Below are 71,907 nucleotides of genomic sequence, written 5' to 3'. Positions count from 1 at the left end.
GCACATGTTCAGAGGGAACAGAATCCTCGGTACGAATTCCTGTGCAGTACGCCACGTCGACAATGCTGACTGTAGGTGTAGCAGTGGGATGAAATGACGGTTGATTTCTGGCTCAATAAGGAAAAAAAAAACCCACACTTTTTGTTTGGTTATATCCTAACTCTAAGCTACATACTGTGGATTTTTCATTGAAACATTTTGGACTGTTTTACTTGCAAAAAAAAAAAAAAAATCTGTGCAGAAAATAATAATACGTATTAAAAGCAATACAATAATTAAAAGCAGAAGTTCAAATTCAATCACGCCAAAATTCTCCTGCTCAAAAGGAACTTTAGAGGCTATTTTCTCCTTACCTAATAGTAATGTTGGGTTACACATTATTATCCATATCCCCAATTTTTGCAGAGACCAATATAATATTCACGAGTACTTTTTCCTAAAAGTATTTCTCACTTGAAGGGAAGAGATCTTGAATGAACACAAGTCACACACTGAAATAAATGGAATTATACTAGCTGCCTATATTCAAGATCTGACCTGATATGTTAACACACATTTTTTGGTGACTCCTTCAATCTGTTAGTTATTTAAAAAATAACTGTAAGCTTATAAATATGCATTTCTTATTTGTAGTAAAAGGAAAAACTTGTACCCCTAAGGAGCTCTTGGTGGAGCCAGCTGGGCCCCATGGAGCTGGGGGTGTGCAGTGCTGGTCTGAAGCAACGCTGAGCATTTATTAAAAAAGCAGACTTTTGTCAAATGCTGTTTCTGAGTGATTTCTGACTATGATGCACCAGGAATATAATAACCCACGTGTAAGACTGGAGCTCTTGAAGTCCCAGAGGAGTTTGAATCTCTCAGGACAACGTGAAAGGTTTGCGCAGCTCTCGGGCTGAAACGGATGCCAGCTGAAAGATGGATGCTCTGGCTGTGAAGCAGCTGATTCTGGAGCACTCAGAATTTTCAGCAGGCTGGAGAAGAAATCAAAACAAAAATTGAGAAGCACTGCACTCATATGGAAATAAAATGGAAGAAATGTGTTTTTGCGTAGAGAATGAGCTGAGAACAAAGACATAGAAGTGTCTTTGTATACGCGCTGCATTAGGTCCAGTCAATGTTCTCATCAGTTCTGGGGTTGAGGCCCCCTGTAAAAGCTCAAACCTTGACTTCCTGATCAAAAATAGGTGTATTTAGGAAGGATTTTTTCTTATGCTAGGTATGTTGCTATTAGGCAGGTGAGATGAGCAGAGGTGTCCAGGACAGGCGCCCCAAGGCTGGTGGCACGGCGAGGCTCTCGCTTGTGCCGGGGTGGCTTGCTCCCGTCCACCCTCCACTGCAGCCTCAATTCGATGTTTTCTGAAAGAAAATCCTTACGATAAAATGTTCTCCTCTGTAGGAAACCAGTGCAGCTCGTACGCTGCACTGAAGCCCTACCCGACTTTGCAACGGGGCGTCAGGGAGGCGGGAGCGCCGTGCCTGTTCTACACCCAGCCGAGCATCGCTGCGTGCCTGAAAATTCCACGTATCGCCTTGCAGGGACCCACAGGTTTACCCATAGCTGTTAATATGAATATAATACAGTCTCTGAGTGAACATATCTTCCACCTTGTAAGCTAAGTAAACAATAGTAATAGCTGGATGTAAAATGACTGCACATAAAATACTTCGCAACTATCTTTAAAAATGCACTAAGCAATGAGGACTTTGTCATAACAGAAAAAATATGTTACTTCTGTTGTGGCAAGCTTAATAATTATGCTTAATCACCCATTGTTTAGTAATTCAAAACTGAGAAGACTGTTTTGATTTAAATTTTAGAGTGAGCTCACAGTTCACGTGGTTTAAAAAAGAATTATCAGAAAACAGTTACAGTACCCTACACACATCAAATCTAGCAAATCTTAAATGTAAAGTTCCGGAGCTGTTACATGCAGCCGCGCGCTATCCAGAACCGCTAGTGCTATTGCTGAGGTCAGGGACAATTTTAGCTTTCACTTCAACCATGCCCATATTTTTCCTTTGAGTTACTTTGAACTTCATCCCTTTCTCAATAGCCTGTGTTTCTGTGTATTTATACGTACTTCAAAATTTTATAATTAGTTGCTAAATCTGAATATTTGAATTATTTTAATTCTGACTATCTCCTTCATTGGTTCCTGTAATCACAAGATACATCATTCATTTTAGATTTAATTATGCCGCCTTCCCACACAAACCCAGCATTATTTCATTCTTTATTTCTTTATATTACAGTTAGCATATACAAAAATGAGTCTTACTACTTTTTTACATAAAGAAATTAGTTCCTTCTCTTTTTATGAATCCTGCCCTGCTGTTTTCTGCTGTCCTTCCCTTTCAGGCTTTCACAAAGATGGTGCTAGACTGTGTTGGTTGCAGGAAAAAATGCCAAGAGCTTTTCTTGTATTAGATAAAGGTTGATTCTCAGAATTACGAGTTAAAATAGCAAAAGAGACAAGTGTAATAAAAATAGAATTTTATTTCCCCAGCTATAAGATATCCTGGTGTTTCTAAACTGTAGAGTATCAAGAACCCATCACTCAGGTGTCAGGATCAGCTGAACTCCATCTGTAGTTCAAAAGAGGAAAATGCAAACGCTCCCCAATGCACTTTCAGGGGTGCAGGATACAGCCTGAGACTTGGGGGGTTATTATTGCAAGAAACTGCTTTACTCGCATCTTGCCTACATTGCTAGGATAGGAGCAAGTCTATTTATGAAGCTACCTAAAATGTAAAGGGAAATAATACTGGCAGGTCATTGCTATAGAACTTAATTTTGAAGCAGCCTTTTCTTTTCTCCCTTTCCCTTTAAGCTTGGCAGGGTAAGGCTCTAGATCTAACTTCTTTCTGCTGTATTTTTTAAAGTCTGGTCGTATCAGTTGTAGGGCTCAATTAAAATTGGCTTAAATTCAGTGAAACTCTACTAATCACTGAAATTATACAGATTCAGACCAGGCTGGAGTTGACCCTTCATAGTTTTATCGGTGATTTTCAAGGTATCTTCTACTAGGATTATTCGTTCTGCTAATACAAAATTATATATTGTTTACTCTTTAGTGCCCTACTGATGCTCTGCTTTGCTGGGTAATATCCATTCTTTAAAAGTCTGACCTCATTCTATTAGATGCTTCCTTTGCATTGCTTAGTGCTCTCATTTCTCACTGAAGCCAATACACAACATTACCAAAACCCCCTCCCACTAAAGCCAGTGGGAAGCTGCCGTTTGTATGGTTTGGACTGCGTTTTTTTTTTTTTTTTTTTTCTTCTGATCATTAGAAGTCTGTTAGCCTGTCATTTTTTACTGCTTTCATCTGTTCTGTCCTGGCTCCTGATCGATACCAGTGACAGCTTGTCATCATCAGAAGAAGCAGCTCTCTCAGTGTCACTGTCAACTTGTTGAAAAAATCTTTATAATCTCTTGTCCTCATAGATTTATGGCGAATGAGAAATTACAATGAATGAGGAACAGTCACAATAATGTCCTTTTGCAACTGAGCATTCAGTTGCCCTATGATTACTGTTCATTATTAAAGCAGCAGAAGAAACAAGATAATGAAATGAACTGTGAAGCATTCTATGACATTTCCCTGTATGGAAGATATTGTTTAAAAATAAATTACAATTGTAATTGCTGTTTCAGATTTGTCCTGGAAAAGCACAATGTAACTGGGACAAATAGTTTTGACTTTGGTGGTAGTGCTTTGTTATCAGAGAGCACTGACATGACCGAACTTGCAGAGCAGTGTGTTAAACTAAAAAGACAGAAGTAACGAGTTATGATTTATGAGTTAAGTTATGTAAGAGGACGAGTTATGAGTTATGATATTTAGACTTTCTATATTTAATACATGTGTGCAGTGCCATTTTAGAGCAACGTGAGTTTATAGGCACAATTCAAAGACTTGCATCTTTCATAGACTTTTAAAGTTATATGTGATTGTAGAGGTTTCTCAATCTGATCTCCAGTATACGATAGAGTTTCAAGCAAGTTCTATTCACTTACCTTTTCATCTGCATGTATTACTGTTATTTGTCTAATTGTTTCTATTCTTGTATGTTTGGTATGTAAAAATTCAATGAAGCTATTATTCAGGAAAAGAAAAGGAAAGTAGTTGAGATGATTATTCTGTTACCGGTCATGACTAAGATGAAGAGAGATATACTAGCAAGATATTGTTCCTAAAATAGATATCTTGCAAACAAGAAATGTCAGTCAAATGAGGTTTAAATTAAATTCCTGATAGCAATTGCTTAGAGAATGATCATGCTTCTGTTGAAATTATTATGAATATTGTCACCATTTTCAATGGAAAAAGAATTCGAGCTTCAGATACCGATTCTGGAAAGTATTTCAGAATGTCCTCAGCTTTTACCATATGCTTATATCCTGCTGAATCCAAAGTCATGCTTCTGCAAAATAGACCCTTGGCTGAATTGTAGCTTTAAGAAAGACTCTTTGCACAGGACAGTATGAAAATGAGTTAAACTGAGAAATCTGAACTTGAAGGAAGTATTGCATGGCCACAAACAAGTGACCTCATTGGGAGGAGAACTGATGAAGTGAAGAAATGTGATGTCTGTTCCAAATAAAGAACTGATGAGTCAAGTTGTGCCCCAATTGGAACAGAAGCAAAGTCAAGATGGCTTGAAAATAACCTTGACAATAGTGAAAACGAAATAGCAATCAATTCAAGTTATGTTGACCCTTAGAAACTGCAGGAAGAGTACTGGATGAGGAAAGTATGCTGATTTCTGTTTCTCTAGGAGTGCGGATTCTCTAAGATTAAGTATTATAGTAATTATCTCAGACCTAAACTGATATTACTCAAGTGGCATTCAGCGACCTACTCTGTATTCCCAGTAAGATTACTCATGCAGTCGAGTCCTTTTGTTCCATGGTAAGGACAAAACAATTTCTAAATATAATATTTTAAAGCAGTATCTTGTTACAGAAGGACACAATCAGCTATTGCTGACTTATTTCTGATAGATACTAACTCCCTATTAATCTTCCAGGCTGAGACATTTTTCTAAACATAGCTCAGTAATAAGTTAATTATCATCTTCTGAAATTGGAAGAATTTTTACCTGAGATGAGTAGGGTACTAGTTTGAGGCAAAAGCTAAAGTTAGGAAGCAACATTCCAAAAGAAACACCCTCTGCTGCCATAAAAACTTCCCTACTTCCCCGAAGATTGAGATCACGAGGATTTTAAATGTGGTATCAAATCCTTAAGCATTCATTGCTGTTGATATGTTTGCATGTTGGAATATCATGATGGTTTATTCTGTGCTCTGAGGCAAAATTCACTGTGAATGCAAGTTGATTTTTTCAGGCTCAGTTTCAGCTTCAAGCGTTAAAGAGGTCTGAAGAAAAATAATGAAGCAATTCTTGAAAAATAAGAAATTATGTGACATTCATTTAAAAAAGTTGTTTGTATAGATTTGCCATCTCTTAATATCTTCACACTGTGGTAGTAATTTATCTCAATAGTTAATTAATTTTTTGACCTGCATTTGGTGCAGCAAACCTTAGGTGCTTAAATGAGAAATATAGTCGTTTTAGTTTTCTTCTGTAGTCTTTGGAAAGAGAACCAAATTACCAAAGAAATTCTTGTTGACGTGTGCTCAAAATACGGTTTGACAAAGCTGGGCCTTCAGGTTTTTCATAGTAAATCATTAAGCTAGGCTTGAGCGCTCCTGTGGTTCTCTTTGTGCTTTACTAGACACAGATTCCCCACCTGTACACAGTGCATAAGTATCAGTCTCCACTACATTGCTCATGGAGCTGACACCAACTCCCTCCTTCCCAGATCCCGGCTTGCTCATTCAACCATCGTGGTAGGCCTCTAATTCACTTTGATTTGCTTGTCATTTCCCAAATGACTCTGATAGCTTATGACTGCTCTGTTCTCCTCGTCGCTTTCCTTTCTCTTTGTAATTTTTGCATGTTGCTGGTAGTTATTTTATATTTACTTACGCATCACTAGTGAAAATGTGTACAGAGAAACTGGAATTTCCCCCTCCTTCATTCATGAATGACTGAAAAGCCTAGGAATCTTCAGGCTGGAAAAAAGAGAAGGGAAAAGTAGAGCAGAGAGATGGGAACTATTCCATATATAAAATCACGAGCACATGGAGAGGGTGATTAATCACTCTCTCTTACAATATAAGGTTAGGGAACTTCAAATGAAACTAAGAAGCAGTAGGCTCAGAGTGAGATATTTTTACAGACGAGGCATAGCTGTAGAAATTGTTGAGAGATGTTGCAGTTGCTAAAAGTTCAGCGGTTCAGAGAGGCTTGGACAAATTCATGGAAAAAAATATCTATCAAGACAATTATGTATAGATACCATCCCTGACTCAGGGAACCTGAATTGCTGCAGGCTGAAAACAAATTCTGGAGACATGTTGTTAGGTACTGCTTACTCTGTTTTTATCTTCTGTTTGGCATCTGCTTTTCTCGCCAGCATTGGAGACAGGACACTGGATTTAATTTAAGGCTATAGAGCTTTTTTGTTTGACTGTATACAACTTCCGAGATTTATCGTTTGACTAGTGTGTAATATTCACTCAGTTTTGATTTAAAAAACCCTCTAAATTATACTGTAGGAAATTTGAATCACAGATGCATTTTGAAATGAAAAATAACTCCAAAGTCTTAAGTGAAAACTTTATTTAGGTAAGCACTAAAAAAATCTGGCAGGAGTTTCATTCACTTTCTGTCTATTTGCAGTTTTCACATCCTACTGTCCATACAATGTGATCAGCATAGAGAAATTCATTGTATTTTCCATATGTCTAAGAGTTCTCTTTAGCCCCTCTTGGATACACATGCCAAAATTTCCTGCTAAGTTTCTCCCATGTCCTAGCTGGCTACATTTATGTAAAAGCCTGAGGAAAGAGTGCTGCTTCAATGGTCAGAGTGAAATTGTGAGCGCTGATCATCTCTTAAAAATTGGCTTACTTTTTATCCTTCAACAAGATTTTTTAAAACTTACTACAAAAGTACAGAAGAGGTAGGTGGAGAAATATACTCATAAATCTTAAGCAGAGATTGTGTAAGGGCCTCTTCACTCTTGCTTCATATATCCAGCATAATGATAACTGAGAATAAAAATGATTCTTGCTGTCAGCTTGTGTAAATGATACCTCTTGCCTCTGTAGAAGGGGGCAAACTGCTTAACAAACAGTTTAACAAAATCAGAAGTGTTTGTTATATATTTTCTACCACGTTTCTGTAAATATAGACATACACACGCAAATGTGACTATATTTGCATTTTTGAAATATCGGTATAGACAGGATGGGATGTGGACTCTCATGTTTATTTCATATTCAGACTAATTTGTCAGTGACTAAAGATTTTGTCATTATACTTTTCAGTAGTAATCTGAAAATAAACAAATGTTTGATACTGTGAAGTTGCTTTTCAGAACAGTGAAAATCTTTCTATAGCACTTATGTTATTAGGACCAGATCCACTTATGCTAGGTGTAAAGGAGCTCCACAGCTTAGTAGCCACAACTGTAACACTTGATTGAAAATGAAAATATTGTACTGGTCTTACAGCAGTGTGGGAGCACAATCTCCATAGTACGTCACCCGCCGGGTAAATTAGATCCTACTCTGGAACAAATATGGAGTAGACACAAGCATACAACTATATATTTTCTATGCATCAGGACAGCTTATTTCCCCTCTTGTATGAGAATGAGCCACACTCACAGAAGAATGCTTTGTACCCACGTAAATTCATCCACACAATAGGAAAGAAAGAGTTGTACTGCTCTAACTCTGCAAGTGTTGTTCAGTTGCATTCTGCAAAATACCAAAGGTGAAATATAATTATGTTCTTAAGTAAACATGCTCTAACAAATTAACTGCATTCCCCACAAAACCACTATCACAACTGGTATCAGCTGATGCAGCGTTCACGTTCTGCTCTGAACAGAATCTGCACAAACTTAATTTGCATCTGTTCCTTTTCAGGGGTTTTACCACTGTAGTAAAAACAGAGTAAAAGCTTTAGTCCCAGCTTGGGTGTTTTCCTCAAGCTTTGGTTTTTATATAATTTCCTTCCTGAGATCTCTCTGAACTAGATACTATTCACATATTCCTATATTCAGACCGTTTTTTCTGTCTTGTTTACCAGGGTGGAGTTGCGCTATATTGGCCATGGTTAGCGTGGTTAGGATTCCAGTATCATTAACTTGGGGGTGGAGGGGAACCGAAGAAGCTGGCCTGATGATAATATTCTTATTTTTCCTTTGCTGAAAAACTTCATGGATGAATGAACATGAAGTTTGTAAGACCGTTTTGAAGCAGTCTTGCTTAGGGACAAGGTTTATACAAAAATTTAGGGAGGAATGCTGAATAATACGCTCTCAGAAAAATTCACTGCTGGTAGCGATAAGCAGGAAATTTGCAGGAACTTTGTTTACCTCACAAGCAATCTGTTGTTCATATTTTCAAGCGTATGACTGATACTTCCAGGGAAACCGAATGAGCAAACGAAACATGGCTGTTGTCATTCAGCTCCAGTCCTGAGTTCTATAAAAGGGACAAGTGCGTGGTGCGAGTTCACGCTCGCGACACTGAGCGAGCTGAATCCTGGCTGCAGAACCTGTTTATTACTGCTGTAGTTCCTTTCCGACTGGGCTAGGCAAAAGAGCATTCTCAGCAACTTTGCCATGTCATAGAGCTGGTTTTAAAGTGAACAAATATTTAGAAACTGATTACTTTGAAATCTTTATCTAATAAAAGTCAGCACTGTACCTGACAGAGGAAAAACTGGTTATGTCATGCTGATGATGCAATAACATGCTGAGGAATATAATAGGTAGAGATTTCTGTACAAATTAAGGTATTCATCTGGAAACTGTACATTGAATGAGAATTGACATCTATGCATCATAGACATGGGCTATATTAGATGCTCCAGAAAAAGGTACAAAATACGTCCAAGTATCTGTCATTTAGATATTGGTTTAAAAACCAAGGCATGAGGTTTACCACTTCTTCTTAATGATTTGCTATTATATTTTCAATATTTTAGATCTCTATAAAAGTCCATTTCTTTTTGGATCTTGCTAAGTTACGAATTTCAGTGACATATTATTGCCTTTTTATTGAATAGCTTTTGGTTCTTTGGTTGCAAGACCTACAGAAAAAAAGGTTTGAATTTACTTTTACTAAATCAGTCACTATTATATCTACATGTATTATAATTTTCTTTTTTTAATCTTTGATAAGAAATTAATAATTCTAATTTCTTTGATTATTCTTTCTCTCTGAACTCTCCTCAGATATCATAGAGTTAGAACTTTGGGGATGGAGAACATTTGTTTGCAACCTGTTATTTTTTGAGATAATAGGAAAAATCTCAGTAGCACTTAAAAAAAAAGGTCAGGGGCAGGATGATGGCATCCCAAAGCAAGTTTTCCTCACAAGTTCCTGCTGAGCACTCAAGCACTTTCAGAAAAGGATAAGTCACTTCGCAGTTGATTTTCTTTATCGAGATCTGCCTCATGACACTGCTCAAATGCATACACATTTAATCTCACAGAAAAGATCTGGCCATTTGGATTTTTGTGGACGCACACGGATAGCACTAACCATGCGTGTGGGCTAGCAGAGGCACTAGGGCAGGGAGCAGCATGCAACCTGGAGGCCCATGAAGCTGGCTGGTACTGCCTGCAATTTTTTTAGAGGATCTGTGGAGTCCCTTCCTCTCCTGCCACTTAATCACACTAAAACCCACATGTGCACAGTACTACAACAACAAAAGTAATGTTTACAAGTTACTTAGCCTAAACAGTTCTGTATTTAGAATTTAAATCAATTCACTCTTTATAAAGTACTAGTGACTTTGGTCTTACATTGCATACTTTGTATGCTTTATATTTTCATGAAGGAAGAACATTCCTGGTGCACATTCCCTGTTTCACTCCCAAACCTTTGTTTCCCGTGGCTGAGTTACAGACCTGTAAAAACAGGTTTACAAAGGAAATGCTGACACGTTAGCCGGCGGCTGCTGCAATGATACGTTCACAACAGGCAGTTCTCTTTGGTAGGCTCCGTTACAATATATCGGTAAAGATTAACTCTGTAAAACAGGTTGCTCCAATTTAATCAAGGACTACAGCACCTCATCTTATATTGTGTACTTGTTTATATGATGCTTGACGTTTGGGTGAAAAGATATCAGCAAGGCAACAACATTGTGGACTATGTAGTACACCAGCTTGCTCCTTTGGTCAAGCTAATTTCACCAAAATTATTTGGCCATTAAGAAGTGTTTGAGATTCCTTCGCTAGTGTTATCTACAATGTAGGGCTTACTAAAAAGTCATGCAGAGTATTTAACTAAAAACCCCAGTGTCATCGAGGCAATCTTCTATCCTTAAAAACACGTATTTCTCACACTATTCTCTAACATTTTCCAGTTCTTAAGATCAAATAGCAATGGAAAAGTACACTTTTTCATCCATGGTCTTTTATATGCCCCTTCAGGTTTGAAAATACTGTAGCATTTCTCTTAAAATATATGAGTGGAAACAAAGGAATTCATCCCCTCAGAGTGTGTAACCACAGCAAGTTTTGAGTCTCTTGCTTGTACACATAGGTGTATCAGGCTTCTCATGTGCTACAAAGAAACGAAAAGGAGCCTTTGCCCTTTCTAACTGCCCGTGTTTCATACTCTGCCAGCTCTGAATTTTGGAAAATAAAAAATAATAAAAAATTTTTCCCCAACTATCACTTCACTGGACACAGCAGAGAGCGCGTCCTAATGCACAGGCGGCTGAAGGTACCCGTGTGCTGCTTTCCCACAACGGGAATGCCTGCAGCATTTATGAGAGGAACGCAAATTTTCTGAAGTTTTATATACGTAACGCACACTTCTTTGTGGGGCCAAGGGACAATGAGGCTCCCCCGCCTGTTAGCTTGGGGGTAGCTTCACTGACGTAACAGCATCGAGCTGCTTTTTATTCTTTAATGTCTTCGTGCTGCTCTTGAGGCCGTCACTCGCCCCGGGCGAACGTGCCAGGTAGCGGCGGTGACAGGCCGGGCGGGAACGACCGTTATGGCTGTTGGTGGCGGGGGGGGGGGGGGGGGGGGGTAGGGTCGCCGCGGCCCTTCAGGCGGCAGGCCCGCGCCGTCGCCCTGGCAGGAGCCCCGCTCGTCCCCCGCCGCCCCGAGGGCAGGCCGAGGGGAGGCGGCTCCGTGCGGCGCCGCAGGCCGCCAGCCGGGCCGTCTCGCTCGGCTCCCCCCGCTCATCGAGGGCTTCTCCCTCAGCGAGGCGCCGCCGCCGCCGCCTCCGCGCGCGCCCCCTTTCCCCCACCCCCCCCGCCGCCTCCGTGCGCGCGCGCCGCCACGGGGCGGGAGGGGAGGGAGAGGGGAGAGCGACGGAAGCGTTTAAAGGGGCCGCGCGTCACCGGCCCCCCTCTTCCCCCCCCCCGCCAGCTCCGCCCCGCCCCTCTCCATGCAGGGGATTCTCCTGCGCGCCTTGACGTCACCCCCGAGTCGGGCGGCCCCGCCCCCCCGCCGGCCGCCATGTTGGGGGGTGTGTGTGGGGGAGCGCAGAGCGGAGCCGCCGCCGCGGGCCGGCAGCAGCAGCAGTAGCGGCGGCAGCCGCAGCAGCAGCCGCAGCAGCAGCCGCAGCCGCCCCGGCGCCGCCGCCGCCGCTCTCTATGGGCAGGGGGAGGGGAGCTGCCGGCCCGGCCGCCCGCCGCCTCTGAGCGTCTGCAGCCGCCGCGGGGGAATGTGCGGCGGCAGCGGCCGGCGGCGGCTCCGCGCCTAGGGGGAGCGGAGCGGAGCGGGCCATGGTGCCGTTCGCGCCGCTGGAGGACGCGGAGGAGCCGGCGCCCTGCCACAAAATGGAGCTGTACGTGAGCGGCGGCGAGGTCAGTGCGGGGGGGAGGCGGGGCGGCGGCCGGGCCGGGGGCGCCCCGCGGGCACCTGCCACCTTCCTCCTCCTCCTCCTCCTGCCGCGGCCGCGTGGCTCTGCCGCGCCGGGCACCGCAACGCCCCCGGCCGCGCTGAGGAGAGCGCGGCGGCCCCGCGCGTGGCGCCGCTCCGCCGCGGGGGCCCTTCCCGCCCGCCGCCCTCGGCGCTCCGGGCCCTTCCGCGGGCGCCGCCGCTTCCCCGCGCCGCGGGCTCTGCCGCTTGCGGTTTCTAAGCTTAGAAAGCGATGACAAATCTCCCCTCTCCCCTCCTGGGCGAGCGCTGCTGGGAGGGGGAAAAAAAAATAACACGTGGGAAGTTACGGCGGAGCAAACTTCAGCTGCGAAGAATAAAGCTCGCTAAAGGCTGCTGCGCTTTGTGTGCCGGGGTGGCAGAGCTTTGCCGGAGTTAGCTACCGGCTGCCGGCTCAAATGCAGCGCTGAGGACTTCTTGTAAACTGCCTCTGTCCTGCCGTCTCTTGTGAGAACTTTAACTTTTTCTCAAAATGTAATTTTGCTGGTCCGGGTGTACCTCCAGCGAGGCTGGCACTGGGAGAGGTTGCCATGTTTTTCAGTGAATAACTATATGATAATTATCATACACGCAGCTAACAACTGGGGGGGGTGACTGGGGCTTGGATGCTTAAACATTTAGAAAAACATAAGTTGAAGAGTGTCTTCAAGGTGTTGCTCAGTTTTCTTAGCAGATATATATCTGTAAGCAAGTGCTAGGTGTAACTGAAAAAAAACTAGTTATGCTCTAATAATGTGTATCTCAGCACAGTGTATTACATAATGCTTAAGTGTTACAACTTTTGCACTTTTAAAATCAGAAGATTAGGATTACATATCCAACACTTTCAGTTATGAAAAATAAGATTGCACCTAGGTGTATTAGAGACATGAGAAGTTTCTCAAAACTGGTCAGACTTGCTTTCTGTGATACATTAGGCTTTTCTTATGATAAGTACAAAGTGCACAAAACAGGCCTGATTTAAAGTTACGGGAAGAATGAAAGAACCTCCATTAGAGGATCTTATTGAAATTGCTTTCTCAGATAATGTCCGTTTATACATATACAGTAATTCACAGTAGGAGTAAGCCCAGAGGGAAATCTAAAATCTCTTACTATTTTATTTTACTTTCTGTTGCTGTGTCTACAAAGTGCCGTTTCCAAGCACTGTAATTACTGGACGTGCATTTTTAAGCCATGCCTGCTACACTTTTATTCTGATGATCTAATACTTAACCACAGACTAAGTACTTTAATACTAGAAAAATCCTAATCATGCTAGTGAGGCTACAAGTAAGGATGAAAAGTCAGCAGAGGTACCAGAGGTTGGTGTTAGTATTACAGTTTGTAACAACAATGCTGTAGTCAAGGTGTCAAGCTTACTGAATGTTTCAGAAGACTTACCTGGCACTATTCATTAGTTCTCAGAGAATAGTGTGATGTATTGGTGTTAAAATAGTCAGGTAGTCAAAATGTAAACATTCATTATTGTTGCACTCCTTGCAGTTCTGCAGTATTTTTTGGCTGGGCAAATACCCCTCTGTCGTGGCTGTTATTACTTTTGGAGTGTTGTGATCGTATTGCTTTTGTGTATAGTCTTTGCCTTAGATACTGCATCAACAGTTAGCAGGAGTGGCCAGAGAGGGAGGACCTGCGTTAGCTCCAGTGCCGCAGACCTCAGACACATAGTTCCATTGACTGCTGTGATGTTTAAGTCATCTTCAAATACTTCACTGGAGTTGGGGCTAATAAAGAGATAAGAGGTTAGCAACGAACTGTTGTAGAAGCCTTGTTCTGAAGTTCTGCCCATTTGCCAACAGAGCATATGATGATGGATGTCCGACTGAATCAGCTCTATTTGTAACATCTGAAGGCAGCTATTTGCAATAGTCATTCTTTAAATTATGTTTTCCTCAAGTTTGTACATGAACTACTAACTTGACAGTATTTGTGTGTAATTGTTTTGTTTGTGCTCCAATTAAAATGAGACATCACATTTGTTAAATCCATGTTGCATTTGGCTGGCAGTGTTTAAGACTTCGTTTATACCAAAACCGTTTCCAAGTTGCATATGAAGTTCATAAATTACATTAGCAAGTACTTATTATTGTCATAACATATTTATGTTAAAGGGATCTCAGGCACATGTAGTATTTTTGACTTGTTCAGAAGTTTCCATTCACTTGGTTGTTGGGATTTAGCAATGGTTGATTTTATGTTAAAATGAGGTTTTTTTTGTTTGATTTGGACTCCTCATTTAAAGTTCATAGAATGAATTGTATCTTATAATGCTTGATGCAGCCTTATGTTTGCAGTCTGATAGGTCTAGGTGACCTTGACCTCTGCAACTACAGAGAGTCAGTATTACTGAGGTAGTCGTCATGCAGCTTGAAGCCAAATTACTCGCACTTATTAGTGCTCTTGTCCATTAGTTGTATCGTTGAAGGTAAGCATTAAGAAGTGATTCTTTGGAGAATTTGCCTGTTGACTAAATTTAGAATTACATTATTAATAAGTGCATTTTCAATGAAGTAGCACTTGTGTCAAATTGATGAACTGAAAACAGTTGGCAAGAGAGGAACATGATCTTGAAGGTAGGGAACAAATTTTCATGCTTCAAGGCATAAAAACAACATTAACTTTTGGAAGAAGTTTAGGATTTAATTATTTTTACATTTGTTCCTGTTGAGTTTCTTTGAAGTGCTGAGAATTAAATTCTTGGCTGTACACTGTCCAGTTCTCATCTGGGTAGGAATTCTTACATTTCTATGACAAAATATCACTCGTGAAGCAATTTTGTTACTACTGGCATTCCTGAAGCATAGTTAGAAAGCGTCCATGTCATGCAATTTAAGCTTCAGATGTTGAGTGAACTTCTTTCCTCTTAAATGTGGGATGAATAAATATTTTCATGGTAATAAAAATAGATACAGCAAGGGTGTTACTTATAAATAACTGTAGTAGATCACTAAAATGTGATTGCAGTCTACAAAGAAACAGGAAAGTAGATGTTAACATTTTATTGACCATGCTGAATCAAAGGCAAAAATACTCAGAATTGTGTAGACTACAGCAGCTTTGGAATTTTCTGCCTAGGAGTTGAGAGAAAAATTGAAACTTAACTTTTCTTACTCCTTGTGAAGTTTTTAAAGACAAAGAGTTAAGGGGGAAAAAAGATTACTGAGAACATACAAATAGTTTCTGGATAAAGGTGGGAGTATTGCTTAATAGAAGTAGTGTTGTATGCCTTTAAAATGGAAAATATATTTAATAATATGCTGTTTGCTGCATATGGGTATTGTGAAATGCGTACGTGCAATCTCATACTTAAATATTTCTCAAATAAATACATATTTCAATAAGCAGTTGCTGAAGAGGCTGAAATTGGCAGGGAAGTAACAATGCCAGGATCACAAAGTGACTAGAAATGACAGGGTTTGGCTATAAAACTTTACCGTGTTAGAAGCAGCTGCCTTAAAGGCAAGTTCATGAGTTGAACGTTGCTGCTGTCGTAAGTACCAATCTGTTTTTCATGTCCGTTTCAATAAATACATCTCATTTTTCACCAGTGTTTGTAGTTCATCTTCTTAAGCATATTCTGCTCCTGGCCTGTCAAAGGCCACTGAGTTTCTGTCACAGTTGCATAACGCCTTTGTGAGTAAGTACTGGCAGTGACGTGGATGCCTCAGCTACCTAGTTTTGTGCATCTCTGAATGTCTCTACAGCTGGGTGCTGTTATGCTAAGAAAAAAAAAGTAATAGTTGCATGTAACTTGAGAATTAAGTGCCCTCAGCTATTGCAACAATGTGCAGTTTTTAAAAAGACTTACAAAACCCAGGTCTCTTAGAAGGGAGGAAAAAAGCACATTAATACTCTTTAACAGAAAACAATGAGTGTCTTTATGCATTGAAAAGTGCTGCAATGTAATAAATAATTGTGTAATAGTGAAAGTAGACCACTTCCGAAGGTAGTTTTAGAGATCTGCTGTGGAGTTTTGAATCTCTGAAATGACTGGGGGAGTTTCTATTCAAGATAGCTAACTTGAATTCATTCAGGAAATCTTCGGAGATGCTTCACAGTAACTCTAAGTAGAAGAATCTTATGACTTATCAACTCACAGTGTATAGATATTCACTATTTACATGGATATAATTCCTTACTATATTAAGAATCAAACATGAAATATGTTGGTTTTATCAATTTTAAATTGTACTGTTTTTTGGTGTACTGTTATCTGCCATTAAACAAGCTTTCTGGAGTGCTGTTTTACACCCTTTCTTAGGGAACCAGGTTGTCAGTAGTGGAAAAGATCAGGTCCTTTACTAGTTCAGTGATCCCAGTGTTTAGGGTTAGACTTATATCTTGTTCAGCTGTAGCTGCTGTGAGACATGCAGTTCTCCCTTGGCCTCTGAGGATGGAAGGTAGATTGCTGTCCTTCCGAGTATAAAGGAAAAAATTCTGTATTGTAGGGGTAACAGAGCACTGGAATGGGTTGCCCAGAGAGGTTGTGGAGTCCCTGTCCTTGGAGATACTAGAAAGCCATCTGGACAGGGTCCTGGGCAACCTGTTCTTGGTGACTGTTCTTGAGCAGGAGCATTGAACTAGGTGATCTCAAGAGGTCCCTTTCTAACTCAACCACTCTGTGAGTCTTTTGAAGTCAGTACTTGTATGTTACTGAAGGCTTGCTATTTTATCTGAATGGTACATTTTATTTACCACAGGAAAAGAACTTTAAATTCCTTGATAAATGACTGTAGATTTAGGCACTTAAGCACTAGCAGTGAGTATTTGTCACCAGCATTTCATTTTTTTTTCTCCTTTTTTTTTTTTTTTTAATGTAGGATAGATGTCTTTATCTTCTGCTTGTACTTAATGTATTTAAGTGTGAATGGCTTGTCTGGCCTTTTCCTTTTCTGAGAGGAGCTGAGGCTTAAAGAGTCTCAGACTTGCGTAGGGTTGTGCAGTGAGCCTAGGAGAAGAACAGTAAGTGTAGGCCTCCGGAGTCCGAAGTGGGAACTGTAATCCGTAGGTGAGGTTTGTTTATTTTCTGGTCGCTTCATGGTAGAATGGAAATCAGCTTTAATTGATGCATGAGTGTCTTGTCACGCTAATAACGTTGCTTTATCTTTCATGTGATGTGGTTAAACACAGTACTATGAGATTGTTCATTCCTGAACGCAGGTCAGCCTATATGATAGAGCATTGAGCTGACTTGGGCACCTGTGTGCAGTAACAGTGGCTATAGTTTTTTTAAAAAAAAAGTCTGTTACATAGAGAAATTGTGGATATTTTGTAGCAAGAACAAATACCTTCAAGCTTCAGTTATGCTTACAGTGACTTCTGGACATTGTTTAGAAATAATAAAAGCCTTTACCTGTTTGGCTGAGTGCAGAAAATGAAACTTTCCCAGGCAAATATCAGGAAATAAGATTCAGTAAGCCAATATGCTGCTAATTAAATTAATGATGCAAACTCTCTACAGATGTAGCTCAAAATAAATGAGGAACAAGTGGAGTTTTCTTAACAATATTTTTTTTCCAAAGTATTTTTTCAAAGTCTTATCAAAATAGTTGGAGTTTCTAATATAAGCTTACTTTTTCAAAATGCTAAAATGCTTCCTCATACACCAGGGTATTAATTCAAATACAAACTGGTTTGTCGTCTTCATTTGGAAGAATTATGAGAGCTGTAGGTCTGGAGAGTTTAGTTTTACTAACTTGGCAAATTAAGTGCACTGAAGGAGATACCTTAGAGGATGAAGAAGCCTTTGTTTATCTGTATGTAGAATTTTTACCTGCTTTGAAGCCAAATTAGGTTCTACATGAGTGATGATAAATATTACTTCCTTACTTCTAATAATATTATGATTATAAAATTCCTAGTTCTATTTTTTTTTCTTTCTAATTTTAAATTCTGTTCAAAAGCCTATTATGACAACTTGTAAAAACAGGGCAGAAGGAAACAGTTTTAAGTCCTTTACTGTTTTTCCTTGTGATTAGGCATTTTTGACTGACTCTGTCTCATCCTTTTTGGCCAAAACCTTTTTGGCTCCTCAAACAGTGAGGCATTTAACAAGTAAATAACTGAAACATCCTCTGTGTGTGTGTGTGTATGTATATATGTGTGTATATATGTATATGTAATCTATCTTCAGTAATACTGGAATTCCTCTGGCATAAGTATTAGGGGAAAAACATGCCCAAGGTAGTATGGTAGAGTCCCAGCCAGTCATGGGATCCATTGCAGCTATGCAGTTATATGCAGCTATGCAAACATATTGCAGCAGTATGTTTAAATTAGAAGGCAGGCAGCTGCACTCCTCAGAGGCAGTTCCCCCTTGAAGGATGGGTGTTTTAGCTTGCACCTCTGGAAAAGCAAGTTTTTTGTTTATTTTTTTTTACCCACTGGATTGTCTCTGACTTTAACTTTATTCTCATCTTTTCTTATCTAGTAGTTTCTTCTAATTTATACTGGTCAACAATGTGGAATATTTTAATTTTCAAAAACTTTATTTGGAAAGTGTTGATACAGCTTATCTAAATGTCCCGGTTTAATTAAAATGCAAACAAAACTTTTATAATGAACTGAAAACTTTAAATATTAGAAGTATTGAACAGCTAAGTGATTTGAGGATGAAAGACACTGAGTAATGGCTCTCATTTCCTTTCACCTGCTCACTGTGAAGAGATATGTTTTCTAATTCTCAATAATATATTTGTGTGTTCATGATAACCTAGTGAGTTATTACTTGCAGGTTAAAACAGTTCTGTTCTAAATATGTTTATTCACAAATGTTTGAATAAATCAGTAAAAGGGGTCCTAGTATTCTGCAGGAGAATTTTGTAATTGCTTTCTATAAAATTAGGAATTGAGTATGAATTTTAATGTTCTCTGTAAAATATATGAATTGATACTTCCAGTTATTAAAGCCTGGCCAATATAAGTAACTGTAGAAAATAGTAACGACTTGATTTTGTCATTGAATTTTTAAAACTGACTAACTAACAAGTTTGTGATTTCTTTAAAACTACAAGATTTTGGCTTCCAGTCCAACTACTTATTTAGCGAATGGTGACCAGGGTTCACAAATCAATGAGCTAAAAGTGTAGTTTCACATGTCAGACTATAAAAGTAGATTTACACACTTGAACACAAAATTTATTGGACCAAAAATTGGCAGACATCCCAGTTCTTGTAATTATGGAGAGGCTGGACAGGAAGAAAACCAGCAACAATGAAAGGGAAAAGTGTATGATAGGAAATTGCTAATTAAGATGACATTTGATTACCTGCCATAAAAATCCAGTAATTTATTGTATATGATTCACCAGAAAGCTAAGTATGTTTATGCTGTATGCTGGGAAACTAGGTAAATAAAATACTGAACTTTAGGTGAAAAGCCCATTCAGGCAGTGACAGCTTTCTGTCTGACTGCCTGGACTTAAACTACTGTTTTCAGTGTATCTGCAGTTCTTCTGGCTAGTATATTTAGATTCAAGATCTTAATTTTAAATAACAAAGCTTGGAAAATGTTGACTGTGTTTAAAGGAAAGAGAAATGCACAACGAATTCACTTCAAATGAATGTTGCACAAGTCTGGTAAAGTCTATGAGAGAAGAATTGTATCCTGCATTTGAACATTCAGAGTGGAAAGGCTTTTCCTTACCAAGTTCAAGCAGGTTTTATGAACAAACTTTGGTCTTCACATTAATTTATACCTGAATGTGATCTAGTAATATTGTGAAAGAGATCATGTGGCAGTGACCTGTTGGAAAAGAGGTTGGAGTTTACATTTGGTCTGAACTTTGGGGCTATGGTGCCTTGATGTATTTAATTCATACAATACCAAGCATAACGGTATGTTTTCCTCTTACACTTCCCCCTTCCCCCCGCCCCCCACAGGTATCTAATTTGGCAAAGTTTTATATAAAAAACATGCCTCAAACTAATGGATTTGTTTCTGTAGTGTTTATGAAGTTTCTGAATCCAGGGTAACAGGTTAGTGATTTTTGGCCTTGAGAAAGTAGGGAATAAATAAAAACTTAAAAAGCTGTGAAAGCAATCAAAATCTTGTACTTTCTTTTTTTTTTTTTTGAAGTGAAGTTATAGTCCAAAAATAAGTGCTAGTGTCTTGATACAAAATTTGGAGATGTAATTTTACTACTTTTTAACTTATAAATTTGTTGAATTTATTAAATGTATTAATTTAGGACTTGAGCTGTCCAGATTTACTTGAAATCAAGAGTTCATTTGGAAGAAGCAGTGCAGGTGGTAAAGGCTTTGCCTGGATGATGCAGTTGCGGTGTCCTAAACCTGTCCCTGTTGCCCTACCAGCTTGTCAAGTGTGTGTGTGTGTGGTGGTGGTGTTTTTATTTTTTAATAGGGTCTATATGACTTTTCAGCATTCTTTGTAGTCCTGTGTTTTATCAATCCACATACTGATAAGCATGCCATACTTCACTATCTTAGATAGTCCGTGTGTTAGATAAATTGACAAATAAAAGGAGAAATGTTATTACTTGGTTATAGAACTTATGGCTTGAGCTTTTGTTTGTTTTCAGGAAAAGTAGTTTGTTTCCTCATGATATTTTTATTTAGTATTTTCTTGTGTGGGATCTATGCCACATGAAGGTGGAGATACTGAGCAGTTAACATAAATTAGCAATTATCACTAGCAAAATTGTAATTGGCTTCACCCATCTTATCAGGTATTTCCAGTTTAAAACTTTGCATGTTGAAACAGAGCATGTTCTTTATTTCTGTATTTTTAAAGTTTCAATTGTTAGAATGCGCTGAATTATTACTTAAGAAAAGCTTGTTCTTTATGAATTAAGATTTTTTTCTTGTTATTTTGACTGTGGGCTTAATATCTTTTTTTTACTACTGGTTGAAGCAGGGGGGAAGAAAGGCAACTGCTTGTAAGTTTTGTAGTATTCTTTGTTAAGATAATGGCATTTATTTACTTCTGTCCAGATGTACATCATTTTTAAAGGAAATAGGTAATTAACTCTTAAATTGTACATGAAGTATTCTGGGGTATATGTATTCTCCATTCTCCTTTCTCTTGCACTTCCCCCTCATTGCCACCCCCTTACAATTCAAAATCATTTTAGAATTTTTTCTCCTTACACTTCAAGTTAATTTTCAGCAGCAGAATTTAGGTTTTTGAAAAATGTTTGCAACATAGATTTTGAATGTTAAGGAAGCATTTATGTCAGAACTTCCTTTTATGAATTGTATCTGTAGCTCTTAGGAAAGTATTTTAAATTAATTCCAATTAAGTAACACTGGAACAGCATGTACAAAGGGATGTGCTAAATGAAGTAGTAATTTTGTTTGAAATTGCAGAAACTGCAGTTTTAAAATAGAACAACAAACCCCACCAATTTTCATTTGTGTGCTTTATAATGTAATTCTGTACAATAATGAACTTTGGTACTTGTTTGAAATTGTGTACTCTTAATTTTGCTAATTTTCTTTTCTTTATTTCTTCTGCATTCTTTTCTCCAGCTGAATGGCCTTAAAATGGCAGATGAGCCCATGGAAGAAGGTGAACCATATTCCTACCATGTAGGTACCTTTGATATGTGTTGATTTTAGAAGTTCATTAGTGTGATCGTGCTTGAATGCAAAGTCTATGCGTTGCCTGTTCTTTAACTTTTGAAACTGTCATTTTATTTGGCTAGATTTGAAAAGGCTCCAAGTCTCAGATGTCTCCCCCCCCCCCCCCCCCAAGTATTGAAAAGTTAGCAGTTGGGTAGTAAGTGCTTTGTTTGGAAAAAGTTGCAGCATGAGGTGGTGCTTTATGGCAAACAGTCTCTGTGCTGGAAGGATTTCACGGATCCTTCAGCCTCAGGAAGGTGGTTGGTTCAGCCTTGAACCTTCTAGACACCAAGGCCCATCACTGTTGAAATGCTTCTGTAGTAGGAGTGACTTTCACTTCTTTCAGTGCTCAGAAAGCCACTTCTCTTTATAAAGCTAGGATAGGGGATCACCTTCAGGAAGGATTCGTGTCTTTGTGCAAATTGCCTGCTTCAAGAGTTGTTTGTTTTCATAAAGTAAAGGTGACAAAAACAATACTGAGGGAATTGCTGAACGTGGATGTGTTGTCCAGTTTAAAGGCTATGGTAAAAATATTTTTTTTAATTTTACTTCTATGGAATGATTTTTATGATCAAAACTAATAGTAAAATTTAGGTAGAACAATGTGCTTAATGTTGCTTATGTTACAAAGGAAGAATAGATGACTTTATTCAGTTGCTGTATATTTATGTAGAAGGTACCTGATTTGTGTCAATTTAGAACAGAATTAATTTTTACATCATAATATTAATTTGACTTTTATATAGAAATACTCCAGATATCCATCCTTAACATGGCTTTTTTGTCCAGTGCCTGAAAACTTGTATTTTAGATATTGAAGATCAGTATTTTGTGTGCTGGCTAAATCTTAGAATTTCAGGCTAGTTCTCCATGTGATAGAGACAGACTTTGCATGAAAAAACAGATCATTGTATTTCAGCACACATCCACGTGTTTTGAATAGAATCATGGAAGAAGGGGTCACACAGATCTTTACCAGCTATGACTGCTGTGTATTGCAGTAATTTAAGTAAATAATTCAGAGTAAACTCTTGGACAGAAATGTGTAGTACTTGTCTGTTTCCTGAGGTTGTGGAGTAAGTAAATAAGCCTTGAGCATGGCAATCATCTTCCACATAACACAGAAAGACGAGCAGTGGGTTGTGTCTCAATCTTTCACTGTACCTGAACCAAAAGGATGTTGCAGAGCTTGTTTGTTAGGTGCTAGGAGCTACAAACCAGTCAAGCTGCAACTAAGAAAGATGGCAAAAGGCCAATACTGATTGTGGCATTTCTCTCGGTGCTTTATTCCCTTCTGTTTAATCTGCTGGGAGTAGTTGCCACTTTTGCAAGGCAACTGAGTGAGAGCTGTTACCTGAGCCTTGAAATAGACATGCTGCCCAAGCAGCCTGGCACAAAATCAGGTATCCAAATTTGCAATTTATGGAGACTAAACTAGAAATAAAAAAAAAAGAACCTGGCTTATGTATGCCTTCAACTCTATCTGCTTATTCCTGGTTGATGATCCTGACATCTTTTTAGACTTCAGTCGTGCTGGTTTCTAGCACTTTAATGGTAGTTAAGTAGGTGAAATTACATAAACATCTGTAAAGCTAAAACTTGTTACAAAAAGCCCTCTTAATTTAATACATATCAAGTTACTCTTTATTAGCATGGAAAACATTTTTCTCCTGAGTTCACATTTAGAAATACTCTGTCAGTCTCCCCAGCAACCAGATGTGATGTCACAAGCTAATGATTCAAGGTGGGTGATAAACAGAAGGGCAGATGAACTCTTAAAGATCTCCTCTCATGCAGAGGTTCAGTGTTAAGGAATACAGATCAGCATGCTGAAGTAAAAAGACTTCTTAATAGAGTATTCACATTTCATAGAAGGATTCTACAGTTAAGACTGTACAGCTCAGTATACAAGAGAGGAATTGCTGCTGTCTGTCATCACATGACTTGAAATGCTAGTATTTTCACCTGCCTTAAATTCTAAATACGTGTTAAAAAATGAAAGGGGCACATGTATCTTACATGCAACAATCAGATGGATGAAATTAAGTTGAAATGTGGACCATGTATTATTAGTATATGTCAGCTCTTTCTTCTTGAATAAAGTACCTTAAAAATAAAGTAGCTTTTCTACTGTTTCCCATTACACATCTCATCTACCTCCTTATGTTTTAGAGAATTTTGTTAGATGCTACAGTATTAGCTCCCATGAGAAAGAAGAGAGATACGTAGGCAATTGATCACTGGTCTCTTCACTTGAACTAGTTAAATGTTTTCTTAATACAGATTGGGATCTAAGTCTGCTGTAACTTGAGTTAATACATTAGTTGCAGTTTCTTTCCATTCCCTATACATGCTCCAAAAATTTTTTTCAGAAACTAATGCACCCTCAGAGACTTTGACAAAATAGCATGCTTTGCTGAAATGAAATTTTGGCAGAAGACTCCTCTGTGTATGTATTAAGCAGTACAAGGATGACACCTTGGAAATAATCCCTATCTCCTCCTTTTGTTCCTTTGGCTTCACAAACCGGATCATCAGAAATAGAGCTCTTTATTTGGTACAGTGTGTGAATTCTACTCTGGGATTGTAATAGATCACTCATGATTTAATCTTACTGTGAGTGTGCAGATTTCTTTGACTAATGCTGAATTCAAAATTTGAGTCATTTGCCAGAAACAAACTCCACCTGTGCTGTTCATCAGCTTCAGCTGATGTTACAATAAAGTTACAATAAAGAAGCTGCTATCTTTGTAAAACTGTGAAGGATGTTTTTTCAAACGTCCTTTATTTTGAATACCTCCCTACTCCGCACCCTTTATGAGTCTCTATTTCCATTTCTCCCCTGTCTGGACAAAGATTATCAGCCTGAAGGAGTTGTAGTGTATCAGTGACTTATATGGCCAGAAAGAGTTTTTAGGGCAGTTATGAAATGCTTTCTGGAAAGATGACAACAGCAACGGTGGTTTGGAGTGTGAATTAGAAAGTTTGTTATCCAGGCAGCTGTTTGTGTTAATATCTACCTTTTCTTGGGAATCAGGCAGCAGTAGGCTTTCCTAAAAGGAAGAAAGATAAATGTAGGGGAGGGGAAAGGGCTAAGGTACAGTAACAGCTAGACTACAGTGTTCGAATATATGAAGGTGTTGGTTTGAACTCCTGCCTTCCTCCTCTAGACAGACAAAGCAATTAATGTGTGGGAAGTTAATGCGGTGTGGAGATTGCCTAGTAGTGCTGCTTGCTCTTTTAGAGTATGAAGTTTCCCCTTGCCGTGTTCTGTAAGCTTGGTGATGTAAAATTGAAATTTTATACAAAATCTGTTACTCTCTGAGAGCATAGTAAGTGAAAGCTGCTCTTGACCATGAAGCCTGTCACTGCAGCCATCCTGCCCTGTCTTGGAGCCCTTGTGTTCCTGACCAAAATGTTGTCTTTTGGTCAGAAAGCTCTTGAAAACTACTCTCCTGTGGGGCATTGGGTTATTAACAATCCATATGACTTGGATTGACTTTTTTCATATCTAGTACACCTACAAATTAATTCACTGTGTGATTGGGGAACAGCTCTGTCGTCTCGTATCTTGGTTATAACTGCTGAGCTATTCCAGGAGATCCCATTCCCATTCAGTGCAAGTGCATTTCTTGCAGGAAACTGAGCTCAGGTGTGCAGATGAATGTTGGAGATCAGATGCGTAAATGCTATTTTGAACACAATAGGCAAAAGACTTTTAATTCCCTTTTTATTGTTGCTGTAAGTGCATGCACATTTAGATAGTCAGATGTCAACTCTGATCTTCTGTGTAATGAACCAGCTAGAGGATTTCATCCAGGTGTTCCTGTGTAAAGTGGTAACTGATCATAAACTTGCTTTTTTCTTTCCCTTTTTTTTTTTTTTTTTGCATGATCTTAGGCATAATCTTATGTCAAGCCTGAGTATAGAGAGAGGTTCTCTACTAGCACAAACTGTTTCAAGTGGTAAGGTGGTTGGATTTTGTTGTCATTCAGGAAGAGTAATGCATTGTAGGGTTCTCCCTTAGCTAGGAGAACTTTGAGATGAAGAACTAAGAAGACAATTAGTAGTGACCTGGATCCCCTAAAGACACAGAAGTAGTGCAAATCAGGCAGGATTTTCTGTCATTGGATTGTAGTTGCTCTGCATAAGAAATTGATATTTTTAATAAGGCAGAAAGCTAGCATTCTTGTTCCACATTCAAGCTCAAATTGCTGTTGCTGTTGTAGGCCTTAGCACGTAAAGATGCATGTTTCAACATCTTGGTGGTTTTGACTCCCAGAAGTTTTTTATATGCCATAAATTTTATATGGCTGTAATACATAATCTGATTTGTTTTCATCATGGATGTTTGCGCTTTCGTAACTGTAGCTGCTGTGCCCTATCTTGTGGAAGATTAGGGTAACAGGCAAAAGTTGGTAGAACCCTAAATCCTTCTTACCTTGAGAATTGCACTTAGCTTTATGAAGAACAACTCCACACAGGAACATATTTCCGTGAGTGCTGTACCTCAGACCTGTTACTGCCAATAGATAAAAGAGTTCTTGGAGTTCTTAAGATGACTCGTATCTTATTTAATCTCTTCAAATGATGCACATTCCTTTAGCTACAATAGTGGATGCCCATATTTATTACTTGCTGCTGTGAAAAGCAATAATTGCTTAAAATGACAAAATTCAATTTAGCTTTCATTAAGAATAGCTTGGGTAAGGCAGGGGTGGGGAAAGTGGTCACTGGGAAAACTAAGGCGTGTGAAGTAAAGGTGGAGCGTGAAAGATCATCTCAGGCTTAATTTAAAAATCTGAGTTTATTCCTTTCATACAAGAAAACTCATGCTTAATTTAAGTGCAGGTTGTATAGCAAGAGGAAGTGAACTTTATTGAGTTGGATGAAACTGACTTCAGTTTTGAACTTTAAGATGTGCATCTGTTTTTAAAAAAACATGGAAAACTATTTTTGCTTGAACAGCTTTTGGGGGGCCTCTACCATTTCAAGTATTTTATTTAAAAGAATAAAAATAAAATTTGCACACCTAGTAAGAGTGGATTAATTCAGGACTATTTTTCTTCCCCCCCTCCTTTGAAATAGGATGAGGGAAGTGTGAAAGAAATTCCTATTACCCATCATGTGAAAGAAGGATGTGAGAAAGCAGATCCAGCACAGTTTGAACTACTTAAGGTTCTTGGTCAGGGATCATTTGGAAAGGTAAGATACAAACTTTGTTTTCATCTCATGTCCAAAACATAGTCATCCATTGTTTTTAATTTAGATGGATGCTTGGGAGCCACCAGTTGTGTAATGAACATGGATAGACGCTCTAGGAAGAAATCACAGTTTTTCTGTTTATCTTTTAATTATTGCACTTGACACAGTGTGAATGTTTGACTACTTTTTCAATATATGGAGACTGTATTGATGTAGATACAGAGGAATGATTGTGGTAGCTTCATCATATCCAAAGTAACAGTAAAGTAAATAACCTAGGAAATGTATTTCAGTGTTTTGTTTTGCTGTATTTAAACGTGATCTACAGCTAAGGACACTAAGCGAAAAATTACTTAAATAGATTATACAAAATAGGTGACTTTTTTTTTTGTTGTGATAATTACTTTTTTTGTAACATGCTACTTAGTGTTAAATTTCAGAAGTGAAATTAACAATCAAAGGTCTTGCACAGTTTTGAAACACTAAATAAAATATTGATCTTACCGCATAACTAGCTAACTTATTTTGTAAACCACTCTAGGACAATTTTGCAACATCTATAAAACTATTTCCTTCTTTTGGAAAATGTATATAGCTAATTGTCTAATATGTTCTTCTGCTGGCTTGGTCTTTCTAGTGGCAGGAATAAACCTGTTTATATGATTGTATGAGAAGGGGAAATAAACACTAGGCACTCTGTGAATAAATGATAGATTTAAAAATAGCATTTAAAAGGTTTTCTTGATATCATATAGTTTAAGAAATACTACTTTATCTGGTAAAGCTGGTGGCTGACTCCAGAGTATGCTTATAGTCCTCAAAGACTAAAAGGCTTCATGCATTTGTTACTCCTGACTTGGTGTCTTAAGCTAGCTGCCAGGTTTCAGCATGTTTGGTGCAGACATCTTATTCTTTGCTCGGGGAGGGATTCTTACTTTATAGTTCATCCCTCTGACAGCTTAAGGAATACTTTTGCTCAGGACTCCACTGACATGTGAGCAGGATGTTTCAGAGCTTTGACAACCTGGCAGTACTGGTTCAAGAACTGGGCTTAAGCATCAGACTGCAGCACTTCTGAACAGAGTGGTATTACTATGTCATATTTACCATTTCTAGTTAAAAGAGAAACCAGACAATACAGATCACTAGTTATTTCCTTCATGGTGTGTGTCTTTCTTCAGCTCATGTTTCCCAAGGATGTCCCTTTGGATTTTTAGCAAACATTGTTTCCTCCGACCTAGTAGTACTACAACCCATCTCTACTCATTTTCACTTTGCTGCTGTGAAGTAGTGTTAAACCTCCAGTCTGTTAGTTTAGCTCCCTTGTTCAGCCTTTGATAATGTTCTAGGGCTTAGTCTGCTGAAGATGGGCTTTGATTAGCTTAGGTGAATCACTGTGCCTGATACGTGTCCATGTCAGTTGTGCTTTAATATGTGCCCTGTGTCAATGGTTGAACAACCGCCCACTGCCTCTCTGCCAGATGTAGGATTACAGAGACTTTGACTGCAAATTAAGTAGATGCTGCTTGATGCTGGTTTTCAGTGGCAGCTATTTACGTCTTTATTAGCTAGAATTCATAATTTGTTTCTGGAAGCCTTATATTGTTACAAGGCACTAGTTGTTATGCACTAACAAATTTGCCAATGCCTTTTGATGTTTTACTTTACTAGCTACATTTTAATTCATCAGTGGCTAATAGATTTTTCACTATTTTAATCTGCATATTTTCTTACTTTGTGATGTTTGAATCGTTCCCCTTATGATAGCAGGGGAGCAGTGCTGTAGATCAATCATTGGCAAAACTTGAAAACAACTGATAACCAGAAAGCACTATTATGTTTTTCTCCCCACTGACTGCATAGAGCTTAGTGACAGTGCATGAAGTTCTAATTCTAGAATGGAAAAGCTTCTGATTTAAATATATATATATATATATGTGTGTGTGTGTGTGTATTTCTAGATACTTAATTTCTAATAAAGTATATATTTAAATAAATGTACTACTAATGAAAATTGAATAAAAATAAGATCATGGGCAATTTCAAATAATTCTTAGCATTCTCTTTTGACTTAAATACTTGCTGCAACAACCTTTTTCATAATAATTGTTATTTATTAACAATTTAGAAACAAACACGTACCAGAAGTTTTATAAAGTAAAAGTGGTAGCATTTAGAATATTAGTCAGTGGAGATGCATATATTCATACTGCATTATTCTCTATAATGCTATGCTTCTCTTAGTGTCAAATCATATACTGTCTGTCTTTAAAATTCTTCTGGAAAGAAAAAGCTACAAGACCTGTTAGGGTTGCTGTTCCAGAGGGGAAGGGTATTTTCTCCTTAAATGGAGAGGTTTCCTTGCTCTTGTCTCACCACTCTTGCAGAATTCATTAGTATAACCTGTTGTGTATTTGAGACTCTGATCTTAAACCTCAAAAGTCTGTTACTATGAGTGGTAGTAAACTTGGGCAGACTTGTTGTACAACAGTACAACAGTAAGCTGTTGTCTTTATCCAAGAAAATAATACAAAAACTGCATAATATGTGAGTACATGTTTGATAAATACCTCTTTAAACTGTTCTCTGTAGAAAAGAATGTGTAGATTGTTTATGACCCACCTGAGTGCAGAAGAGAACTTGCTGGTTTATGTACCTATATCAGATACTGTATCCAATTACTAACAGAAAAGAGCAAAACTGCATTCCCTTTCTTTAGAGGTGCATGCTTTGGAGAGAACACGGAAAGCTGTGTGAAACCAACAGGAGGTTTGCAGGTGCTTTATTATACTTGCTTATTTGATTACAAAGCTTGTTTATGTGAAAAGACCTACTGTGAATTTTTGGCAGTCTTTTCATTGTACAGAGTTTTAAGGGAACAGGATGAGACTGAGGACATGCTATCTTTGTCTTATCTCTGTGTATTAATGGAGTTAAAAGTAAGGATGTACTGATGTGTTTTCTGTGAGGTTTTTTTGGTCAAGTTGTTTTGATGTTGATGTAAAATATTTTTTGCAGTAATTTGAAGCATGACATTTATATTGCCAGGTCTTCCTTGTAAGGAAAATAATTGGTCCTGATGCTGGGCAACTTTATGCAATGAAAGTTTTGAAAAAAGCTTCTTTAAAAGGTATGCATATTTTATTAATCAAAACTTTAGTTTGATAAAAAACCAGCTTTTCAGGGGCATGTGTATCTATTAAATGAGTTCTGTAGATACTTCTTTTTGAAATAGTTTTCTATCTTAAATCTTTTTTTCTCAGTGAGTTCATAGCTTTTCATTGACACCAGACATTCTTAAACTTACAAATTATTCTAGAAAATTATTTTGAATCTGTTCAGGTAATTTTAATTATATGCTAAGGCATACTCTTTGAAAGTTTAAAATTGCATTCTTTAATTCTCCTTGGCCTTTTTAGTTACGCTAGAGCAAACTAATTTCATAAACATTTTTCCTTTTATCTTTGTTAGATTGGCTCTTTACAGTGGTTAAAATGCTAAGCCATTCACTCTTGTTATGGGAGCCACAACAAGCTAACCTATATTTTTGGCTTCTGGAAGGCACTTTAATGGCAGCAACTCCACTATGTAAAAACATGGAGTTTTCCAGCTGGAAAGGAGAAAAGTGATCTTAGACTTGAAAAAAATATATTCAGTCAAAATAGTTGATTCAGAGGTTAAAGTTGTCTGGCCAGATGTATAGTTGTAAACTTCTGTTATTTGAAATAAATGGTTTATCACAAAATACTGGGATTTGTTGAATGAATGAAGATGATAAAAAATGGGGCAGATAAGGAACAAAATATAGTTTTGCTGTCTGAAAACATGTTTTGAGGGAGAAGAAAAAAATACAAAATAGGTAATGTACAGGAAAAATACTACTTTGGATCGTTAAAACTTTCTATGTGTTTTTTCTACTTCATTTGTGTTATACTGGATAAACTTGTTTAACACTAGTCTTCCTTTTTTTCTCAGTTCGAGATAGAGTTCGTACAAAAATGGAGAGAGATATATTAGTAGAAGTAAATCATCCCTTTATCGTCAAACTGCACTATGGTTGGTATATATTTTTTGCTACAGCTCTTTTCATTACTGGAAGGTGTTGCTGCAAAAGTTTTTATAACTTAAAAAAAAAAAAAAAAAAAAAAAGCACGTCCAAACCATCAGCTCAAATATGCCATCCAAAACTTGCATCTTTGTCTTTCGCTTTTATAGTGTCCGGTTCAGTGTCCAAATTAGGATCTGGCTACTTAAAATCACATGGCTAAAAAGGAATGTAAATGGATGTGTGCATGTAAAATTTGTAGATTAGGTACTTGTACTTAAAGATCTTGTGCAAAGCTTGTTAGAATTTTCCAGAGGTTTTTACTCTTCACTGAGTAAAACCACAATACAGTAATTCACATACATCAGGGTGTCCTCCTGTTTAGCAGAGGAGAAACAACAGTATTTGGCCTCTTACAACGAAGATTGCCTTCTGTGAAGAAGCACGTGAGTAATTGCTCATAAAAATTGAGCAATTCATGCAAGTTTGTCACGTGCAGCTGAATTATTTTAGTTGCGAAACCAAAGTATTCTATTATACTGGAATCTTCAAGTTATAACAGCATTCAGAATCTGTTTTGTAGATCACCTTTATCATATACAGCTATTGATTTATGTTTTTTAAAAAGCCTTTCAGACTGAAGGGAAGCTATATTTAATATTGGATTTTCTCAGGGGAGGAGATGTATTCACACGATTATCCAAAGAGGTAAGTACCTAAAATTTTATCTCAACTCAGTGTTAGACAGATTTTTTTTATTTTTATTTTTGTCAATACAGAGTTGTTTTCTATAGCTGTTTCTCCATGTAATTCTTGTCCCAGTCAGGTTTTAATAATTTAGCTGGGCATTTCTTACGTGTTCTAGAACAATGAGCTAAATCTTAAGAAATATGATCAATATCTATTGTTAAGTAGCCTAAGTTTTTCCTTTATAGTATCTATATAGACTAGTTCTTTTGTCTAAAAATACTTCGAAACCTAACTGAAGTAAATTAAGATTTAGCAATAAAGGAAGCAGATGTATACAAAGCTCATGGTCAGTTTAAATGATACTGAAAACCCATATGTATAAGAGATTTCTGCTACACTGTAAAATTGCATAATGCTGTAATACAAATTGTAACACTGTAACAATTAATCTCACAAAGTGAGACTATTGACTATTTTTAAGGTGTTCTTCCCCCCTATCTAGTATTGGCATGTTGCTGGAACTGTGATTTTTTTTTTTCATTTCTCTTTTTTTTTTATTTCTGAGGAGGCAGCTTCAGGGCAGAGACTATGATGCAGGCTGTTTATTTACTTATTTATAAGTATTTGTCATCAAATATTCATTATATGCTAGCTTAAATATTATGAACATGTTTATAAGATTTTCTTTCTGCAAACCTTTCATAAAGCTTTTTTTTTTTTTTAATGGTAATTTTTCAACTACTTCACAGTAAAAGAGCTTTTCAGTGTTTTCAGTATAAGTGCGTTTGTATTTCTAATGCATAGAAAAGGACACTTTCTAATACTGCAAAACTGGATACCTGACTGATTTTTGTGATATGAAAGAGGTATTGCCCTATCTGTAAGACATGAACTAAGTTTTGGGTTTTTTTCTATATATCTTAAAAAAAATCAAGCTTCATTTTGGGGACAGGCCAAAGAGAAGGAAGAACTGAAATTTTTTTTTTGTAAGCTGACCTTGGTAAAACCTCTCTAAGAAGAGAGACTCTAAGAATTGAGCTCAAAATTCATTAACTATGAGCTATTAAAATAGAGGCTAAGAGCTGTCTTAAGGGATCTGGCAAACTTGTAAAAGGTTTTTGAAACATTACATAGGGAAGAATCTCTGCTTTAATAAAGGATGCCTAAATATAGGAGAAATTCTAATATAATAAGACCTATTCTTTTTGCAATAATGCCTCTGGGATTACTGACTGTTAAAGATCCTTAAATAAGGAATGCAAGTCTATCTGTAATAGTACTGGCTAGGTATCCGCAAGAGGTGCGTATCCCCTTTGGGAATAAAGCAGTAGTAATTGAGAAGTCCTTTTTACTGTTAACTTTCTGCATGTTTTTTGGGAGACTTCAGATAGCTTCTGTGATGAGTTTAAAAGACTTACTGTGTATATCTACAGGAGAAAAATGGCCTTTTTACTTATTAGTAGGAAGAAAAGCAGTTTTTAGATGTGCATGATAATGCAGAGTAGACAATGGACAGTACCTTTGAGGGTAAATTCCTTATGGCATTTTATATTTGCCATGCAAGAACTGTTTTAAATTAAATGGGTTTAGTATGAGGTTGTTAAAGCGTTTCTGTTGGTCTTAATTTTAATGTAGGTATGATAATTTCAGCTGTGTGAGTGGAACTGAAATGAATACTTAAAGTTTTCATTTCATTGGTAAAATCTAATGAAGTTGATTTATATTGTGTTTAATCAGACACAGAAGGTAGTTTTAAATGAAGTTATTGTAAGGTTGCAGATCATCAGTTAGCATCTTCTTATTTTGAGATTTGCATTTTTGCAGCTCCAGGGACTAATGCTATCCAAGTATTCCTCTTATTCTTTTGCATATAGATTAAAAAAAAAAAAAAAAAAAACAGTATCAACTTTGCTGTTATAAAATCAAGGTGAAACTTTTTGTTCTGTTTCTATTGTGTAACAGCTTTGTTGTTCCTACAGCACTAGTTCCTGTTACTATGGAAATTGGGAATGTTTCTTGTTGCCAGTAAAACAGATTATGTATTTATGTGCAGTTCAAAGAACTAATCAATGTATTTGTAAATTAAGTCTAGTAACCTTAATTTATAGAAAAGTCTTGCTGGCTATTTACAGTGCAGATGAGGTGTTTCTTCATGTTCCTGGTGTTTTTAACAAATGAGGAACAATTCAGTGGATTTTTTTTTGAGATTGTTAGCTTCTCTAGTAATTTGTGTAATTTGTAGAACCTGACAAGAGCCAAAGCAGTTATGATTCCTGTATATGAAAATTAGAAGCAACCTGTTGGCTATTTGGGACAGAAATACAGCTCTATAAAATGTCTTACATGCAAGTTCAGTCACTTTTTTGATATTTCACCGGATTCCTTAAATTTCTTTTCCTGTTTCATTTTGTGTCCCTCTTTTTCCCGTTGGAAATATTGGTAATACGAATTCACAGAGACAGTCAACCACTGAGAATACCACAATAAAAGGAATTGTATATCAAATTTTATGAAGCAGTGGAAAACAGTGGAAGCTAACAGTCTATGTAGGGTATAGTGCCAGAAGGAGCGCTGGTGGTCAGCAAGACTAAATACAATAATTAAATTTATTGCTTTGAAAGTTAAGGCTTTGCAGTAACTGCAGAAATTTTTGTTTGCTTTTAAATATCAAAGTTAGTTCTTTTGTATACCTGATGATTAGCCCATTCTTGCATATCATTTCTGTTAGGTGAATTCATGAATTGTCAGTGCATAAGGTACGTGTGAAAGTTATTTTTAAATTTAGACAGAGAAGTATTTTCTTTTAGATTACAGTTTTAAAACTGAAGACAAGATCAGAAGGTAAATCTATACAGTTCTTATTAGGTTATGTTTACAGAGGAAGATGTGAAATTCTACCTCGCAGAACTGGCCCTTGCTTTGGATCATCTTCACAGCTTGGGAATTGTATACAGGGACCTGAAGCCAGAAAAGTAAAGTAAAATGTATTTTACCACTATTACGTGTACTTTGGCTATTGCTTTGCATTTTCCACTATAAATATACATATAAAAAATTTAATTCTCCTTTTGAAAGATTATGTAAAAAAAAAAATCTATCATTAGTGTAATAAGCCAATATTATTACATTTAAGTCAACAGATGTATTTTTTTTTTTTGTTGGAAGAGATCCAAGCTGTTAACTATTATATTTTAAATGTTGTATGTGAACATTCCTGTTTACGCATATTGGTGAATGTGAATTTTAATTTTCAGCATTTTGCTTGATGAAGCAGGACATATCAAGTTAACAGGTAGGTAACGTTTATTAGCATGGCACTTTAATATTAGTGCATAAGCTTGTATTTACAAGTATAAGATCTATAAATATAATGGAGCATGTGAAAAGCCTGTATTTAATTGCTTAAAGTTTTTTTTTATAATGAATCTATATTCCTTTCCTTTAACTGATATTTATCTGTCATTAGGTACTTTTATTGAAGTACTTCAAGGGCCCTGATTGTGCAGTTTAGTCCATTAGCAGATCCTTATGTCCAAGCAGATTCCACTGAGGTTAGGTTAGTTCAGGTCGTGTTTTAGTAACTTAAAACAATCCACTCTTCAGGTCAGGAAGTGATCTGTATTGAGGTTGACTGTTACATGCCTTTTAGCTTTTTAGCTTAAGATCAAGAGGTTATTCGCCCAGGCTAAAAATTGCTGACTTTGAGACTTGCAAAGGGAACAGAGATTTTTTTTTTAAAAAAAGGGACTTCTGAAATGTTTTTTAGTTTCTTTTTTTTTCTTTTTTTTTTTTTTACTTGCATATAAATTTGCAGGAGAAATGTTTTATGTGGAACAGTTAAAATATATCTCTTCTGGGAAATGATATTTATCAAATTAAGACAATGTTGTAGTTGGAAAAGATTTATGATTATGAATTACTGAATTCTTAGAATTGGAATTAAGGTGGTAGTTTTATATTGTAAAATTCATTATGTACTCTGATGTATAAATATTACTGCTAGATCCCAAGTTAGAATTGGAATTAAGGTGGTAGTTTTATATTGTAAAATTCATTATGTACTCTGATGTATAAATATTACTGCTAGATCCCAAGTTAGAAAGAGTTATTTGAAGTCTCACAGAGTTATTGGAATATACGTACACAGTAGTTTTACTGGTAAACAGATTATTAGCTAGATATTTTCTAACATGCAGTGACCCGATATTCATTATTTATAAGGATCACAGGTTCTTTTTGTAGGTTGTGAAGTTTCTTTAAAAACAAAGCATATAAACTCATTAAAATATTTGATTACTGATTAAAATTCTTTTAGACTTTAGCATTTGAGTTGCACATGCGTGCTCTCTCCTCCCCCCCTTTTTTTAAATAAATATAATGATGCTGATACTCAAAATCAAGGTATAACATTACTGTTCTTTCCTGGTGTTACACAGAAACTACCATTATGGGATTTTTGTTGCCCGTAAGTGCTTAAAAAGGAGATGGTGATTAAACAATGTAACTCTTAAAACTCTGCAGGATATTTTAATTGACTTGAACTAAAATGAAAGATTAGTTTTTTGGAGTTTTGTTTTTGTTTTCCCCATCTCTGTTGGTGTTTGAAAGTCGCTTCTTGGGCAGTTTTCTAGGCCAGTGAAGAGTCCCAAAATTCTTGCTTTTCTTCTGAAAGTGGAAAGAATATTTGAGAAGATTATTCATTAGAAAGTTTTCCCTTTGCTGAAGGAAACCTTGAGACTCTTGAGCTGGGTTAACATCAAGGATCTGTCTATTCAATAGTGTTCTTTAAGAGAAAGTATTCTGAAGATAAAATGAGTAGATATGCAAGATTTTCTTTACTGAACTTGTGATTCAGGTTGCAGAACCATGTTGCCTTATGTAACAACATTATTTTTAGTCTGATTTTACTTATTCATCATTCATTAATATCAGACCATGTAGACTCTGTTCTCTTTGAAACTTGCTTTCACTTGTATCCAGTTTTTTTTTTTTTTTTTTTTTTTTTGCATTAATGAAGTGGGCAGCCTGTTCTAGCAGAGAGAAAATGAGAACTCTTGATTATCATTAAGATTCCAAATGTATATTTTAACTATTAAATTGCTTATATTTTGACTAGTAATGTTGATGACTGATCCTCTGTTTAATTTAACATTATGTACTGCATCTGCCATCTCTAGATGTTAACCATCAGACACCTGCCCCACTTTCATTTTGCAATCCTGCATGCAGCACTGTTCTTGTTCTGAAGTTCTTTTACTTGCTCTGTTCTTGTGATGCTGTTGTAGACTTTGGACTCAGCAAAGAATCGGTAGATCAAGAGAAGAAGGCCTATTCTTTCTGTGGTACGGTAGAATACATGGCACCTGAAGTAGTAAACAGGCGAGGCCACAACCAGAGTGCCGATTGGTGGTCCTTTGGTGTGCTCATGGTACTGTATGCTTCCTTGCTTCCCCTCCTTAGAGGGCAGAAATGCACTCTGTATGTCGAAAGCAGATGTTGTGATAAGCTTGTCATGATTTACTTAAGAATTTGATTCTTGAGCAAAGCAAGAAGAGAAACTGTTAAGTGAATTGTTGCTGACATAGCAGTTAATACAAGGAATACTTGTTAGTAACTAACTCTAGAGATTTTGCATATATTCTTTTAGTAGTTTAGAACAGTTGCAGCCAATGACTTTTGCAGATAAATGTGAAACTTTAGGTTGTATATTTATTTCCTGTGGTACTTGAGTAAAAGAGGCTTGATTTGGGTAGAGTATTAATTGCATTTTTGTAAAAGTAAGCCTGTGGAATGAATATAGAGTGGAATAGTGAAATAAGTCAGTAATGCTAGCATGTATGCCTTTGCCATATGTTAGATGGCCTAATATTAGACTGTCATTCTGAAATGTGCGTATTGACATTACAATTAAAAGTATTATTTTTAGAATAGCTGTTTCTTGCTGCTTTCATAATTCAGCAACATATAAAACTGGATTATGGAGAGGACTTTATGATTCTCTAATTAAAGTGGTTTTCAGGCTATAGCTGTAAAATCTGCCTATATCATCATTAAATTACTTTCGGCATTCCTGTTATCTTGTAATTTATCTATGAAAACAAAATTTCTGACTTGAACCTTCTTTGATAATCTCTTAAGAGTTCAATTCAATGTCCAGTATAGTGATATGGAGGAGTACAGTACTTAACAGCTTGAGCAATTGGGGGAAAAAGTGTTGATTTAGATTAACATTTGTTCTTTTCAGTTTGAAATGCTTACTGGTACACTACCATTTCAAGGTAAAGATCGAAATGAAACTATGAATATGATACTAAAGTAAGTATATCCTTTTTTTTTTTTTTTTTTTGGAAAGTCAGAAAAATGTAATTTTAAACATGTTTTAAGTTTGTTTTAGCTCCTTGTACTTGTGCATTAAAACTAAAACAGAGAAAAAAAAAAGCTAAAAGCTCCCCCAAATAATCATATTTGGATCTTAGATCATGGAAATATTGTTGAATATCTGCGGGAATTAAAATTGTAAGGAAAAATTGTATTTTCACTGTAGATGTATAATAAAGATAAAAATAGTGCAGTGGATTAGAAAAGCATTATTTACCACTTTCCTGCTGTTACAACATACTTATTTCGTAAGCGATAGTCATGTGTTGCTTTGTGTGTGTGTGTGTGCGTGTGTGTATATATATATAAAAATATATATGCGGAGCATACTTACGTGCTCACATTTTTCGTATTAAATTACCTCAGTTACAACACAAGCTGTCTAACGAGACAAACTGGGTAAACTGGTGATTAGTAAGTCAAGTTGTTTGCCAAACAGGTAGTGATCTTTATGCTTAGCTAAAAAAGCTTTATTTAGACCATGTGCAGAGCCCTGGGCCTTTTGAGAGGGTGGTATCTGAGAAAGGTAAGAAAGAAGCTCTGTTCTTAACAACAAAAGGCAGTTTGAACTTGCCTAGAATGTGAGTTTATGGAGATATTACCTGTGAAAGTTGATGTAACATTCAGTTTTGCATGTAAATTCCTGACCTTAGTGTATTTTTTTCCACAAAATAAATTTGGTAAAGTTCACCAGCACCAGCTTTATAATGGCTTAAAGAACTACTTATTGAGGCATTTTCTTCAGGAGGAGCTTAAGGGACTAATAAAAATAGAAAGATTTGGGGATGTAGTGAGTGTCCTTTGAACTTGATGGTGGTAAAAAATACTTTAATGATAACTTACTGGTGTTACGAAGACAACTTTGAAAATACATTTTTTTTTTTTAATTGGAGCATCACTCATGTATTATGTGAAACTGAACAGCTAACAAGTTAACATGTATACTGTCCAAGACTTTGGAACGGATACTTGATGGATCAGATTGTACAGTTAAGTTGACATGGACTGTTTTTAGTAAAATACATTTGTCTGACTACTTCTGTTTTTTCCATAGAGCAAAACTTGGAATGCCTCAGTTCCTTAGCCCTGAGGCACAAAGTCTTCTGAGGATGTTGTTTAAAAGGAACCCATCAAATAGATTAGGTTGGTTAATTTATTTGAATCTTTGAAATAAAAACATGTTGGCTGACTTTGTTGTTTAAAGAAAATAGCTACTGGAAACTCTCAAGCCCTGGTGTTGGTGGTCAGTAAGACATTTTCTATATCATTTGTTGTTAGCTTGTATCATGACTTTCTTGGTTTGGATGAAGAGTGATTACTTTCCTGGGCCAGTGGCAGAGTCCTGCAGTCTTACTCAAGCTTCAGCAGCTGAAAATCTTCTCTGAAATGGTTTTAAAATGCATTCCTGTTGTTTTGTAAACTGCTTAGTTCTTTGGAAATTGGCATTCATTGAACTTCCTTCCACTCAATTTGAGTGTACTACATGCACTTAATATGTTTTAATTAAAACATTTATCATAACAGCTCAGTTGAAAACTGAGGCCATTTGTCTTTCTGCTGAGAGATGTTGCTTTGACAGTGTCAGAGCAAAACATTCTGAGACTCTATGAGCTTCTTGCACTTTGATTTGCCCCTCTGGTGAGGTGTATGCTGAAGTATTGTGCATCCTTGGAATAGTTCTGTATTTATGCTTAGCATGAATAACTGTGTCTGTGAAATTGTTTTTTGGTTTTTTTGATGAAAAAGCTGCTTTTTAGTGCAATCATGTGCAGAGACTGTAGCTAGAAGTGTTTTAAATTCAGTATTTTCTTTGTTCAGGAGCTGGTTCAGATGGAGTTGAAGAAATCAAGAGACATCCTTTTTTTTCTACTGTTGACTGGAATGTAAGTACAGAATGATCTGAATGATAAAACTGTTTTATATCATATAGGCATTTCTATCTGAATAGAGCACGATAAACCCTGTAACACTGCTGTTATGTTCCATCTTGTACTATAATGTTTGGCTTTTTGGGCTGTAGTGTTTGTGATATAGGGAGTATTAAAACAATCAAAAATTGTACGTTTACTTTTTAAATAACCAGAGTTGCAACATTGTCTGTTAGAAACCTTGCATTTAGGAGAGGATGCTGACATTCCTGGTGTGCATTAGTGTGCAAGAAACAGATTTTCTGGAATAAGTGTCCATCTAGTATGAGTATGCCTTATGCTGCTGTGCAGGGCATGAAAATTCACTGTGACTATAATTCTCTTGGACTTCTCTGTTGCAGGCCATAACATATTCCTATCTCATCAGTCATACTCTATTCACAGTTAAGTATTGACTCTGGTGTCCTAAGATGATCAGGAGTCTGTTTTAAGTCTATGCTTGCTTGTTTAAATTTTTAACAAGCATCTTGATGCTTTTCCTCTGTGGTTCTCCAAGCTTTTGAGATTTGTTGCTGAAACATACAAAAAACCAAGATACCCTATATCAATTCCCTTCTGAAAGCCTTCATTTGCTATAGTGCCCTCAAAAAAAAAAAAAAAAAAGTAGAATGTTGCTGTACTGACACAACTGCCTACAGTGCTAACCAATATTGTGCTTAACTTTCTTTTAACCGTGTTGTTTTTCTCCTCCTCTATTTCTTGTATTGATTTCTGAGAAGGAAGATTTCTAACTGTCTTTATACAGCATTTACCATAAATTCCTCATTAGTGGGTTAAGTAATAGGAAAATTGTACTGTTTTATTTGGATACTTTTAGTAAAAGACAACTGTTTTAATATGGTTGAAGATTATTTACTGATCTTAGGGGGCTAAATTAGAAATCAATATTAGCAAGAAAATTTAAAGGCTTTACGTAACATTGACTTTATTTTCCTGTGTTTGACAGGGCTTTGTATTTAATTAGCTATGGTCGTGTGAACGGTTGCTCCCATTTTTATCTTATTATTTCTTTGGGATGAATTAATGTCCCTCCTCTTTGATTTTTAGGATTGAGATGTTGCTTGTTCTTGTGCAGGGAGATTAAATAAAAAAAAACAGTAAGAAAGAGGTCATGGTGAGAGAAATACTAAGAAAATGTTCTCAAAACATCCTGAACTTTACAGAGGGCTTTCATGATGCTGTTTGACATGAGATTTTCTCTTCCTGAATTATAAATGAGACTTGTATTGCTGTATCTCTTGGGCAAAACATTCTTTTAAAGTACATTGGGTAAAGGAAAAGAAAAGGAGGAGCAATTGTTCATCCTCCCCCCTCCTTCTCCCAAACTCTGAGTGGACTTGGAAAACACTAGAATAGTCTTGAGACTTGGTTGGGTAAGTCCCTCACAACAGAAAGGTAAAGACTGTTTCAGTGACCCAGGTCTGAAATGATGATGGAAGGTAAAGTGCACAATAGGTGTTCCATCTTTTCTGTAATAAGACCAAGCTGGTGGGGGCTGTGATAAACAGCAACCTGTTACAGTAGTTTAAAAAGTAGAGATCTAGTGGATCATGCAGATTCAGAAGAAAAAGAAAACAAAGTGCCATCTGTTGTGTTTGACTTGCTTGATAACCTCTCCTTAGCGTTTCAAATCAAAGGTACGTAAAAATAAGTCCTTTTTTACAGACCTGTTTTCTCTACTCACTGTATATTAAAATAGTTTTCTGACATAGTAAATAATGTAACAATGACATTTCAGTTGCCTTTAGCTTGACAAAGTTAAAGTGCTTGTGCAAGTTTTGTTCACTCTTCATTATATGATTTTGTCGTCCTACTTCAGAAACTATTCAGAAGAGAAATTCAACCTCCATTTAAACCTGCTTCTGGAAAACCAGAAGATACTTTTTGTTTCGATCCAGAATTCACAGCAAAAACACCAAAAGGTAATTGTACATATTCTGGTTATGAATTGATGAGATTCATGGATAGAGGGGATAGATTAATATTACTTGGTAAGTGTGAATTGAAACGGAAAATTAGAGTGGTTGATATTTGAATTTTATGTAAAATAAAAAATGAAACTCAAGACCTTCTTAGTGGTTACTATGACAGTTATCACAATATACAGTTTATTTTTTTCTCCTTTTTTTTAATTATGGCTTCCCTATGTGCAATGGGAATGGAAGCAGAGAACAAGTCCAGTTCTGCTATAAAGAGAAGAGGGTTTAATCTTAATTTTGTCTTAATGTGTCCAGACTTCCTTTTTCTTTTATTGTCAATACCTAGTAGAATCTCTTAAATGGGAATCTCAAGTATTAACTTCCCTTTTGTCTCTACGAGGAAAAAGCCACTGACACAATTTGAAGAAGAAAGACCTTGCAACAGCTTTCCAGTACTTTGCAGTTCCTATTGTCTTTGTTTTCTAATGGAATGGGATATCCTGCTAAATTTCTGTTGACAAAAGAAAAAGTAGTAAAAGAAAAGAGGAAAACTTACAGCTGAAACATAGCTTCCTAGTTATGGTCTAAAGATAGACGTGCGCTAATAGATTTTTAATGCCGTGCTGTATATAAAAAAAATCTAATACTAAAAGTAAACTAAGTTTGATTGTTACAATGATTATTATTCAAGATCACTATTCCTCTGAAAATGACTTGCTCTAAATAACTTTCTTGAGCCTATTCATTATTATTATTAAAATTAAATCTTAAATTACCATTATAATAGATATTTTTTCATTGAGCTCTTTTTCCACCCACTAGCCCATTTGACTTTACCCTTGAGAAAAGGCACTGGATATAGATGTAAAAGTAGAGAAGTGTGGGGAAATATAATGGTAACCTGTGCTGGTCCGGTCAGTTGACCTACTGAGTCAGTTTCAAAGGCGCTTCAAAATTTTGAAATTTATCTTTGAAATATCCTTTTTAGGCGTTAAACTTTACTATGCTGTGAAAATATCCCAATAATTAAACTAGGAACCAAGAGATGCTAAGCAATAGATATCAACACTTGTGTGTTCACTTCAGGTTTTCTTTTGTGAATGTTAGTTTTAAATGATGGATAGAGCAGTAAAGATAAGTGTTGCAATTTTTTGGAGAATGTTTACAATTCACATTCTAATAGAATACACCAAATTATCAAGTGTGTTTATTTACATTCTGAAATTTCAAGCAGTAAATTCAGAGGTGTATGTAAGATAATCTGGGAAAAAATTGGTTCTATTTTTTCAGCAATATTATTTGAAAATTCCTATATTATCTCACTTCCTACATATCTGCACATTACATCAATGAATTTGAAATTTCTAGCGCTCTTTGTTATGCTATTCTTGAACATTAGACTGTGATCTTCAGTTCTTTCTCATAAAAGGTGCTTGTGCTTTAATAAACGTGTTCCTCAATGTATATTCATACACTAGGTTCTACAGTGTTTTGAAGTCTTAAATGAAATGCAGGAATACTTTTATCTTGTGTGCAATATTCAAATTAGAGAAGCTAGAAAGGTGACTGAACAGAAATTCTGTTCAACATCTCGTTTTTGTTTGCCTACCTTCCCTCAAAATACTTAATTGAATGTAACTTTTGTGAACATTAAAAAACAAAAATAAAAACCAACTTTGCTGGGATACAAATGTGTCGTGCTAATCAAATGTGTATGTAATTAGATTCTCCAGGAGTCCCACCCAGTGCAAATGCACATCAGCTCTTCAAAGGATTTAGTTTTGTTGCAACTACTACTGTAGAAGATCATAAAATCTCACCACTCACCAATATACTGCCAATAGTACAGGTAAAACATTTTTAAGTAAACCTTTTTTTGAAATGCCAAAATCTTACTAATATTTAGTGTTTACTGTCTGGTTTAGAAGACTATTATAAAATGTGTTGTTAAAATAATTTCACAGGATATTTTTATTCCAGGTGGTTTTTTTAAAAAAATTTTCTATTTTTCTCTAGGCAGAATTCAAAAGAAAAAGCATGGGCAAGCAGAAGCTTTTGCTGCTGGAAATAGTACTATGGCAAAGAGCATTTTGTTGCTTTAGTTGACAGCTTGTGTGTTTGTTTCTTAAAGCAGCTTCATGGAAGCAGTGCACAGTTTACTGATGTGTATGAACTGAAGGAAGATATTGGTGTTGGTTCCTACTCTGTTTGCAAGCGATGTATACACATAGCTACAAATATGGAGTTCGCTGTAAAGGTACTTTGAAAAAAATTAATCCACTGCATAATAATTTCAGAAGTGTCAAAATGAAATTCATTTCAAATGCACTAATTTTCAGTTATTGTAGCTGCTCATGTGCTGTGAGAAATGAAAAACATTGTTTTCCTCATTCGCTGAAGTTGTGTATCGTCTTCCTTAGTTTTTTGTGGTTGCAGTTCTGTCACTGTGTGTCTACTGTATGAGGTATTTTGGCTTTGAATTTATAAGCTGAAGTGTTTGCCAGCACAAAGTAGAGAACAATGATGAATACCTCTGAAATTAAAAAAAAAAAAAGAGAGAGAGAGATCTATGAGGGTGGAGCTGGGCTACAGGGAAGCAGACACTTCAGACAGTCCAGTGAATTTTATTGTCCTTTGCATCATTAACGCAGTCTGTGCTGCTCCAGGCTTAACTGACAGTAACAATAAAGAATTGAATAAGACAGTAGGAGGTGAAATTGGTAGCTGAATTAGTCATGACTGGTAAGAAGCAATGAACTTTGAAAATCTTGATTCTCCTGCTGAAGTGAGAATATAAATAAAAAATGAGTTTTCTTCATGAAATATCCTTTGCTTAACCAAGCTTTTTCCTGTTACTGTATTTTACAGATAATTGATAAAAGTAAGAGGGATCCCTCAGAAGAAATAGAGATTTTGATGCGTTATGGACAACATCCAAATATTATTACTTTAAAAGATGTACGTACCTCTCTTTTTCTCCACTACCTCTTATTATACAGTAGTCAATCTATATGTAGATGTATAGTGATGTATTGGAGTTGCAAGTTTCTTTTTCTCAGCAAAATGAATTGGGAGAACACTACACATAGTAGCATATTGAGTATTTCAAAGTATACCATTATATTGATATTAATCTTTTCCAAATATTGTTTTAATCTTCCTAAGCTTCTCTGCTGCAACCCTCCCCATAGCCCCACACTCCAAAAAAGGAAGAAAAAAGAAACTTAAACATAATTTTGCCTTATGTTTAAATCATACTACAGAAGGCTTTCAGAGGGGGACCAGTGAAGGAAAATTGTGATTGACTACTTTTCTAAGCCTGTTGTGCTCTTGTAGTTCTTCTGTCACTTAGGGGTTTGAAATTCAGGTCTTGTTTATTATGCTCATTCTGAAGGTTTTGTAAGCATCTGGAAAAGCAGCAGAATATTACTGAACAAAGTTTAATAAACTTGAGGAAGTGAGAAATGATGTAATTTTTAGAGATTGTCATATTTCTTCTTTCAAATGCTACTAGCTGATGTACTGATAATCTGATGCTGAACAAGCAGTTGCATATTGTTATGTATATGCAAAATGCCAGAAGCTAAAAATAGCGTATGGAGGGGAAGAGGCATAAGGTGTAATAGAGCTAGTATCGTCTTTCAACAGAAATTCCTAGATTGCAGAAATTTAATTCTGACTCAATGATTTAGTAATCTATTATCTCAGCATCTCACAGAATGACGTGTGAGCTCTTTTTATACTTTATGCTTTGAGACTCTTCAATTGCAGAATTAATTTGACAGTACTTGGTGTTTGTGATTTATATTCATGTAAGTGAATTGGTCAACAATCTAGTCTGTAGCTTTCATGCTTTTCAGGATGTGTAATTATAGGGGATTCTTATGAATATATCCAGTGTGTGTGTGTGTATATATATGCATGTACTTAAATTTCTTCAGGTGTATGATGATGGTAGATTCATATACCTTGTCACGGAATTGATGAAAGGAGGAGAGCTGCTCGATCGAATTCTCAGGCAGAAGTTTTTCTCAGAACGAGAAGCTAGTGCTGTGTTATATACTATAACTAAGACTGTGGACTATCTGCACTGCCAAGGAGTGAGTGTTTTCTTTTATGACCTAATTGAACTCACAGTTCTTATAATTACCAAATGCTTTTTATTATGTACTTTGATTGGCTTATTTAAGGCAGATTATTTCTGAGTATTTTATAACACAGGTGAATGATACAAACAGCCCATCCTGTTATTCTGGCAGTCATTTGAACTCTACTTTTACAGTTTATGAAACAGCAGATACTTGTTCTCTTCTGCTTATTTGGACATTGCTTATGTTAGTTCCAGACGCATTATAAGTCAGTAGGCTTTTTTTAATGAGATTGCTTAAAGTATAATTCCTGTGTTACTTGAAAGAACAAGTGATGTAATTGTGTAGAATTGTTAATAAAGTATAGTAAACTAGAGAATAGTTTTTATGAATTGTAAAATCTGCATAAACATGTACAAGCAACACTGAAATGACAGAAGTTACAATTCTTTGTTTAAAGGTAGTGCATCGGGACCTTAAACCTAGTAATATTTTATATACGGATGATTCAAATAATGCTGATTCTATCAGGATTTGCGATTTTGGATTTGCAAAACAACTTCGAGGAGAAAATGGACTACTTCTGACTCCTTGCTACACTGCAAACTTTGTGGCACCAGAGGTATCTTAAGCTGCCATCCATTTTCTTTGTTCTGTTTTTGATACATCAAGTAATTAAACTTTGTAGCACTTAAAAAAAAAAAAAAAAAAAAAAAAAAAAAAAAAAAACCTGCTAGTTTTCCTTAAATACTTTAAAAACACTGATGCATGTATTTATAATAAACCTACTTTAAGAATAGCAAAATTTACCCTAAAAAATAAGATGCAAGCCTACTAAGAAACCTAAGGTCATGATTTGGGAACCTGAAATACTGTCAATAGTTACTGTAACCCATATATTAAGCAACAAATGATCAAACCTCTGAAATTATCCTGACATTGAGGTATCCTTCCTTAAATTGTGTGTGTAGAGGTAGGAGTGTTTTTATATATAGATAGAGGATAACTTCAACAGCTCTTTGTTTTATAGGTTCTCATGCGACAAGGATATGATGCTGCTTGTGACATATGGAGCTTGGGTGTTCTTCTTTACACAATGTTGGCAGGGTGAGAAATATTTCTTAAATTTTTTTCATGTGTTTATGTAAAATTCCAGCATGCTGTGTGAATCCATGCATTTATTAAAATTATAAGATACTGAGTCATTGATTTGGATGTGGAATGACAGATGCTGAAGAGGAAGAGGAACTTTTTAATTTATAAGTGTAGGCATATATTAGGCTTAGCTAGCATGTAAGTTCAAGGCATCTCTCTTCTATAATACGTGACCAGGGGATGCCAAAGCCTCTCCCTAAGTGTAGGGAAGAAAATATGCGGTGGCTTTTTTCTTTCTCGTTCTGTCTTTTGTCCTCCCCATCCCAGATCCCATGTTGTCCACCTTCCTGTATCTCTCTTCATGGGCTTGACCTACAGCCCTCTTACAAGAACCACTGTCTGTGATCTCTAAACACTTAGTCCTTGGTTATCCACTTAAGCTCTACTAAACTCTCGCTAATTACTGTAAGACACTTAAATAATTTATACCTTTATCAATCTGCCACTAAGTTCTGTTCTATACAACAGAAAAATTACCAGACCTTTTGTCTTATAGATAAATACAATTCACTTGAAACTGTTCTTCCTGATTGTATTGTACTTTTCCATGTAAAATCACTACCACCATTATAGTTTTGCCATGAAAATTCAGTTTTCTGCATGACTCAGTTCCAAACATGCAGATGTTAAGAGGCATACTGAAGCAGTATACTGCCTGCACACTTGAGGAACCCTGACTGAACAAAAGGTATGACAGATCAAAAGTATGGCAGAGAGATGGTCCAGCATGTATTCAGATCTTTCCTTTTTGTTCTCTGTTAAGTTCATCTGCTGAAGTACTAGAATTAAACTAGTTGAGATTAGCAAAGGTTTAGGAACTATGATTGTTCTTTGTTCTATGCAGAGCTTTCAAAGTACTTGCACACAATGTACTGAGCTTTATTATTGCTGTCACACTAATTTGAAATCTGAAGGGTCTTATAATGTAACTAGTGTGAGTAAGGTTTGGTGGGATTTTTTTGCCTTCTTTTTTAATAGTTAATTTGAACTTGGTACTAGCCTATGACCACAGGAGATACCAAGACATCATAATACTTTCAACATTGCTAAAATGTATATTTAAGTCATTAAGATAGGTTTTCAGTTTTGCCAATTTAATTCTTTTGTTGTCTTCACAGAAGGATTTGTAGAAAATCACCTGAATTTACAGGAAATTCTTTAAATTATTAAAAGCCTCCCAAACCAACAGCATTGTGGTTTATACCTCCCGAACTCAATTAGTTAAAAACAAACCAGAATATTTTCTTGTAGTTTTTCCCAAATGAGACTGATGCATGTGCATGTCTATTGTGCTCATTCTCTCTAATTAAATGCACATGCATGTGTGTAACCTCAAATGCTGAATTGCTCTGACTTTACTAGGTCATCTTGTTAGAGTACTGTCCTAGGTTTGTATTGCTTTATATACCCTGGCAATCTAGTGTTAACTTTTGTTTATATATCACTTCCATTTGTTTGATGGTCTTTGCTAGTTAGAATGCATTATTATAATAGTATTAACTTAAAACATCTTTTTAGTTTGCCTCCAAGTTTATTCTATCTGAATAACCACAATTATGGAGAAAAAATAAAGTTTAAAAGATGAAAAGCTGATGATAGAAGTATTTATAAGTACGTAGTGGCTTTTTGTCAGCAATAAGATATCTAGGCAGAATGATTTGTGAGATTTTTACCTACTTGTTTTTGTTCTTTATAATGTGAATTTTGTTTCTCTCTCTTTCTCTCTCGGTTTTCTCTTCTCTTTTAACAGCTATACTCCGTTTGCCAATGGTCCTAATGATACTCCTGAGGAGATACTGGTACGGATAGGCAGTGGAAAATTCTCTTTAAGTGGAGGCAACTGGGATACTGTTTCAGATGCAGCAAAGGTGTAAATGTATTTTTTTTCCTTGTATTTTCATAGAATTCAAATTAATATACACTTAACTTTATAAAATAGCCTAATCTAACACAGCCGTTTACTACTGTTATCTGCAAACCTCACTGCAGTAGAAGTAATCAAGTCCAATTTCCTGCTCAAAGCAGGGCCAGCTGTGAGATCAGACCTCATTGCTCAGGACTTTATCCGATCAGGCCTTCAGGGATGGAGACTGTACAGACTAGCTGGGCAGCCTTTTCCTGTGTTTGACTGTCCTAATGATGAGAGAGATTTTCCTAATTTCAGGCTGGAATATCTTTGCTTTAATTTGTGTCCTCTGTCTCTAGTCCTTCAACTGTGCTGACCAAAGGAAGATAACTACTTCCCTCAGTCTACTTGCTGTGCTTCAGCCCAAGATGCTATCAGCATCAGAAGGTTTCTTCCTTCTCAAGTGCAGGGCCCTGCACTTGTCCTAGTTAAACTTCATAAGGCTCCCGTTGGCCCATTCCTGCAGCCTGTCCAGGTCCCTTTGAATGACAACCCTGCCTTTGAATGTCAGCTACTGCTCCCTTGTTTGGTGTCGTCTGCAAACTTGATGAGTGCACTCTGCCTCTTCCTGGTCAATGATAAAGATTTTAAATAGGACAAGTCCCAACATAGGCCTTTTTGTTCATTAGGGGTTTATTATTCATTGCTTTTTTTTTTTTTTTAAACTGCAAAGCCAGGTGTTTTGGGGTTCCTGACAAATCCTGTCAGTGAATGACATATTTTTACAATTTGTTAGGACTGATAGTTAACCAGTTTTCTATTAAATACTGCGCTTTTTTTTTTTGTAGTACATTCTTTTTAAACATTTCAGCACTAAATTTAGGTGCTTTACCGTATGTCTATTTTGGTGTTACTACTTTCAGCAAATAGACAAATACTTTAATCAAATATATCTAAATATATCTAGATTTTTTTTTTGCCACAAATTTTGATCACCCTGGTTATGCTGTTATCCTTTTGTTTAAAGATTGTACCGCACATCAATTACTGTGTGTTTTCTGGGTTTGATGTTGGCCTGGTTTGCAGGTATCTTAGTCACTGACTCTAGCTTTATAAATATGTTGTCATTAATAGTAAATCTTTTCCTGATCCTCTGCAACTGTTGATATTTGCTCATTTCAGTGAGTGATTCTGAATACTCATTGACTGATTCTGTCTTGGCACAAATAATTCATTTCTATTTATCTATGAAAGCTTAACTTTTACATAATAGAACGGGGATATTCTGTCAGCTTGTTCACTTTTTGTTTTCCTTCAAGCTATTTCTGTTTTTATTCTGTGCCCTTCCCATACATCTCTCCTGTTGGCCAATATTGAAATTAATAGCTTACTACTAATGCTTCTAAGTAGGCAACAACAAGTATTAATTTCTGTTTGTTTTTATTGTTCATTTACCTTCTTGAAGGAAAAAATCTTCAATAGTGTATCGCTATGTGAATTAGATTTGCACTATATAGTCCTACAACAGCAAGTGTGCAGCAGGAATGAGGAGGACTATTTGCAAGTAATAACTTTCTTCCATAAAATATTTCTACTGAATTTTAATGATCAGGATTTCTAACCTAGTATCAGGCTAGATGGTATCAATTTTTTAAAGATGGTATCCATTATAAACAAACAGAAATATGAAGCACAAACAACAGTAAGCCTCTTCACAATAAAGGCCTGCTCTGTTAAACCGCTTGAATAGTACGACACATTGTTTTCAGACTTCTGCAGTGTCAAGGCACAGAATGATCCACTTTATCTGTTGATTTTGTATGTGTGTTTGCATTGTGTTAAAGCCTGCCCCAAAGGCTATTTTTTCATTATTGACCGTAATCAATGTTTTAAAACCCAAGGTAAGATTATTTTAACTGAATAATTTGTATATTTTCACTTTTATCTAGGACTTGTTATCCCATATGCTTCATGTAGATCCCCATCAGAGGTATACAGCAGAGCAAGTATTAAAACATTCATGGATAGCCTGTAGGGATCAGTTGCCGCATTATCAGCTAAACAGGCAAGATGCACCACATCTAGTAAAGGTAAAACAACCCAGTTTTTTCCCCCACACCCTCCTCTTGCTACTTAAGAATTTAATTTCCAGTTGAGGAAAGATGCCCTCTCTGCCCTCTCCCACCCTCTGGTAATTAACATTGCCAAATTACCGTTCTGATTTCAGTTGGGTGTAATACTGTTCTTAGCTTTCTGCCTGAAGTTGTAAATGCGGATTAGTGAGGAAGGAAGATGTTACAAAGAACACTTACATAGCACTAGGTAATTTCTGTTAAGGGATGCATCTATTTTCATGTAATTACTTTGTCTGAAGTTGTTCTTTATGTAGTTGCATTGATGCTAGAGGATTAATAGACTGATGTTCACTTCCTTATAATGCAGAGGAAACTCTTATAAACTGAGTAGAAATAAATATGAAGTAGGCCTGCTTAACTGATAAACTATTTCCTTGCTTAAAGAAGTTTCTTTTGCCTTAACTTTGTGGGATTGGAGTCTTGCTAGGTGGTGAAGAAAAGTACAAGTAGTATGGATAGTAGCTGTTCTTCTTGAAGTTCCTCCAGCTTATTTATCCTCAAGATCTTTGTTGCTATCTAATGCCAGAATAACCAACTGGTGCTGCCAAAAATTCTTCTGTGTGACTTAAAAAGACTGTTGCATTCTCTTGGGTGCAGCCATGGTCAGAGTGATCAGTGCGTTTGCAGTCTCTATATTCAGTATTGTGACTAATAAGAATTAAGTTTAATCACAGCTCAAATGTAGGCTGTTTTTCATTAATCCCTCAGTAAATTTAATTAAATTTGTTTCTATTGTAGTCAGTCCTTCCTGGGATTGGTCCTTCCAGTCACAGACAGTGGATAGGGAGATAACTCAACATGCAGTGAATGGGGTCACGTTTGAAGCTACACGCAGAACTCATTTCTTGAAATTAGTTTTCTGTTCACTTATACATACATACTCATTTGGGTTACATAAGCTGATTTATTGGTGACAGATTTTTTCCTCCTGCGTGAAAGGGAAAAGATTTCACTGTTTTTTCTGTTTTCAAAGATTAAAGTAGCTCAGGCAGGAGAACTTGATAAAGTTACCTGAAACTGAGAGTTCTGCAGGTCTCCAGGTGTTCTTATTCAAGAAATCATTTGGGATTTGAGTCTAGTGACTGTCTGGTATCATGTTTTTGTCACAGTGAATTCTTCAGTTTTGTTGGATTCAAAAACAAGGACCTGTGATAGCTAGTATGATTTCTGACATGTTCGTAAGTCAGGACCTGAATATGCAGTTAAGTGGCTGATTTTCATAAATTGATGCTAATATTGTTTAAAGATACTAATTTTCACCTGTGTTAAGTTTATTGCTACAGCTAAGGTATGTGAAAGAAATATGGAGGGAATAAAAAGGAATAGTAGACACCCATGCTTAAAAACCTGAAGGATTCAGCAGTAAATGTTTTTTTTTTTTTTTTTTCAAAACAGACCTTATAGAAAATATTTCTGACTTGTCATAAGTTTTGTGTTTTCTCTTAAAGTTCATTAAGAATGTAATATTCTGTTGCTTTATTTCCTGATAAAATGATTTTTACAGCCTGTATGTATTTTATTGTTCTCTAGGGAGCCATGGCTGCCACATATTCTGCACTGAATCACAAGACATTTCAGCCAGTGTTAGAGCCTGTTGCAGCCTCAAGTTTAGCTCAGCGACGGAGCATGAAAAAGCTAACATCAACAGACTTATAGATCCACTGGGACACCTTAGCAAACAGAAGCGAGGGAAAAATCCAATAAGTGGCTCTATTTTGCCTGACCTGTGATCAAAAGGCACCTATGGTTTCCTGCTACACTACTTGAATTCTGTAAAAGTCCTTTTTTTAAAAAGAAAAAAATCCACAGGTTCATATTGTGTTGTTTTACAGGCTGTATCTGTTAAATTAATTTAACCATCAGGTACACCATAATGAATTTCTCTACACTGTCCTTGGAGATCTGTTGCAAATATTATTTTTCATTCTGTATAGTTCTGCTGGGTTCATAAAAAAAAAAAAGGTTTAGGGGACCGTTGCCAATGACCAAGTTGTACATAAAAAAGTGTCGGTGTAAGGTTTTTTCTTTCTACCTTTAGACCCTACTGTGATAGACAAGTTCTTTATTTTGTAATTGGGCACTTAATTCATTCGACTTAATAGCAATGAACCAGGTAAATGAATTATGAAAAGCTGACCAATGTGGTGTGCCAGTGTTAAATGCATTAGTGCTAATTTGGGAGGTCTGTGTTTGCATGGTGCCAATAACTGATAAGTTTATGTGAAAATATAAACAAAAAGGATGTGTAATTTTTTGCACTTTAACCTATAAACTTAATTTAATCACTTATGACCCAGAGGAAATACTGGTTAACAAATGGTCTCATATAAGAAAATACACATTTCTAGCAGTTATCATGAATGGTACTGTGTTCTGCACTGAGCTGGAAAAAGGTGTGTGTGTGTGTGTAAATTGTCAAAATTAAGGATCTAAATAATATTGATACCACTTCAAGACAACAGTGCAACTCAGTATGTTTTGTTAATTATATTGCCTGTCCATTTGTACAATGACCCTGTTACTGCTACCTTGGCAGTCATTTCTACTGACTATATCCAATATTAATTTTGGTCGGCATGTGAGGCAAACTGACACTTTATTATAGCAAACTTGGCACATGGATTTTATTTTTTATTTATTTGATTTTTATAGAACACTGCTTCTATCAGAATCTCTAGCGGCATGTACAAATGTTACAGAACATAAATGCAAAATCCTATTTGCCTAACTGTAGGGGTAGCTTGGGAAAATAAATAAGACTTGCAGTATGCCCAGTTAAGGGAATTCTGACCAGAGAGATTTCACAGTTCTGGGCAAGTTGATGAAAATATCCTGTTACCAGCACATACACACTCTCTCTCTCTCTCTCTCTGGTGTGTTAGGGCTTTAGCTGTTTCTAAAGGCTGTGTTAGAGAAAGCGAATCTCAGGGCCAGAATCATCTTGGGGTTTTCTGACTCAAAACCAGTGGTGACTTGCATCTGCTAGACTGGAAACTAGTACATTCAGAGATAGTGAGCTTAAAATAAAACATTTTCACAAGTTTTAGACATTACTGTACAAGTGTACTGGTATAGTAGGATGATGCACATTTAAAATATTAGGTAAGTATATTAGTGACCAACAGTTAGATTGTGAACAGTTAGAGAATCCAAGTGACCAAAAATCAAATGTAGTTCAGATTGATTTGCTGTCATTGAATTTCTGTCCTAAATCCCTTTTGTAGCCAATTATAAAAAAATCTGTGATGCTATAACTTTGCATTTTAAGACAGGAAAAAAAATAAAGCTTTCAGGAGAATTCTGGCCTAACTACCAAGAGCAGCAACACATTCGGATCTTAAAATGCAGAGGATGCTGGCTGGCTTTGCTTATACTTGTGAAGTACTTGATGGCATTGGAAGTACTATTAGATGAGCTGCTTTCTTTTATTGTGGTGAGGGAAGATGGAAATTATCTGGCCAAATAGTTAGGTATGGATATATATAGATTTGAGACTTAACATAGCAAAAATAGGTGTGCTATTTGTATCATGCAGAACATACCCCATACTAAATTTCCTGAGTGTTCAATAGGTGTTGGAAGCTTTAGGGGCCATTTTGTGCCTAATTTTGAGGTGCCTGTTTGAAATGCTTGAAAGTTTGAACACAGCTGCTACACAGCTTATTGTTCAATATGAAATCTGCCTCTTCCATAGTTGACTCATCCTTCTGCTCATCACTAGAGACCTTTGTGTGCAAGAACGTGTGTAAACCTCTTATCGGTGGCCTGTCGTAATAATTTTATTTGTAAGTTTGGAAATGCCAAAAGAATTTGAATTCTCCCCCCTCCAAAAAAAAAAAAAAGAAAAGAAAAAAAAAGTTGAAATGTTGGAAATAGAGCCCTTGGTCAATGCATGATGCAGGTTGAAACATTAGAAAAAATTGGATCGGGGCTATAGGTGATGCAAGGAGTAGAACACAACATCTTAGTGAATGAAACTTGAGTAGTCTTCAGCTTTCCCATAAAGTAACAGCTGGTCTTTAATGGCTTTATTTGTGAATCATTTAAATGTTTCCATTGGTATTTTCTTTTAGCTTGCTCAGAGGCACCGTGTTATGAGCACCTTAGAAGCATTTTGCACAAAAGCACTTGTAAGCATCTCAAGATACTTAAGTTCTTCTCGGTGTGCAAAACAGAGAGGTGGTAAGAGGAAAAATGCACAAACAGGATTGTTAGCACAGAATTCAAAACATCTTCTGTAGTTATCCCTGTTCTTTTATATCATTACTAGTCTCTGAGTGGTACTCCTGGAACAAAATTAAGGTTTTGGTGACTGCAACATTATGAGGTTTTGTCTTATCCCAAGGAAAACATATGGTCAAACATCTTTGTTTTGTGTGAAAAGACCAGTGTACCTGGTATGCCAATCTTACTGCTTAACTTTGGGGAAAAGGTTTGTTTGCTATAAGTATTTCAGCATGTCGGTCTTGGAATGTTTTGGACATACAGGAATACAGAAGAGTTCTACCATCATTTGCAGACTACTGTTGCTTTAGTGTTTAATGATCATCTCATTCATATTTCTTTCAGAATTCCATTCATATTTTTCATCTTTCTTTTCAAATGTAGATTTTGTTCAGTCAAGTAGTTATATTAAAAGTAGCATGATCTGCTCCTGAGTAATCAGTTAAGCACTTGAAACGGTATTACATTTATTTGAATGGGCTCTTTCCTGGAGCAAAAGGTTAGTATAATTTGTATCATTTTGTTATGGTTACTGCTTATCTTTATGGTTAAAGATTCCAAACTAGTTGCTATTTTATTAAAAAAAAAAATCATTCTTACATTTAAAATTACTATTATAGAGATTTGCAAAGAAAATAAGGACATGCTCCTTATTTAGAGGATTTGCCAGAGAACTAATTACTGTTTTAAACGATCTAATGTTTTGGGTATGGTCTCTACTACTAGCAGCAAAATGGCTTCTATTCTGATAAATTTTGGTAATGTCCATGGCAAAAAATTTGCTAGTTCTCAAGTTCACATAGAGCCTGATACAGCTCTCACTAGAGTGTGAAGAGATTCCCACTGACATCAACTGTGGCTGGAGCAGGCAGCTGACACTTTTGATTGTTCTACCCTGTGGATACCAATTATGTTCAGTTTTTTTCAGTAAAAAAGTAAAGAACTCTACTGTATTCCTGTATTATATTCAAAAGCTGTGCAGTGGCATCAGCAGCAGCCAACGGTGCTTAACGAAGAGTGTCTGTATCAGAGAGCGTTAGCATGGGCAGGATGATTTAAGCCACTGTTTTGTGGCTTTTGCGATTTGAATGCAGTTGCCAGTGGTTGTGTGTTTTTTACATTATGCTTAAAAGTAGTAAATTCTTTTTGACCACATCAAAAGGCTAAGGTGTAGGTGCTCTAAGCATACTGTCTGAGGCCTGTGTTGTTGTATGGCTAAAATAGTTGCTTGCTTTTAGAGAAAGCATCCAAAACTTCACCTAGGTCAGTTTTGTCAAATTAAATCTTCCATGTTTTAATTATTTTCCATAGCTTAAACTTTGTGTATTTTGAAGAAACTGATCAAAATATCAAAAAGTTAAAATTATTTCTGGCAAATTTTAACAATTGGAAATTGTTTGCAGTATACTTATACACAGGTCACTTACAGTGGCAGATTGCTACGTCTAGTACTCTTTTCTCTGTCCTCGAATATTAAAATGAAAAGTTAGGATAGCTTGCAAGGGTGGAGTTTAAATGAATTACATAATACCATAGTAATTACCCAGGTTTGTATCAATGAACTTAGGCTAAGACATCAATGCAAATACGGGGTTTTATGTATTTCAGTAGCACTTAGTTTTTCAGTCCTATCCAGAATTAAGTGTGCAAATACTTGTGCAAGGGAAAGGAGGATGGAAGGAACAGATTTTTCTTAAAGTTTTCAGAAAGTGTCTTAACCCATTAGGTAGGATAAAGTCCTTATGTAATGCCATGGGAGCGTGCTCTATTAAAAAAAAAAAAAATCCAGAACTGCTCTTTGAAAATTTATTCATAAATTTTCTTGAGTATATATTGATATCTATTGGTAACATGCATATGCCATTATTGCTAACATACCATCCTTCTGCATTAATGCCTCTTTAGTTAAGTACATTCTGAATACAGTAATGTCCTTATTTTAGTGTATTTTTTTTCCAAACACTTATGCCCCCAAATTATTTCCTTGTTAACTCTGATAAACCTGCATTTTCCTTTGGGACTGGAAGGATGAATACAAATTAAGAAAAAACCTGTGTGTAACTAAACTTGAGCTGAATGTTACTGTAACTTATTTAAGGAGAAGTCCCCTCAGAGTAATCAATTACTGGCTTCCTTGAGGTTTTTATTTCCTAAACACGAGCAAATTTTCTCATAAAAATTCTAGTTTTGAAACCTTTAGAGGATCTTTATATGCTAATTGGTTACGTCTCTTAATAATTAAGATTTGGGAAATAACTTACTAACAATAGGAGGGTTGAATAATTAACATTGAATCCTGGCTTGTTTGGGAGTGTGCGTGTGTTTGCGTGAACTGAAAAAATGCTCAAGGTGGATCTTCTTTGCAGGACAAAGTGTTCCTATTTTGTGTCTTTTGCATTAGGTTTTATGAGCAGCATTTGCTAATTAATTGCATTCTCGTAATATCCCAAGCACTTTGGCATTCTTGCACTGATACTCTGATTAGAGCTCAAACTATTCTGGCACGTGACTGGCGATAAATCTCAATATATGAAAGGGCATTAACTGAAACCAGTGTGCAATGGATTACATGCTCTCTGAGGTACTTCAAAGATGAAACTATACAAAGGGTCCCCGGTAACAGATATTGTAACTGTCATTTCTTTCTCTAAGCATATTGTGGATTTTGTATCATACTGTATTTATTTCATTAATTTTAAAAAATGTTTTCTTTAAAGCTCTGTATATATTGACATTAAAGTTTGCATTGTACTACGTTCTCTTCTTCTTGTAAGGCTGACTCTAGTAGTGCATTGTACGGTATGGTACGTTGTCCTTTGCACTGTGCTGCTAAAGATACTATTGCCTTGAATTACGACATGCCAAAGACAACCTCAAAATTGTATTTATTTTTGTTAAACTTTGTGAATAATGATAAAGGTACAGTTTTAAATAGCTGGCAGTTCCTTGAGAACTAGAATAAAAAGGTTGCAAATTCATAATATTTTATAATTAACAAACTGATCATTTGATTTGGAAATTCAACAACTTTTTTTTAAAAAAAAATTAATATAAAAACATTGAGCAGACATTCCTTAATTAGAATATACTGTGAATTGCATTATATGGTAAACCTTACCAAAAGTCTCTCAGATACATCAGAGCTGTTTATAAATTTATATTCCCAGTCAAGTGTTTCATGCCACACTTTCAATAAACCATACATTCACTGATAGGATTGATGTATTACTTCAGGGTGGGATGATCTGCCTGCTGTATGCTTTTTCAGGTATTCATGCAGCTTTGACTTACTGTCGACGAACAGATTCCCTGCCAAGGTCCAGGTACTTCTCTCAGGAATGAGAGTAAACCCGTTGGAAGCGGTGACTTGCCCAAGCGCTGGACGCGACACGCGTGCGCCGGCGTCTGCCGCGAGGCCGCCCCCGCCGGCGAGCTTCCCCGTCCCCTGCGCGAGCGGGCGCTGCAGAAGCAGGTCTTGGTATCCGGGTGCCTGAGCGTCTCAAAATACAGTTGTTAATCCCCATTATGGGACAAGAGTATGAAATGCTTGGATATACGGCTGTTTAAATAGTGGTACATGGTGTTTAGAGCGCTTCTGCGGGGTTTGTTAACTAGTATTGCTGTTCGTATTCAAAGCGGGTCTCGGGTGCCTTCTCCAGAGGCCGTATCATTCCCAACGCGTTTTCCAGGACTCTGCGAAGTGACGCCGCTCCCTCTAGTGCTCGCAGACCGTGTTTGCTCGTGCGAGGCGCTTTTAAAGCGCGCCCTGGCCTGGCCTGGCCTGGCCTGGCCTGGCCTGTCCGGCGGCCGGAGCCCCGCGGCTCCGGAGGGACCGCATCGCCGCGGAGGGGGGCGGCGAGGCCCTGGGGTGGCCGCGGCGGGAGGACGGCGCGATGCGGTTGTCCAAGCTCCGTCCGCTGTTGTCTGAATTTCTGTTCGTCTCCAGCTGGTGGCAGCTCTGCGTTGGCGTGACAGATGTCTGCTTCGGCCGAGGATCGCGACGCAGCGGCTGCCGGAGCCGGCTGAAAACGGCCCGACGCCGACGTGCGTGCGAGGTAAGTGCCACGTTAGTGCCCGGCGGAGCAGGAGGTACGACGTCCTGGGACACGCACGTGGGCCGTGTCCACCAGCGCCTGCCGGTCTCCCGTGACCTCCGGCCACACCTGATTTTTCCCTGTTACCTTGATGGGTGTCTTGGGTGCGGGGGCCACCCTTTGCCTTCCTCTGACCCGGCTACCTACAGGACCTTCTGGCACTGCTTGACTATAACCGTGGTATTTACTGAAGCTGCTGCGCTCGGTGGTGGCTGGAAATAGCGCAGCTTTCTAAAAGGTGGAAGACGTTTTTGGACACTGTCTGAAGTTGCCAGTGATAAATTCACGAACAGAAATGGTCCTTACTTTGCCTAGTACCAAGTCCCTGTGGAAAATCACGTGGGCCGTTGCTGCCTCGCCCACGCGAGATCAGGGCGCGCACGCTCGCGAAGGACGAGGCACGAGCTGAAACACAAGGGCAAACTCGGGAAGCGGGCAATTTCCACCTAGAACTTTTAGGTTGAGTTCCCACGATGTCCTTGAATTTAGTGGCTTTGGTGTTTGGTGGCAGTGCCTGGACCGGGCTTGGCAAGGTGTTCCCGTCCTCGTCCAGGTGACGCAGAGCGGAGCTAACGCGGCGCCAAAAAGCCTCGAGGCTTTGGCGGGGTCTTTGGAACGAAGCCGACTGAGCGGGCGGCCGAGAAACGCGTCGGGATTTTGTCTTCCGCTTATTTGCAGCTGAATTTAGTTGTTTTGCAGGTAGGAAAGCGGTAATACCGGGAGGGGTGAGGCGCCGCGCAAGGGGGACGCGATCGCTCCATCGCTCTCCTCCCTCGAAAGATTCCTGCTGGTGAAAATCCAGCCACTGTCACTTCAAAACTGCACTAAACGCAGCAAAAATAAATCTAGGAAATACTTAAACGATCGTCGGAGGCGAGCGCTGGTAGGGACTCCTGCGCTTTCGCTTCTCGCCCGTGAGATGGGGATGTTTCCCCGGGCGATGCGGGGCCACCGAGCGCCCGCGCCGCCTCTCTAGGCAGCTGCTGGCTGATTTCTATATTTCTTTATTTAGTTTTATTAAGCACCAAGACGGCCAAAGCCAAAACTGCCACTGGCCGCCGCGCAGCCGAGGGGCAGTGCTGCACTTTGGTTTGTTTGATTATTTGGTTTATTTGGTTATATATTTCTGGCGAGTTCGCCCCGAAGCCGCGTCCGCCGGCGGATGCGGCTCTGCGGGCGCAGCGGCGCCGAGACCTTCTCCCCACGGTCCCAAGGGAGCAAGCGGCCCGGAGGAATTAACCTAAACTTCCCGGAAACGGCTGTCGGTGATGGAGCGTGCTACCAGTGGGGCAAATTTAAAGAAATTAGTAACATAACGGAAAGTTCCCAGCAAACTACTGGCAGAGACAATGTAAACTTGCTTTCTAATTAATTACTGCAAATAAACATTTGAAATGCTACAGGCCAAATTAATATTGCAGAATTCTTCGCTATTTATTGCTGTGCTTAATTTTCTTTCTTAAACGTATTTTGGGCCTTGGGCTGTTAAGGATTTAATTTTTGAGGGAGTTTAATGAATTATAAAACATGTTTTAAGCAGAAATGAATAACTAATAAATGCCAAAAGTGATTAATTTTCTGCAGTGTGGAAAGGCCTTTGTATTTAATGAAAAAAATTGCACTAAATCGTTTGAAAGTAGAGGAAAAGAAAATGCAAAGCGGATCAATTGAGGTTTTGATTAACTTCCTAAATCACCGCTCGCTTTCCCCGCTCCTGGGGCTCCGGCCGCAGAAGCGAGCGAGAAGGACGTCGGTCAGCGCCGAGGGCATCGGCTGCCGGCCCCGCGGCCCAGCGATCCCGGCTCCGAGGACCCGGGAGCAAAGTTCTTCTTCCCGAGCGTCGATGCAGAAAGTCCCGCTGCTTTCCAAGGGGAAGTCGTTTTTGAGGACAGAAATCTGATTTATGGCTCGTCGCTGTTCCAAAGGTTCTGTGCGGACGTGACGAGAACCAGCGGCGGCAAATGAATAGATCTCAAAATAAACACGTGGTAGCGGTAGGTTTGTCCTAACCTGATTTTCGATAAACAAGCAAAACGCCCCAAGTTAACTTTTCTAGATGAGATGAACCAAAAACATCCGAGACCAAAACTGGATCTGATCACTTTTGACACAAACGGAGCTCTAGAACGAGCCGGACTAAAACGTTTCCGCTCCTGGTGGTTCTTCGCGCCCTTTTTAAGCAGACTTTCGCGAGCCCTCGGCACCGTCGCCCGAGGCACGTGGCGGCGCGTTCAGACCCGCTCCCGCCGCGGGTACCGAGCGCGGCCGGATTGGGGGCGGAACGAGACTGGTTGGGCAAAAGAAATTCATCGTCTCGTTTTGGGCTTGAGCTACGGAAGAGAGTAGCGATACTGCCCCAAAGGCAGTTCAGTTTGTTTGTTTGTTCGGTTAATTTATTAATTTTAGTCCTTAGCGATAAATCTTGCAAGGAGCCCGGGGGTCTGCGCGGCCGCCAGACGGGCTCGGTGCGTTGGAGGTGCTGAGGCTTCGCTGCGCTGGAAGCCCTGACCCGTCTCTAGCTGGGGGCTTTTTTCAAGCTGTAGAACTAGAAAAACAACAAAAAATGTGATGCGTTTGGAATGGTTGGATGGGAATAACCCTTTTTGCAGGAGATGCAGGTCACTTTGGTACTAACACAGTATAATATATACTGCATGTATATGTATACGTGTGTGTATATACATATATATAGTGTGTATGTAGAAATGCGTGCATATATACATATGTAAAATATATGTATGCGGCATATATAGAGCGATTGCTGTGAGAGCCTGGGTTTACGGAGCGGCTCCTGACCGACGCGGTTGCCAGCGTGCAGCTTTGCCCAGGACAAGGCTCGCATTTGGCGCAGCGCTCCCCAGGACACGCGGAGGGTCGTCGCCGCCGCCTCGCTCGGTCCTAACGCGCAGCACGTCCTTGCGGCACGTTTGAGATCGTTTTTTCAATATTAAAAAGCAGCTTTCGAAAGTCGTTCGGAAGCGAAAGCGTGCTCTTCGGGGAAACCTAGCGCTGTGCTAAACGCCAGCTCCAATAAGCAGCTCTTTCTGTTTTTATCTTTGTCGTGTTTTATGATGTTAAATTTTGACTTTTTTTTTCTCCCCCAATCACCTCATTTGCAAACAGAACAACTAGCAATAGCGCGGCACCTGAAGCAGCTTTGCTCAGCAGCGGCCACGGGAGAGGACGGAGCCGGGGCCGTGCCGGAGGAGCGGATAGGTCATCTCAGGTCGTACGCGGCGCACCGCTGTCGGAGCGCCTTTGGCATGTTTCGCGCGTGTTACTAATATTCATTCTCTAAAAGACCGGGAATCTTCATTTTAATAATTCCAATAGTAGATGCTAGCAAATTTTTGGAAAAAAGGAGACTCCCGTTTTTACCCTGGGCTCACCCAAACCTGCTGCCGGCAGCTGCCCCGGGCTGTCGCTGCCGTCAGCCCGGCGGCGAGCCTAGGGCTCTGCCTCGGAGCAAAACTTTTGCGTGTTCTGGCGAGCCATGGGGGATGCTGCAGAAACCATACGTGGCCGAAATGATCCCGCCCTGCAGAAATAGCGATCTAAAGGCAGTGCAACTTTTGCTCAAAAAATGAAAATAGTAACAGCAGTGAAAAGTCGACCAAAGAAAACCCCCTTCCGCTCCCTCGGCGCTGCACAGCGCGCGTCTCGCCCGCGCTCCGGATCCCCCGTGACGCCGCCGACGCAAATCAGCGCCCGGGAAATCGGAGCTTCGGCGCCGAGCGGTTTATTTAGCAGCGTTGGGGGGCAGCGGCGGCCCCGCCGGTCCCAGCTCCGCGCCGTCCGCCGCAGAGCGCTCCGCTTTACAAGAACTTTTGGACCCACTTGGCTCCAGGCTGCGAAACAAGAGAGGTCGGGAAGAGGCCGAGGGCGGAAGGGACCTTGGCGACCGTCTGCTCCGGGCGCCCGCTGCTCCAAGGACGGAGGCTCCGCCGCCAGCGACCTGCTCCGCCGCCCTGCCACCCTCGCTGTACAGAAGGTTTTCCCCCTCCCGAGGCGCCTTGCCGGGTGGGCGCCGCTCGCTTGGCAGCCAGCACTGCCTTAGGAACCAGCGTCGCGCCAGATCTTGAACGTTTTGCAGTTGTTTAATTGCCGACTGCAGCAAAAGCAACTTCTAAACTTCGTTTAATGTTCCCAAGAGCCTCCCAGGAGATGCTACTTTTAGCAAAGGAGGATTCTCCTCTTTTCCATTACCCCCAAATTAAAACAAAAAAAAAAAACTTATTTTGCTTAAGTGTTTATACCTAAGAAGAGAACGGCCACCACGGAGCATGCTGGGGGAGGAGGAGGAAATAACCAAGGTAATTATCAGCTGCAGGATTGGACCGACCAAGCGCCGGCCCCTCCTGAGAATTTGGGAGAAGGGCGTAAGCTGAGAGATCCCGCTGTGACTTAATTCCCCCGTTGGGGCTCCGCACGGGACCAGGACCATACGTGGAGGTGGAATCGCTGACAACGGACCCAGGGTCGCCCATGGAGAAGGACAGGTTTAAAATCCTCTTTTTCAATCAAATTTCTTAATAAAGCGGTAATATAAGATCCTTACCAAGGGCGCCGACCTTAGAGCTTTCTTCTTCTGTGCCGCCGCCGGCGTTCCCGGGAGGTTGGTGGTTTCTCTGGGGGCTTTTCCAGCGGCCCCCGGCACGGCGTTCCCCTTCGGCCCGGGGAACGGCACCACGGTGAAGCCCTTCTTCAGCGAGATGACCTTCAGTGCCGAGGAGGAGGAGGCAGCCGCCGCGGGCAGCGCTGACGCTGAGGCCGTGCCAGATGATGCCGCTGATGGAGGAGGCTTCCCCGACCGCCGCTGAAAAATGCCTTTGCGCGGGTTTTGCGCCGGCGCTGGGGAGGTGGCCGGCGTCCTGGGAGAAGATGCTGGCGCTGGCTGGGAAAGCTGAGGAGCAAAGTGCTTTGGCTTGGTTTCAGCCTGGGGAGAGCTTGATTTATCCTTCTCTTCTTTAGCAACTGCAGTTTTTTTCTTGGAAGCATCCCGGGAAGAAGCCGGCGCCGGAAGGGGGCTGATTTTGGCGGAGGCCGGCGATAAAGCCGAGACCGTGGCCGTCTTGGCGGCCGGAGCCGGGGACGGCTTCTTCCGCCCCCCGAGGGAGAAGAGTGCGTGCCGGCGGCGGGCGGTGGGCGGCGAGGCCGGGGGCCCCGGGGCGCCGGCGCGGCCCCGGCGGGGCGGCAGGACGGCCCTGGCGGCGGCGGCGCGGGCGCGCGGCGGCACCTCCGGACGCTGCAAGACGACCCGTCGGGTTATCGCTCTCCGGCCCCCGCTGCTTTGAACCTTATCGCGGGCTAGCGGGACGCGGCGAAAGCAACTCTCAGATACTCACAGCGGCTTCGCGGGCTTGCAGGTCCGACGGCTTCGACCTGGGCTTGGTGCCTGGGCGGCGCGGCTTCGGAAACGCCAGAGGGGAGCGAATCCGGGGCTGCTGCGTTAAGTTAAAACTTTCACTGTCTGGAGTTTAGGTGGAAGAAAAAGAGAGAGTCTGGTACAGGGGTGAAAAAAGAACTGATAACTTGCATATGATGATCAGACCTGGATGTTTTGCTGGTGCAAACTTTTTGCTGTTTTTAAAATCAATGAGGAAAGAATTCTGTGTGTTCTGAGAAAGTGTTTTTTTTTTTTTTAACATGCTCTAGACGCATAGTAAGTCACATTTTGCTAATACACGGTAATGTATGCGTAGTATTGTAAATAAATAGAATAGCAGGCACTACTGTCTGCACAGAAAGGATGCTGCTTTTAAGTCTTTTGCTATAGTTAAAGGAAAAGTTTGTTTTTTTTTTTTTTTTAACTTTTCCGATCCGTTTAGATAGTTTCCATCTCCGTGAGCAGCCCAGCTCCTCGCCGTGTGCCACTGCTCACCCCAAATTCCCACGCCCCACGGTGCTGCCCGGAGCAGTAGCCCAGCACCGCACTGCTCCGCTCCGCTCCATGGGATTCAGCTCACTCGCCTGGAGCAAGAAACACATTTTTTTTTTTTTTTTTTTTTTTTTAGCAAAACATCCCTTACAGGCTGCTGAGCGCTTTCCTCTGACCCACCAGTCCGGGAGATGGACCTGCCGTGCCCTTCCCGGCCAGCGTGCCGACGTTTGCCCTTCGCTATGATGTTTGCTAGCTTCAACTCGCGCTTTGCCGCGCTTCTACGCGTTTTTTCCTGTTTCGGGGCAGCTGTCGCGCCTCTGCTCGGTGTGCCGGGCCGGGAGGGCGGCGGGAGCGGCGGCGGCGTGCAGGGTGAAGCCCTTTCCGTCAAGTTGCGAAGCCGCCGCCGCTCCCGCGGAGCAGCGGGATTTCAGCACCGCTCTTGGCCCGTGCTCTTACCTGCGACGTACTCTTCCTCCTGGAGTGCAAATCTTGCATTTTGGCTGAAAAACAAACAAATAATAATAATAAAAAAAAGGACCCAGGAAAATGGAACGGCTGGTTTTATCGCCGTGCTCTTGCCGCCCGGCGCCTCCATGCGCCGACGTGCCGCCCTCTCCCGCTGCATACCGGACCCCGGTCTGTCCGCGCCGGGGCGTCGCGGAGTTTGGAAGTTATCAATGTACGATGTTTCTGCATGCAAAAAACCGAACGGCGCCAAATTAAAGTGGTTAGTGTTTTAAGAGGAACCGAATGCAAATAAATTGCTCTAGGCCCTTGCACATATTTTTCTGGCCATTTTAATGTTTTTCTTTCATAGCAGAAGAATAAGTTGCAAGAACGGAGAGGTTTTCCTAGTTTAAGTGAGCTTTTAATTTAAATGTTGAATCCGGGGCTTGTGTAATCGTTAAAACTATATGAACTATGTCAGGATGTGCGGATTTATGCGCGTGAACTTCCTGTGCTTCGAGATGAGAATATCCATCATTAATTTTTGTGACTTGACGCTTGAACTTGATTTAGATGCTTTCTCTCTGAGGGAAGAGATGTTTTATAAAATTGGTGCAGTGGTAGTTGTTTTGAGTTCAAGTGAACTAACTCAAATTTTGCGTGAATCAGTGGTATACCGTAAATGATTTATGCTCTAGCACGTGCTTTCAAGTGTCCTTACAAAGTAGATGGAGCCAAGAGTCGGAAGGTTTTTCTACCCGTGACGCTTCTGAGGACGTTCGGCAGGTGCCCTTGCTCCGAGCCCGTTGCACGGGCGTCCCGGTGATTGCTGGGCTCGATGCAGCACCTCCCAAATTGCCCTTTCTTTAATGTGCAAAAATAGGCGCACATGTGTATGGTCCCAGGTGCTCTCCTGCAAGGAGGAACATTGCCGACAGGTCCTTGGTTTTGGGGAGCTGGGCGTGGGAACCGTGAACATGGCTAAAGGACTGAAGAAGGGATCCCTGCCCAAAAGTCTTCCAAAGGTGCAAAAGTCAAGGAGAGGTCGTTATGATTTGGCAAGCGGGCCCAAGAAGCTCCATGCAATTTAGTACTGGGATAAAATTGGGAATATAATTTAAAACATCTAATAAAATTTCTTAATGGATTAGGCTATACAGGAATTTCAGAGGAAAAGTAAAGAGGTATTTTTGTATCGGCAAAAAAACCACTAGGAAATCCACTGCAAAAATATTTGTATCTAGCTGTGAAATTTTGCATTTCCTGGCAAGACCTGCTGCACTCTTTTCCTTATTTTTTAACTTAGAGCAAGATTTATAGAAAAGAGATGAAGATTTTCTCTGCTTTTTGAAATTTCTTGAATTCTTTTTACTTTGAAATTATTTTGCTTGTGAGCCTTTTGAACGCTTGAATCGATTTCTGTTTCTTTTCTTATTAAGGCAACCATTCATCCAGGAAAACTTTGGAGATGAGAGATCTAATTTACAGACTTACCCTAGTGAAAAGAAATCCGGTGAACAATCAGCCGGACCATCCAAAGGATTATTACTATTTCAGCGTAAGCTATTTAAGAAAATGTCTGTGGGGAAATATCTGGAAATGTAATAACTTAATCCTAAATATCAAGCAAACAAAGCAAATAACTGAGTATATTGCACAGACTGAGAATGTGAGGGGAGTTCAGCCTTGGTGCGCGTTTGAGGCAGAAAGTTTTGGGTTTTGTTGCAGTTTGGTCCTCAAAAAAGACCTTCCTGATGCCCCGTTGCGGCTCGCGGTGGGATGTTCTGCAGGGAGAAGGCTCTTTCAGTAGAGCTTTGACGCTGCAGTGCTCGCGTGTGATGTGCTTTAAGGCCAGAGATGTAATGTGTCATAAAGATGTAGGATTCACTAGTATCTGTTATGGTAAGTATTGAATTCCTGGTTGAGTTAAGTCTGTCCTTTAAATTTAACAGAAATTATAAGTAAAATGGCAAAGTATCAAGGCTCCTGCTTCCATCTCTTTTTTGGTCCACCACCTTTGGCTTGGGAAGGATGAACCTTTATATGTGGCTACTATTCTGAGTACGTCAGGAATGGTCTGAAATCCATGGAGATCTCCATAGTCCTGGAGAAAGAGAGCGGCAGCTGGTGAATCCGGTTGTATATAACAAGATTTTTCCCAGACTGTAACAGCCAGGTGAGACAGGCAGGAGGATGCCTCAATACTGGGACCTGGGGACCTTTAAAGCCTCTTGTCAGAGCTTCTCCACGGACTGATGGGGGAAGCACTGGTGAAATACCTGCAGCGGGCTGCTCTCCCCACTCGCTGAGCACTCTTTTCCAACCCTCTTTTCTCCAGCTGCAGCCTGAGGCTTTCCAGGCTTGGCACAAGCGCTTCGTCGCTGCCTCGCGTGGGCCCGTGGCCCTGCTGCTGCTCGTCGCAGGTGCACCTCCGACTCGCTCGCCTTCCCGCTTCCCGAAACGGAGAGGGACCGAAATCTGACTCCATCTTCAGGACGTCAAGAAAACTGCCCTGTGCCCATCGCCGGGCTTGTGCACGGCGGTTATTCATGCTGGAGACCCAACGCTAGGAAACCTGGGCTCAGCCAGAGGGAATGTCTGTTACTGGTGGGACGAGATCGTTGTGCTGCAGCTTGACTGAAAGGCATTTTTTTCATAACAAAGATAAGACAGGCCATGAAAGATGCCTTTTTTCTTTTCTTTTTTTTTTTTTTTCCCATGAAGGAAGAAGGCATTATCCTGCTTAAATGATTTAGACAGATTTTATTTTCTAGGAAAGCCGTGAGTCTCTTCATGGATCGCTGTGTCCAAGCCGAGTTGCTCGCTGAGACCTTTCGTCTGTGGCAGAGAGACCAGACCAGCGTGAACGGAGCCAGCGACCTTCTACCACTGTAAGTCAGGAACCGCTTTGAAAAGAAATGGTTGTTCTTGAGATGCTTTCCTAGGAAAAATTCCTCTATGTGGAACTACAACGAAACTAGAAATTTGGGTACCTAGAAACTAATTCTAGAAACTAGAATTTTGGGTCTGTTACAAGGAAAATAGCCAATGCTCTGTTTTTAATTCTAATTTTGATGAGGGGATCTCTGAGGAAAATTATTTTTCTAGAAGCAACCTCGATATCTTCTTAACAACGCAAAAAAGGTAACAGCGTGAAAAACGTTCTGTAGGAGAACGTGAGCTGATGGACTCGCGTTCCGGGAGCGAGGTACCAGAGTCTGGAAAAAGACAACGCCCGGGTCCAAACCCAGCTAATACATGTGGCTTGAAGTACTCACGCTCCTACGGCGGCCATCTTCCTCGTGCGTGTGACGTCATGTCCCGCCGTCCCCGCGCGGAGATGACGTCATAAAGCGAAGGGGACGGTGACAAAGGAGGAGGCCTGGTGGCTCCTCCAGAAGCTCCTCCAGAAGCTGCTGGGTGGTCGGTCAACCCGTGCTGAAGGGGTTTCCACCACCCAGCTTCTGCCCCTGCAGCCGCCCGCGGCGTTTGGCCGTCGCGGCTTTTCGGACCCTGCGCGTCACGGGCCGTGGGTCCTTCCAAAGCGGCTGAGATGCTCTTCTCCAGACCGGGATCTTGTTAACTCGCAACAGAGTGGCGAGATTAACGCGCAAAGTTCACGCATCCCTCTGACGCCGATACGGACTCAACGCCCATCTTTATTTTATTTTATTATTTTTAACCAATAAATAAGCGTTTGTATTTTATCATTGGGAATGATGAAGGGAAGACGGGCATTAGCTTGATTTGTACCAGGCCTGGCGCAGTGCTAAAACCCCCCTGCTGCCAGGCATACCAAGCAGGTCCCGCAGGCACGCGGTGCCCTGCTACTGATTTCATTTGTATGCTAGGCTGCAGCCCGCGCGAGCCTTCCACAGTTGCCCATGGGATGGCTGAGAAACATCCTTTTAAACAAAAACCTGTACGAAAATGCCGGGCATACGCCACTGTATACAAAAGCGTCTTTTCTGTGCAAGCTATCATGCAACTCTGCTTAGTTAGAAACTGCCCTGTTTGGGTTTATAGGGAAGAACGTCATTTACTCGCATTTCTTTTGTACATCTGTAACTTTAATTTCTCCTAAATCATTGCATCTATATCAGTGAGCAGCAAATAATGACACAAAATCCGTGCAGTTGCTCTTGAACTCTACACAAGGTGTCATTCAGAGGAAATGAGTTGTGTCATTTTTGTGTTGTTTTAAAATAGAAAGTAATTTGAACAGATTGGGGTTTTTAATCAAAGAATTGTGACTAATGGGATTTGCTCTTCCCTGGAGTAGACGGCTGCAGAAGACACTGTCACGGTTCTTGGTTAAACAAGAAGTGTTGAACTAGCTTTTATAAGGAAAAAAAAACCTTCTCCTAAGCACATGCTATTAAATTGAAACTAATAGTACTTTTATAGTCTAAATACTAATTCTCCGTCACTTAAATTGAGTTAACGGTGTTGCAGGGCAGCTCGCGCACGGGGGAGCAGGAAGCTCTCTGCAGCTGCCTGCCAGGTGCAAGCGGTGCTCGTGATTTTGTGAACCCTTCACAGTGAAGGATAAAACCAGCAAGGTTGGTGACTTCGTCCTGAGCCTCCTGCAGAGTCGGCGCGGCGGTGGGGCTTATCTGGGACAAGCGGAGCGGCTCGCCGGGAGGTGGGAGAGCAGCCAGCGCCGAGGAACCACGAGTCGGCCGCAGGTAGCCCGTGGCGGTGCAGTTACTTCACTTTCTCGTGCACAAATTGTGGGAGTGGATGACAATAATATTTTTTTGCAACTTTTAAGACTAGTGTTTTTCATAGATTAGAGTATCGAACGCCCTGTAGTTGGTATCTTACCTGAAGCCACCGGAGCTATGTGAAGCACTCTTCCCTCCGAGTGACCACTGGGGAAGGAAGACATCAACACCAGCAAAGCCCTTGCCCTGGAGACTTTCTGCCAACTGTATCTTCTTTCAAAATCTTTGTCGTACTTCTTTTGATGTTTTGCTACATTTTATTTCCTTTGCCTTTCCTTACCAATTCTATTTTCCTCCCCCCCCAACTTTTCTCCTACAGCAGAATGTAGTCCTCAGAGGTTTCATATGAAGTGAAAGTAAGTCTATCTCCAATTTTTCTGCTCAGAGATGTCTAATGTCTCTGTCCTCTGAAGATTTTCAGTGCGGGAAGCTGACTCCAGTCATCTACCACATCTACCGCTCCCTCAGATTAAGGTATTTCCAACCCTGTCCCGTCGGCGAGGAGGGTTTTTCGCTTCCTCCAGCGCTGTCCTGCCTGAAGGCTGCCTGTCGAGGAGAAGGTTAACCCAAAGGGCACGCAGGTCTTTGCTTGGCACGTGCTTCTCATTGCCGAGCTCCGTTAGCGGAGATGGCCAGGTTAGCATGGTGTCTCCCCAAAACCAGCAACCTGGGGCAGATCCCTGCGAGTTACCTGCACTGCTGGTTGGGCATCCTGTCTAAATCTTCCGCGTCTCATACCGAACCGCGTACGGTAAGTGCTTAACGGACAACACCACAGCATGAGCAAACCCTTCATAAAGGTAGATAATTTCATTTATTCAGAGTCTTTACATTTCAATTAAATGGTGTTTCCTCAGATTTTCCTTGCGGCATTTCTGGGAGAAAGCTGCAGTGAAATGGGGAGCATAGTAAAGTTAATATTCTTTCTTGCTCTCGCTGCTGCACCCACGAGCCTATGGCATGGGCCAAGTTACATTTCTTCACCAGTGAAGAGTGGGCCTGGAACTGGTACTGGCAGGGCGAGCATCCCACCAACACGCACAAAATGTTTTCTCGCAGACTCGTCCTTATTGGCCTTTTCCAGAACTTTTCTTTCTCCTATTTCCTCAGCTATTAAGATCTTTAATTCCAGAAAAGAAAAGTATATTAGGAACTTAACAAGATATTGAAACTTGAGCTGTCACGGGCTTAAAATTCAAGTGATTGTTTTCCTTCTACTGTACAAAGAAAATTACAAAGTATACCCTGAAATGAGTGTGTATTATGGAACCTACAACGGTATCCAGGAGGTTCCTTAGTACGCTATTTAAATTTACAGAAAATAGTGACTGCTGAGATATGTGCCTCAAGACATTTTAATGGTCTCTTTTCACTGCTAGAGATCAGGTATTTGACAGTTGCAAAATGTTTACTACAGCGACAAAAGCACAGACTCTGAACATGCCTGAGATGATGATGAGCCTGGCGAGACTCGCGGATCAAAAAATCAGCTGCCTGTGGAGGGGGAGAGAATTTCAGCAGCAGCCGTTGGCTTGTACGTAGGAGGCTGCTGCAGTGACGACCCTCCT

General features: G+C 39.2%; 1 protein-coding gene across 4 annotated transcripts; it reads left to right on the top strand.

The window, feature by feature from the left end:
* The first annotated feature begins 11,683 nt into the window (after positions 1-11,683).
* Positions 11,684-58,171, top strand: RPS6KA6 (ribosomal protein S6 kinase A6). Of its 4 annotated transcripts, XM_062584448.1 has the most exons (23): positions 12,155-12,442; positions 13,571-13,737; positions 21,485-21,544; positions 26,666-26,782; positions 29,831-29,912; positions 30,758-30,838; positions 31,456-31,535; positions 34,383-34,489; positions 34,772-34,809; positions 36,803-36,945; positions 37,762-37,832; positions 38,950-39,038; positions 39,714-39,778; positions 41,643-41,745; positions 43,467-43,591; positions 43,874-43,999; positions 44,611-44,700; positions 45,684-45,842; positions 46,291-46,452; positions 46,861-46,937; positions 48,736-48,853; positions 50,781-50,921; positions 52,497-58,171. In XM_062584448.1, exons 3-23 carry the CDS (start codon positions 21,500-21,502, stop codon positions 52,620-52,622), a joined length of 2,145 nt encoding a protein of 714 aa, XP_062440432.1. In that variant the 5' UTR covers positions 12,155-12,442; positions 13,571-13,737; positions 21,485-21,499; the 3' UTR covers positions 52,623-58,171. The 4 variants fall into 4 exon arrangements, with proteins under 4 accessions (XP_062440430.1, XP_062440434.1, XP_062440433.1 ...); XM_062584446.1 differs by lacking the exons at positions 12,155-12,442; positions 13,571-13,737 and adding an exon at positions 11,684-11,922; XM_062584449.1 differs by lacking the exons at positions 12,155-12,442; positions 13,571-13,737 and adding an exon at positions 11,844-11,903.
* Positions 58,172-71,907: the final 13,736 nt, after the last annotated feature.

Source organism: Rhea pennata, chromosome 11 (assembly GCF_028389875.1).
Source record: "Rhea pennata isolate bPtePen1 chromosome 11, bPtePen1.pri, whole genome shotgun sequence".
In the NCBI taxonomy this organism is placed as follows: domain Eukaryota; kingdom Metazoa; phylum Chordata; class Aves; order Rheiformes; family Rheidae; genus Rhea; species Rhea pennata.
Note: the sequence above shows the minus strand (reverse complement) of the source record. Positions and strands in the feature narration are given on the sequence as shown.

Coding starts and splice junctions, on each gene's coding strand:
- RPS6KA6 (XM_062584446.1), top strand. CDS start 11,842: ATGGTGCCGTTCGCGCCGCTGGAGGACGCGGAGGAGCCGGCGCCCTGC. Junction 26,783..29,830: donor GTCAGGGATCATTTGGAAAG/GTAAGATACAAA, acceptor TTATATTGCCAG/GTCTTCCTTGTAAGGAAAAT. Junction 45,843..46,290: donor ACTATCTGCACTGCCAAGGA/GTGAGTGTTTTC, acceptor CTTTGTTTAAAG/GTAGTGCATCGGGACCTTAA.